This window comes from Leucopleurus acutus (genome assembly GCF_964270905.1).
Source record: "Leucopleurus acutus genome assembly, chromosome: 13".
NCBI classification, from domain to species: domain Eukaryota; kingdom Metazoa; phylum Chordata; class Mammalia; order Artiodactyla; family Delphinidae; genus Leucopleurus; species Leucopleurus acutus.
In genome coordinates, this window is record NC_139155.1 from 44,176,611 (window position 1) to 44,248,699 (window position 72,089).

Genomic DNA, 72,089 nt, shown 5'->3' on the forward strand with positions numbered 1-72,089 from the left:
AGAAAGGGGCTTGGATGAGTTATCATAGAGATAATGTAGAGTGTTAACAGGAGAGGTCTTGGGACAAACTTTAGGGGAACACTACCATTTAAAGATTGGGTAGTTGGGGAATAAACAAAAAATAATAAGAGAGAGAGTGGCCAATGAAATATAATCAATATCCCTAGAGGATGGTGTTATAAAAGCCACGAAAGAAGAATGTTTCAAGGAAGAGAGAACAGTCACTGTTTTCAGATTCTTTACAACAAATAAGAAAGGACAGAACAGAAAAGTAGGCCTTGTATTTGGTGTTGTATAGGTCTTAGACAAATTTGACAAGGGCCATTCTAATGGGCTGATGGGTGAATGTTGTAGTCTCATGGGACATGGTAAAGATAGGAAAGCACGTGTACATGAGTCTTAGGAAATTTGGTGAAATAAACAAAGAAAAAATGAGACAGTAGCCACAGGGAAGGGTGCTGATGGAAATGTTCTGGGGTAGGGGAGAGAGCGAGAGAGGGAGATACAGAGAGATAGGCAGAGGGAGAGGGAGAGAGAGAGAGAGAGAGAGAGAGCGAGAATAGGAAAGAGAGTGTTAAGGAAGGAGCAAAGTCCTTGAGCTTAAATGGGGAATTGTCTTTTTATATGAGTAGGACACTAACTCCATTGCAATACGGTGGGGGAATAATATGGGTGTAACGGGTGTCTGTGCAGGTTTGGCAGAAGAAGATGACTTTTATTTTCTCAGTGAACAATAGGATTAGGTCATCAACTGAGAATAAGGAGGGAAGAGGAGGTGTGGGAGGGTTGAGGACAGAGACAGTATGGAATAGTAATATGGTGTAATGAGATGAGAAGTCTCTCACAGAATCAGCTAGGATTAGGGAAGCATGTGATGTTAACCTGAGATCTGAAATCGAGTATTTAAAATGAAAAAAGTCAACTCACTTCAATCATTTGTTTAGCTGTTTGTGTGCAGACAGAAATGCGGGGGTAAAAGATTTGGGATATGAAAGGGGGAGCAGGGCAAGGAGGTAGAAGGTATGCTTCAAGAGGTGACAGTTGGACTCATGAAGTTTGATTAGACAAGAAGGGAGGTGAAGCTGACAGATACTGAGAAAGCGGTGGGAGTCCAAAGAATGGAAGCTTTGATGAAGTGGAGGAATTGCAACAATCGGAATTCATAAGCAAGTGAGCTGGAAGGATAGGAGGAAGTGAAACTGAGGCATCCAAGGTCCTGCCATGCTGGGTTATGACAAAGAAGCAAGTGACTGAGGTGGCTGGGGGAATGGAGGCGTAAGAGCTGAGAATATGGGATGCTGAGTGCCTCGTCCATGGAGGTGGAGAGGCCACAGAAGACTGTGAGCCAGAATACAACAGTCTTTAGTAAAAGTGGGGACGTTATTAAGAGGTCAGGAAATGGCACAAGGAGAAGAGTGGGAGGGGGATATAAGCAGATCGCATGTGTCTGAAAAGGGGAAGGTTTTGTGCACGACGAAGATGATAATGTTCTGAAGGTGGCATTGGAGAGCACAAAGGAGATGCACCCCAATAAAGAGGAAAGTGTTTGATTTTAAAAGCAAATAAGAAGAAAAGCCATTTAAAAGAAATAAAGTGCTGGTGTAAACAAAAATTAGAATATGAAAGAGAAAAATATGAAAGCATAAAGATGCTAAAAGTATCAAATAAAAGCTTAAAATGCACGTTATTGGTCATCTACTTATTGCATGAGGCTGCTTAACGCTGTGTTCTGACATTTACTAAGCAGTACTCTGGAGAGCAGGCTCCCCAGTAAACATGAGAAAAAACGATTTAGGAAACAGAAAATGAAAAACCTTAACAGTGTGAAAATAAAATAATGATCTCTATGGACTGAAAATAATAACTAGATTTGATAATCTCTAATTATTCCCTATATTCTAAGACCCATCCCCACCTTGCAATTCAGAAAAGGTAATGAAGGCATATTAAGCATTTTATTGCTGTAAACATAACTCTTTAGAAATTACAGACCAACTTAATGTAGCCAACAGATGACCAAGCAAGGAACTAACACCCAAATAATCCAAGAGTTTTTATACTGAAACTTGAAGGAAAGCACCTTGTTGTAAACATCACCCAAGATGAATATTAAAGTCTAAAAATACTCGTAAAATAACGAAAGAAAAATAGGTTAGACTAAGTACAGCTTGATGACAGTGTTTAGTAATTCAAATATAACTAGATGGAGGAATATAGACACCTAAACAATAGATTATTCATTGTTTTAAAATTATTTGATGGAGAACAGGTTGATCCATTTATGCTTTTGTCCTAACATGAATTGAATAATCTGGAACTGGAAGACAGATTCTGTTTCATGGATACTAATAATCTATATGGACCGGTGTATTCTAGTGCAATGTGAAATAGGTCTTACAAACACCAGAAGTCCCCTCAAAGGTTGGAATTGATTAAATAGGCATGGGGAAATGTGGCAATACTTTCAAAAGTTTGTTTTGGGCTTCAAATGTCTTTCTGAAAAAGCCGGGGCCATTTTAGCCGAGATTATAACACCTTTAAACTCTTGCTAAAGTCGAAGACTGTCATATGTGTTATACACTGGCTGACATTCAAATGTTGGTATAAATTCAGAAATGAATTCTGTCTATAACTAGAAACATCCAGTCAGAGTGAATATGTAATTTTTGAAGCGATATAATTAAAATTCTGTCAGAACATTATACATTGAATGAACATTATGAGGCTAAAAACTTTATATACAAATGTAGAACAGATGTCCAAATGAAGCCCTAGAAATAACCTGAAATAGATACTTTTTCCGTAAATTTTTCAGAGCAAATACATTTACATCAGTCAACATACAGAGAGGCTAATAATATGTAGTAGATGTATTTGGAATTCAATGTCAAAATTAGCTCAAGATGGTATTTTGGTTGATATTAAATAATAAAGTATTTATAATACACTAATTTTTGCCTCTAAGGACTACCTCTTTGGAAAGGGAGATGTTTTATAAATATTAAACGCTTTGTTTTCAAACTATATACACATAACGATTAAATCACTCTTTTTTCCTTCTCTTTTGTTAGGAGCAAGTTGATCTGAGACTCAGCTTTCATTATGGGTTTGAATTATAACTATTCACTTATAAAATAATTTTCATATCTTTACGTCTATGGAATGACGTAAAGTATGTGAGTTAGAGTAAAGCGTCTAAAGAGAAGGATTAAATTCTTCCTAAAGGCTGTTCATTAAAAACAATTACATGCCTTTAAATGACTGTTAGAATGGTTGCTGTCTTAAAAAGGTAATTTTAAAATTTAGGGATAAAGAGTTAGAACATCAATGTGTAAACATGAAAAAAAGAGTCTGATTTGAAAGTATCTTCCTAGAAAGACTGATGACTAATACTGCCATTTTTTTCTCCTTGTATCTCCCATGGTTTTATGTAACTAATGGATCTTAATAACAATAGTTATTAAGGATGGTTGCTCTGGCATTTGTCAGACAATCTAAAAAACATTTCTGGAAGATATCAGGAGTCTTAAGAAAACACTTCTGATGATATGTCATATCAAAGTGACAAATACTAACAATTAATTAATAATTATTTCTGGGCTTCCCTGGTGGCGCAGTGGTTGAGAGTCCGCCTTCCGATGCAGGGGACACGGGTACACGCCCCGATCTGGGAGGATCCCACATGCCGCGGAGTGGCTGGGACCGTTAGCCCTGGCCGCTGAGCCTGCGCGTCCGGAGCCTGTGCTCCGCAACGGGAGAGACCACAACAGTGAGAGGGCCGCGTACCGCAAAAATAATAATAATAATAATTATTATTATTTTTATTTCTTCAAAATCCTGGACCCAGGCATACTGAAGTATATTTCAATAAGTAGCTTTTGACTTTATTTCTGTAAAGATTACCCATTATTAATGGAACCTCCAAATGGGAGAAAGAAATTAGAAAAAGACTCCCTGTGAATGATTCTATTTACACCTCTGCATTTTGGCATGCTACAGACTATCAAAATTTTACATAGTGTACAGAGTTAAAATAAGATGTGTATTGTGGCTTTGAAAATATTGACATCATCTGCTATAACATAGAGGGAAATAGCTCTGGGTAAAATAATTCACTCACCATCCCCCTTTGACAAGTGTTGGAAGTCCAATAACTATTCTTTGATCTTATAACACTCTGGGAAATTTGAGTAACTGGGGGGACTAATCCTTAAAATATTTTTGCCATATCCAGTTTCACATTAGTGAGCAAATATTAACATTGAATTTAGAAAAGAGAAAAAAATTCCTCTACCATACAATAGTAAATTTACCTCTAAGAATGCTTTGATTCTATTTAGAGATTTTAATCAGGTAACACTATGTAGCAAATTCATAGAAATGACTCATCATAAATAGGACATTATTAAATTTTGAAGTTAGAAAAGTATACTATATAATTTAGAAACTATCTATAAATTGGAGCATATATAATCCAAGAGCTTATTGACAAATCAAATCAGAAAAGTAAAATTTAGGTTAATGAGAAAATTCGGTTAGGAGGTGGGATAGAGTAAGGAAATTGGATTGTCTAGTACAATTTCATTCCCATTAACACAATGTCATAAACTCTGTTAAAAGTTCCTAGCTGATCTCTTCAAAATAGCAGCAGAGGGTTATTTTAAAAAGTACTAAACTCAATTAAAACTAAGAGTAAACTCAATTGAAACTAATAGTACGGTATTATTTAGTGAACAATTCTAACTTCCCCCATTAAATATTTTACATGTGCTAAAAACTTTTTTTTAGATCCCCTTAAAAAATTTCCCCAAAGCGTAACTATACTGCAGGCTTTTTTTCACAGCTCAGTCTAAGTCAATTATTTTATCTTAGGAGATGTGTAATAAAGAGCTGTATATAAATGAATAACACTTACTAAAAACACAAATCTGAAAATACAATGCAATTCCCGTCTACTTCTTTGGAAGGTAATTTACCATGTCAGGTGTTACTTGCTTCAGCCTGAGAAGTATACTTGGCAGGTTTTCCTTTATTAAGTCAGAGTCACAGTGGTAAAGGGAAAAATGCGTGTGATATCCTGCAACTTTACCAGTATGCAATATGCATCAATATTGCATCTACCACTAGACACAAACTAGAATCAGAGAAGTCCTTGACTCCGTAGGAATTATAGCTGAAGCCCCATCTCAAGATCTAGACCAGTTCACTCCCAATCAATCTCACTATGTTGCCACCCTCTTACGGAATTTCCCTCCCAGGAAACATTTCCTAATTTGAAGTTTGTTTCATCTAGTGCAGTTATTAAGGTGGGAGTGCTTGGTGGCTTGTGGACTTGGCAGAGTAGCCATTTTTTTCTTTAATGGTTAACCCTGGTCTAAATATGTGATTGGATTTTTATTTATATTATCTGCAAAATTGACAAGGCATTTGGGGCATATTTCAAATTCTTCCCACATACTTGAGCGCATATTGCATGTTTAGTTTTATTTAAATATCGCCTGAGCTACATGGCAATTCAAAACAGAGCAAGGAGAGCAATGCCAATTGCCATCTTAAGGCCAGTGCTTTTACGTGACCAAGTTTTATTTATTCCATGTGCTGGAGATACACTACAGGCCACACAAAAACCAAGAAGACCCTACAGGCCATCCAGGCACAAAGAAGACCCTGTCTCAAGTTTTAGTTCACGGTCATGATTCTGTTAGTATGACTATAAGAAAAAAGTCTACAAATGCTCAGGAGAGCTCTTGCCCAACAGCACTATTTCCATGTATTTTTCTCACTGAGGTGTCTCACCTTGTTCCACAATTTTCTTAGCACCTGGCTGTGCGTCTTAAATCACACTGTTAGTTTTTGGGTGGTGGGAATTAAACCTAAATCACAATCACTGAGCAAAAGCGTGCTGGGGTCCTGGCTACTTGGTATATTGTCCTGTACTGTACGTTGTAATTCGACTTCGGGCTGTGATAGGGGGGGCAGATCCTAGGGTATTGCTAAAGTGATGCTCAGAGGAGCCCCTCAAGTGGCCAATGGTGGATGTGCCCCCGATGCTGCTACTCAGGCCCCCGCCCCCTCCCAGGCTGCTCAGCCCAATGCCAGCACCACTGCCCACCAGGCCACTGCTGCCTATGCCACTGCCTCCACCTAGCCCAGCTGGGCCACTAATGCCAGTCATGCCAGAGCCTGAAACTACCTTCTCTGTCATAACCACATTGTGGGTGTTTGATAAATTGGGGTGCACACTCAGATTGCCCACTAGGCCGGAAGTTGGCTGGATTACTCTTTCTGTCACTACTACATTTGAAGACTCTCTAGGATCAGGGATGGTCAAAGTGGAGGGCAGGCTTGAACCAGGTGTTATTACCCTTTCTGTCACTATAACATTTGACCCATCTCTGAAGTCAGGCATCTCTAACATCCCATGCAGATTGGCACCAGAGATTGGCCCGACCACCCTCTCTGTCACCACCACGTTTGATGCATGTCGGTTATCGTGAACGTGGACAGAGGGCTTCAGAGTCCCCAAGGTGGTGTAAGACTCAGTTAAAGTGACATTACCATAGCCCAGAGGATCAGGAATAGGATGCTGTACCCCAGGTCCCGAGGGGTAGTTACTCTCAGAAATGATGGTGGTGGTGCCGAAATGTGGGGAGGTGTGTGGGTGTCCACTACCAATGGGCTCTGTTCCCTGCAGAGGGCAGATCGGTTCAGTGCTGTCAGGTGACCAAGAGGGATCAGGGTCTGGATATGGTTCTACTCCTTTTCCCAGGCTGATATCTGCCAACTTCTTAAATTTAGGCCCCAGTGTATCCAAAAAGCTGTCATCCAAGTCTTCTCCAATGAAGCTACAACAACCCACAGAGCCCGCAGGGGAACCTACACCTTCAATATCATATATGAGCAAACAGTCATTGGATGGGCGTGCTTCGTCTTCATCTGCATAAGCATACGCTTTCTGAATTTGTAGAAGAAAGAGAAAATGAAATGATGAATACATTTTTAACAGTAATAGAGGTCTTTATCATTATTTTTTTCCAGAGCTTTACCAAAAAAAATATATAAAACAAAATTCTAACATCTTCTAGAGATTCTTTAGAAGTTATTATATACTTACTTGAAAGAATTTGGTTAGGAATTATTTTAACTGTAATTTGGATAATACATTTTGATATTTATTTAGATGGACTTCTTCATCTTAGTGCACTTGGGACACAAAAGCACAAAAGGAATCACGTGAATGATTTTGCAACCAAGTTAGAAGGAGGTATACTTAAAAACATTGAACTTAAAGTATACCAAAATTGTGTATTTTTTTGGATTTGTTTAAATTAGGTAGTTCATAGTTGATTTGGGTTCATTCAGAATTGTGCTTTTCTTCCTTCAGATGAAGTGAATATGGTGGTTCCATGAAGATTTATTTCAGTGTGGCTTTTTAAGCAAAATAACAGGAAAATTTGACTCTGGGTCTATGCCACTTTTGGATTCAGAATTGAAGGTGACCAAAGACAGTTCTTAAAAATAGAATCTCCTCCAATTCAAAGTGAAAGCTCACAGACGTGTACTTTTATTGCATCTCTTTTGTTTGTAATGTTGGATTGCAAACTTTCAGGTTAAGCAGAAATACCTTTATTAGCAAACCAACTCATTGTGCCATTTCAATTCAAAAATAGTTTTTGAGTCCTTACTATTTGGCAGACACTCTCTTAGGAAGTTGGCAATAAAGTAATGAACAAAACCAGATAAAGTCCCTCTCTCACAGGGCTTACAGTTCAGTAGGATGAGCCAGACAACACATAAACGTATTTGTTAGGAGGTGCAGAGTAAAGGAGTAGAGAGGGATAGGGTTGCTCTTTCAGACAGAGAGTTCAGGGACAGCATCTCCTAAAGTGATGGTTGTTCAGAGACTAAAGTCACGGGGACAGTAAAGCAGAGAGAGTGTTCTGGGCAGAAGGAGATACAAGTGCAAAAGTTGTGAGGCAGAAATGGAATGTTTCATGAAAATGATATTCATTTGTAGGGACATGGATAGGAAGTATACCTATGGATTTCAGCAACTGTCCCCTTATTATTTGCTGCTAGTTGGAAGGCTTTTACTAGTAGTTCAGTTCAAAATATCAGCCACCCTCTCATTAGGAGAGTTAATGACTGTATTTTAGGCCCGTGTGTAGAAGGACATAAATGTATCAGAGACAGTATCAGAGGTAGGAAATATCTGAAGGTTTAAGTATCATATGGGGTAGAACCACGGGAAATTCTGTCTCTACCTGAAGATGGCAAAATTAATTCTCTCTGCTTCTTAGAATGTCCTGGAAATGTACTATGGCTCTTGGACCCACCCTTATTGCATGTTTACTCTGTGCTTGGAACTGAGCCAGGTACTGGCAACATAATGTAGAGCCCATGCAGACGAGGCACTAAAAACGGTGGTGGACATGTAACCAACAGATTTTAGCAATGGTATGTTCTATAAAATGTACAAACAGAGTACTACAGAGATACACATAAAGAAACATCAACGCTGTTTTGGATGAGAGGATTCACAGTAAAAACTTCAGAAAGGCAGGGGTGTCTGAACCGGATAGAAAGATGAGTGTGGGTTTGTGAGAGAGATCAGGTAAAAGCATTCCAGGATGAGCACAGCATAAGCAAAGACATGGAGGGCAGTAGACCAGTGTGAACAAGGCAAAGGGGCTTGGCAAGCAGGGTGGCTGGCAAGGAATAATTGGAGATGTCAGGGCGCGAGGGAAGAGGTCCATTGGTTAATTGCCGTGTGAAGGAGATGGACTTCACGCCACAGACAAAACAGAGCTGGGAGCCACTGGTTGTTTTAAAGTGGGGGAGTAAAGCGCTCAAGTCAGAGTTTGAGAAATACTATTCAGCAGGAATATAGATTGTCAGGTGTAAAGACCAGAGGCTGGGAACCTAGTTAGGAAACACGCACCAAAGCCCTGTTGGGAAATAGTGGGGGCCTGGGGTAGAGATATGGGTGCAGGATGGAAAGGAAGGCATGGGGATAGAGAGCTTACCTGGCAGAAGTAACTTTCCATGAAGTTCATATTCAGCCCTCCTTCTCTACAGTCCCTCATAGAACTTCTTAATGTTCCAGAATATTCTTGACATATCTTAGGTTGTCCTGATGTTTTAACTCCATCCACCAGTTCCAATGCTGTCGTTCTTTCTCCTCCTCCAAGATCTTGCATTTTTCTGCCATGATACTCATTTGTGTAAACCCCTAAAAGTGTTGATCAAATTAAATTTTACTTTCTCCTGTAAACTGTTTTTTCTCTAGCGTATTGTAAACTAAAAATTAGTAACTTACTGTAATGTATAGTTTCTCCATTTAAGTACACAGTTGTGAGTGAGCAAAGAAATAAAATGAAGGTAATACAGGACTTCCCTGGTGGCACAGTGGTTAGGAATCTGCCTGCCAATGCAGGGGACACAGATTCGATCCCTGGTCCAGGAAGGAGCAACTAAGCCAGTGCGCCACAACTACTGAGCCCGCATTCCACAACTACTGAAGCCCACATGCCTAGAGCCTGTGCTCTGCAACAAGAGAAGCCACCAAAATGAGAAGCCCGGGCACCGCAACAAAGAGTAGCCCCTGCTCGCCACAACTAAAGCCCGCGCACAGCAACGAAGACCCAATGCAGCCAAAAATAAATAAATAAATAAATAAAAATGAAGGTAATACATAAAGAAAGGAGATGCAAATATGATATTGAGTTCAAAATAATATTATTAATCAATTTGTTAATTCAGTAATTATTTGAGATACTACTGTATGTTGTGCTGGGATCGGGGGCTCCACAGAGGTTATAAAACCCTATCTATGCCTTAGAGAGTTTGATTTCAAATTGGGGGAAAATACCCAAATTCTAAAACTTAAGAAAAAAAACAGTATAAGAATACTCAATGTATTATTAGAAGCACAGGGCCTCCAGGGCATTCAGAGAAGAGGCCATGGCTATGGTGAGGGGATGGGTTTGCATGAAGACTCTGGGATTTGCACTTGATTGTGAGGGGTGAGTAGAAGCCTGTTACAAAATTCCAGGCAGGTGAGATAAAAGGATGGCCCAGACTATGGAAGTGCCATGGACAGAGAAAGTGTTGACAATGGGGTAGGTGTCCTATGGCTTTCATATTTTGAAGATCTTGAGTTTAGGTATAGTGTTTCATACTTCTTGCTCTGGTGCCTCTCACTGTGCTTTGTTCAAGGTTTGTAGACTTAATGAGAGAATAAATGCATAAATAAATCCTGGTGGATTTGAGGATTTGACAAATCTTGAGAACTGACTGAGTGTCAATGAATAGGGAGATAAGGGAGTCAAAAATGAGTTTCTGCTTTTTAGGTGGAGGGTGTTGGGGTCATTAACAATAATGGACACCTCAGGGGGAGAAATAAGTTTACAGACTAGCCTCTCCAGTCTTCTGAATGTGGTCCAGTTCTATAAGTCATAAACATTCCTATGTCTTTTACATTTTGAAGAGTTCAAAGTGGAAAAGTCATGATCACAAGTTTGAAAAAGACTGAATGAAAAATAAGAGAATCAATAATATTTATTTACCTTGAAATAAGGCAAGACAGTACAATTATTTTCAAAGATATGAGTTTTTAAAATTTATTCCTCTTTTTCTTAGACTGATTTTGTGAATTGTGGAGGCAGATGCTGGCCTCAATAAATGAGCATACGTCTATTTAATAGGGCTGTACTTTAATTCAAATTAGTGGTTTTTAATAAATAACAATTGCTCTATTAGACAAAAAAATCTCAGCCAAAATTGACTTCTGGTTACAATTCAGTACTTCTCTCCTATTTATAGAAATCCTAATCAGGTCATCTCTTGTGTACTCTCTGATGATTGAAGAAGATTTTTAAAAATGCAACCTAAAAGAATAATAAGTATTGTAGGTTTTTCTTTATCATTTAATTTGCAAATTAGTCATTTAAAAAAGAATGATGGGAACAATTGTAAAGATAAGACAATTGAGAAATGGTAAGGTATGCAAAGACAGAGAATAGAGTTCCTCGCTAGTCATTTGAACTATGAAAACTTAAAAAAAATTTTTCTTACCTGAGTTGTCAATGCACTCAATAGTATCTGCATTATTGGGTGGTATTTGTGGTGCACCGATATTGGTCAAATCCTAAAGGACAGGAAACATTTTCCCATTTGTAATGATTCTTTTCTTTCAATAATTATACACTGGGTTTGTTCTCAAATTACCTCAGATTTTCTAAAAGGATACTGAAAGTAATCTGAACCTCATTTAGAAAGGCTTCCCCGGTTACTGTCATCTAATTTTGATGTACCTTTCTCTTCGTTTTCCCCATCGGCTATCCCAGAACAAATAACAACCTAGACTGTTAGTGAGCACTTACCACAAGTTTAGGCTGCGGTCCTTCCACCGCCCATGAATGCATTGCTCCATCCGTACATTCGGGAACAGGCTTAAAGCTGGCCCTATAACCAGGGACACCTCCACAGTCACAAAACATCAACAAAAGTGGGACCACTGATGGTGAAAAGATAGGAATATTGCAATTAGCAGTGGGACCATATTAAAACAAAACAACCTGCTTTTATGATTAAATTTGAACCCCTAATATAACTCCATTTGATTCTAACATTATTATGAAAGTTTCAGAAAACAAGCTGAATAATGGTGAGATACCAAAATCAATGTGAGCCTCAGACCGCAATCAATTTTTACTTGTTATATAGTATTCAGATTACAGATCATATTATACTATTAAAGCAGATGAGTCTTTTCCCTGTCATTACTTAGGAAAATATTAAAGGAAAAATATTCCTCAGAGACTGTAGCATCTGGCTCATCGCCACTCTAATTTCTATCATCATCCAAGGCAATGTTAAAGACCACCTGAAGAATCCATTGGATATTATACCCTCATGTCTAGCTCCTTGACTAGGTCCACTCTAGTGACCATAAATGTGGTCTATCTCTAAATGCTTCCATGCATGGTACTTCCTTTTCATTATCTAAGTATTGTTGTGAAGTAAGTTTTATTATTTCACAGTTGGCCAAAGCAAGGCTCAGAAAACTTGGGTAAACTTTGAAGGACTCAGACAATTGAATTTAGAAGCTGGAGTTTAATTTTTCATCTATTTTGCTCTCCTTTCCTTAGGCTGTGCAGCTTTGGCACAGCATGAAATCCCTTCAAGGTCTAGCCCCTGCCTATCTTTCTAGACTCGACTCTCACCATGCTCTCAAGTACATCCTTTATTTCTTCTATGCTGGAGTCCTTTATTTCAGTTACTTGCACTCTCATTCTTTTGGGATTTTGCACATGGATTTTTTTTCTTTTTATATTCTGTTCCCCTTTTCTTGTCCACTAGGCTACCTCCTATTCATCTGTTAAAACCCAACTCAGAGTTTACTTTCTCTATGTAGCCTTTTCTGATTGTTTCAGTCAGTTATTTCTGACTGTCTTCTTCACTCAAATAGCAATTTGAACCTGTCTGTTATGGTACTTTCCTATTACACTGAGATTCAAAGCAAAAAAGTTTTTATCCTCCACTGCTCTCTAAGGGGTCAAGTTGTTTGATGTTTTTTTTCATGTCATAAACCCAACACCAAACATAGAAATTTCTTGATAATTGCACAAAATAAGGATTTGTAAAATATATGTCATCAAAGGATCAGAAAACTTGTTTCCTCTCCACAATTTTTTAGGGGGCACATAAAAACAGGACTGTTAAAGTACTTACATCCTAGGATCAAGAATCCCATGATGAGTAGTCCAATGCCAGCAGGACCAAAATATACATTATCCTCTTTTATTAGACGAAAAGCAGTGGTGCGACCTACACCAAAAGTATTTGCGCTAACAGTGCCAGCGTTTTTGTTGGCATCAGTGGTAACATCTGAGGAAGTAAGGCCATTTGTGCTAGTACTGGTATTATTATCATCTTCCCTGGAATCACTTTCAAGTTTAATAATAATTGTACCAGTAGAAGTTTTATGAAGAGCATCTGTAACAAGGTTTAAAATGAAAGAAATATTTTATACATTTAGCGTAATAATTTTTGGACAATACAAAACTATTTTCTCTTTGCATCAGTACTTATTTCAATGTGTTTATTCCCACCAATCCAGTAACTCCGCATATTGTCTCTTGTCTGTGACTCAGCTTTTAAATCAAACCATTATGAATAAATATTAGTGCTTGAGAAAAACTGTCCTATGTGTTGAGAAACATACACAGTAAGCACCACATTATGTATTGGTCAGCAGTGTGTCATAAGCCACTGTGGAGACATTTCTAGACCATGTGTTGCACACTTCTCCATGTATTAGACTAGGTTTTGCTTGCTGTTTTACTGTCTTTCATCTTCAGTTCTTGTCTTTTTTCCTTTGATGGGCTGACAAAACCAACAGACTTTGGGCAGATTGGTCAGTCATTTGTATAAAAATCTCCTACTGATAAAGTAGCATATCCTCAAACTCACAACCAACAGTTCAAACAACTCATAGGAGAGGGAATTTGGCACTATTGGGGGAGGGGAATCTTCATATCAATAAAATGAAGCACTTTTGTTTCACAAGCAGATACTCCAAATTTGCTTTTTTCTTATCCTTCAAAGTTTCAGTAAATTATTGTGTTTGTTGACGAAACACAGGAGGAGAGACATCTGTGATTTGTTTCAACTTAATGGTTCCACAATTGCTGTTGGCTTCAGCAAGTTACTATTATTGTTATTATTATTTCTACTATATAGATGTAAGCGCTGTTGTTAGACTTTGTCCATTGATGTCACTCTAGAATCCGGCACAATGGCTGATGTTTGGTTAGAATTCGATACTTAGTTTCTGGATAAATGAATAAAGATATCCCTGGAAGTACATAACAGAGATAGCTTTACATACAGTCTATCTGATATCAAAGCCCAAGCCCTTTCAGCCCAGCTATGCTGATTCTATTGTTACTGTTTTGTTGGAATACAACAATTCTATTGTACTGTTACTGTTTTTGTTATTTTTATTATTATCATCAGATCTAATGTTTATCCCCAGAAGGTGGTATTTTTTAATGACAAAGGGAATGCTCCCTATTTGCCATCAGCCTACAGTTTAGTAAATTAAAGTTCCAATTTCTCTTTCATGTGTCCAATTAAGCTTGATGTTGGATGTAAGAAAAGGAGTAAACTAGCAATTGCTTAAGACAATTTCAGCACTGAAATAAACTTTATATGTAGATGGAATAAACATTTCGATTTGTAATAAACATTTTAAAAACTACATTTATTTTGACTGATTGTGGAGAAGACCAGCATAATTTGGTAAAAATTCTGAATTGTTGAATGACTTTAAAGAAATGCTGTTTTATTTCTTTTAAACTTGTGAAGCAAGTGGAAATTGTCAATCCCTTCTTAGGACAATTGAAAGAAAAAGAGGAAGAAAGGGAGAGAAGGAGGAAGAAGGGAGGAAGAGAAACTGAAGTAGCAAATATTGCTTAGAATTAGCCTCGAGGAACTTCCCTCCTAGTGATTAGCCTAATTTAATTTTGTTGGTTTTGAAAAGTAATATAAGCATGCTAATTCCAAACTGTTTACACAAAATTGTACATCAACTTTCCAAGGATCATGTAAAGTTAAGTTAACTTGGCTTTGGGTCTGTTTGAAAATAATTTTACAGTAAAATTAAAAATTTTCTATTACTGACATTAATACGAACTAACATTTATTTTATATATATATATATATATATATATATATTTTTTTTTTTTTTTTTTTTTGCGGTACGTGGGCCTCTCACTGTGTGGCCTCTCCCGTTGCGGAGCACAGGCTCCGGATGCGCAGGCTCAGCGGCCATGGCTCATGGGTCTAGCCGCTCCGCGGCATGTGGGATATTCCCGGACCGGGGCACGAACTCGTGTCCCCTACATCGGCAGGAGGACTCTCAACCACTGCGCCACCAGGGAAGCCCAACTAACGTTTATTGAATGTCAGCACTCGTCTAGTGCTTTATATGTAGTAACTCCTTAAGTACTTCTAAATCCATAATGTTATTGGCCCATTTTATGGAAGAGAAAACTGAGGGATAGATGGGTTAAATAACTTCTCTAAAATCTTAGAGCTAGTAAGTGATGGTACGAGATACCAATCCAGTCTAACTCCAGAGCTCACGGTCTTAACCCTAAATTATAATGCCTCTTGTATCATTCAGGATTTGATTGTATAATACCCAATATGATAACTTTTGTTGGAAAAAGGGTTACTTCAAAAGACAGTAATTAAAATTTTAGTTTCTGAATGTATATATAACTTCCAGTAGACGGGAAAAAATTAAATTGATTTCTTACCATCTATAGATAGAATTGTTCCTTCGTATTTTCCCCCAAGTATTTCATATTGTTGAACAGTAACTTTATTTCTCAAAATAATGATGCCCGTTTTTGAGCCAATAGCGATTAGGCCCGCTGGATTACTTCCCATTTCATATCTGTATTTGAAAGACAATGGTACAAATTAATGTTAGCTATCTAAAGGCAGGGGGTAGAGAAAGAGAGATTTTGATTTTAAACCATGTTTCCAGCCAGTAATTGTAACTCCTGGATATAATTTTCAATTATTGGAGACTTTATTTTGGGGGGGGGCAGTTTCAGCCCCCATCCATTCAGAAATGGATGAAGATTTAAATTTAAGAAAAAAGAATTACTGAGCAGCCACTTGTGATGGAATGTCTATTACATCTAGCCCACTTAGATGTACGAATAACCCTCTGACGCCTGCAGTCTCATTTTCATTTGATTTTGGTAGCATCAGAACTGTCCTGGACAGCCCAGATGCTGCAACTTCCTGGGCTGCTGCTAATTCTAAACTATTCTCTTACCAAAGAAGTTACTTCTTCAGCAGCTTGGCTTTCATCCCTTCCCTATTTCCACTCCCCTCTCCACATACACAGTGAATATACAGGACTTCTTCTGGATTCCAAACTCTGTCCTTGTCTCATGCCTCTATCCTATTCTCTATTCTCTTTCTCTTCTCATCTTTGACTTTGAAGTTTTCCTTCTCATTTATATGTTCGTTAGACAAACATTGGTTAGATAGCTCTCTGTGTCAGGCATTATGCTAAACTCAGGAAATAGAAGTTGGAAAGCAGTCAGATAGGGGTGTGGTCTTCCCTCAGTGAACTCACATCTGTGGAGTACAAGAGAGCTTATCAGTAATGGCGGTGCAGTGTGATAAGAGCTATAACTGAAATACTCACATGGAGTGAGAGGAACACACAGAAAGAACTTTTAAAACTCATTTGTGAGGTCTTTCCACTCCACCATTATTCCTGATCACAAGCACATTTGCAAAATACGTGTGCACATATACACACAGATTTTTATTGATCAAGTAGAAACACTCGGATACGTAGAGTTAAAAAAAAAAAACTACACAGCTTAATTTTTCCTCAATATAACCAATTTTTCATATCAAGGTTATCGTTGACCAATATTATGTGCTGATTAAAGAGAGAAAGTATCTGAAATGCGTTAACTAAATCTAATTGATTTCAATTTGGGCAAATTTGCAATGGTAAAATCAATCCATCAAATTTTCCAAGGGGAATAACCATGATATGTAGTAATCAGCTAACTGGTCAATAAAATACATAAACACAGGAGCATCAAACTTTCCAGATAAAATATTTTCACATTTTAAACCTTCACATTTTTCCATCTTACATTTTGTGCAAATTTTTATATTTTCTTAAGTTAAACAGTCTAAATTAGGTAACAATTCCCCAATTAGTACGTTTTATGATTGAATTTCAAAAATAGTGACAAATATTTTAATTCAGATACTTTCTAAAAAGAACATATTTACTTAAGTTCAATATGTGGTGAAAATTAGTTGGAAAATGTCAGTCTTACCTAACAGTGGTTGAAGGTAGACCTGTGTCCAGATCAGTAGCTATAAAGTCTCCCAATTGATAGTTTTGTCCCATCTCCCTAGTTACTACGAATGTCTTTGAACCTGGACGGAACACTGAGCCTTCAACTACGTTTAACACAGTCACAGAGACTGCAGTTGCTGTGAGTTTATATTGAGACTTAATTGATTGATGAAATTCAACTTTATTTCTAACACCAAGACTAAGTTGAAGATTCTTCGTAGCTTCATAATCTAGGGCCTAGAAAATACATATTGAAATAGTTTTACTATAAGGGGAAAAAACATTCTAGAGGAAAGAGATATTCTTTGATAATAGGCAAAAAAATTCTTACATCTTTTTCTTTAATTAAATATAAATACATATAAATACACACTCTATTCTTACTTTATATTCAATTCAATACAAACACATGAAAATACAGTAAGAAAAAGTCCAATTGTCTTGGATCTTTTGTTGAAAAAGTTGAAAATGTATGAGTTCTAATTGTCCACCAAACTAAAAAACTTAAAATAATACAGGTGGTCAAATCCATGCATTTTGTAATGCAAAGAGAGTTTATGTTAGATGCTATCATTTCAGGTTTCTCAGAAAATAGCTCTATTTATTAGGAAGAATGGGCCAAGTATATCATAGGTTCAATCATTTGACTGATTTTATCCATAAAGAACTATGTACAAGAAATTTTACAATGTATATGTGACTTCTTTCAATAAATCAAATAATAGAATGTATATAAATAATAAAAAGAAATCCATATTTTATTCAACATATCCTGGAAAAATTCACTTTATATTATAAAATTATCAAGTAGTCATTTTCATTATGACAGTGTCAAAATCCACTACTCATAAAATCCACAACTATGCATTATGCCTATAAATACCAACTATATATTTTTAAATTTTCATATAACAGTAGTTTAGATGACCATCGATTCACACACTGAGCTCTCTACTTAGCTAAAATTTTCAGTCTTTGCTCTAATATTAACTTTATTTGCAACTCCAAGAATGGCTATAAAATTATGTATACATATACATCACACACACATATTACATATATATATATATAATCCTAACAAAAGAATTAATATATGATGTCATGTCTGGGAGAAAAATGAACATTATTCCCATTTTACAGACAGAGATATTGAGGCCAGATAGATCAATTAATTTTCTAAAGTAATATCATAGTTTGGGGTGAAATAGATTAGGACTCAGTTTCCCCAGCAGGGAAACCTAGATAGTGTAGTGGAAAGAATGTGAACTTAATAGCTAGAGAAGCCTAGGTTTGAATGTCAGCTGTCCCACTTACTAGTGATGAGAACAGAGCAGGTTACAAACTCTCTCTGAACCTCAGTGTATTTATTTATAACGTGGGCATATAACCTATTTTACAGGGATGCTGTAGAGAATAAACTAAATCATCCATCCGCACACTGCCTCAGTGAATGGAAGCTGTAGGCATAGTGACACTTTATGAAGACATATGAGACAAATGATCACACATTCCTATGGGGACAGAATTCCTTAGAAGTTTATTTCCCAGAGCAATTCTGAAGGAAGAAAACAGTTAAAAAGAGATTACATTTTACCATGAGGAATACATATTGCATGCATCACGTACAATCCATGCACAGCTATTGCAGATTTTAAAAAATAGACTGACAAGTCTTGTAACAGGGTGAAATCTTCACTATCAGCTCCCTAGGAGTCAGACATTTTTCCCCCTCGAATCTCAGAGAAAATTCTACTGCAGGTAAATGTGGTGGATCGGTAATGCAGAGGGGACACAGGAGAACTGTGTTGACTTGGGCCAAATCTCTATGACTTGGACCAAGTCTCTAGTATACTTATGTCTGTAATAAGCCTGGGTCAGCTTCAGAAGTGAGATGAGAATGTGATAATCCTACAATTACAGTAATTTAATTTTAATTCTGTGAAAACACACTGGATGAACTAACAACTTTTATTTGATGAATGTTATTAATGAATAATAATTGATGTACAGTGTTGACAGGGACACTTTTTTTTAGGCAATGTTTAATCTGCTTCAAAAAATATTCTTCAAATGTGTAAAACAAAACCTTAAGGATTAATCGTACTTTGTTGTAAGCATAAAATAAGATTTGTGTTTAAAAATGTATGATCTGTGAGGGAATATTGTATTGCTAGAAAAGAGTTTCAAGTAAAAGTTCAATGCCTGTCTTTATGAAATTATATAAGCAGAAAAACTCTCTATAAAAAAGCTCTATATCATGTATAATTCTAAAACACAGTAATTTTTATTCTTTCACCCACTCAGGTTTGTGAAATGTTAACATCATTTTAAGATTAACACTTTGAAAAAAACCAAGAAAACAAAATATTTAGGATAATTATTCCATACCTTAATAACCTTTAACGTTCCCACATTTGTTCTTTCATTCATTTCTATTTCAAACCAATTTCCCTCATTTCCAGAGATAAAGAAAATGACTGCCATCCAGTTAGCTGAGAACTCCTCATCCAAATCAATTATTCTAATCTGGAGCAAATTTGAATTTAGAACATTTTCTTCAATACTTATGGAATACTGAAACAAGAAGTAAAAAATTTTAGCACAAACTATGTGAGAAATAGAACTATATTAGTTTTATATAGAATGTTTATAGTTATTCATGATATAGGAAAGAGATCTATGTTTGTGGTCTCACTTTTCTTTGTTCACATAGGGGTTTTTTCATATGTATTACGTAGACAAACATGAGATGAAATATTTGTGTACATTTGGGTTGTGTGTGACTAAAGATAACATGTACGTATATAAATAGAATTGTTTGAACAAATTTTAGAAGGTAATGAACCTAAAGTTGTTGTTAAATTCAAGGACTAATACTTACTGATGACTGTTCCATGTATGGGAAGTTATCATTGACATCGAGGATTTTAATGCTGCATTCACACTCTGCTGCCATACCATCTGCCCCACCGTCGCGGTCTGAGCCTCTTACAACTAGAGAGTACTGGCCATATTGCTAAAAATACACACAACAAACAATACCACAGTTGATGTAGACAGTTTTTATTTTGTCTCATACAAGGATCTTTTAAAATGTTGGATCAACATTTACATAAATCTATGATGAAGATAGAGGTAACACAGAATATTGAAAATTCGAAAATCTCACATGAATCAATATGAAGTTGCCACTTCTATTCCCAAAAATTCTTATTCAGCATCATTTAAAAGAAGCAAAAATTTTAAAAGACATCATTCCTTATTATATGTTGAAAAAGTTCATAAAGGGTGAAGCAGAACAAAATGATCAGGAGGGGAGAGATTAAGATTTACTAAGAAAAAAAAAAAAGATTTACTAAGAATTTATGGAATTAAAATTCTGTACCCCAAATTATCAACCCCTGAAGAATAAAGAGATAGCAAATGGTTTGCATTTTTTGGGGGGCGGCAGTACAGTTATTGATGATCTGTTTTCTTGATTCTACACAAAGGTACTTAAATTTTTAGAAGCTGGTAAAAGCCATGAAGCCTTTCCCAGACACATGCATATATGCATCCTCACTCAAAGTTGTGGATATAATTTTAGAGGATTCATAGTTAGAGACGTCTTGAGGGTTCTCCACAAATGCCAGGTTAAGACTATCTGCTCTGAGAAAAAGGGAGAGGGCTCAAATCAATAAGATTGGAAATGAAAAAGGAGAAGCTATAAAGGACACCACAGAAATACAAAGGATCATTAGAGAAAACTACAAGCAACAGTATGCCAATAAAATGGACAACCTGGAAGAAATGGACAAATTCTTAGAAAGGTACAATCTCCCAAGACTGAACCAGGAAGAAATAGAAAATATGAACAGACAAATCACAAGTACTAAAATTGAAACTGTGATTAAAAAACTCCCAACGAACAAAAGTCTAGGACCAGATGCCTTTGCAGGCAAGTTCTATCAAACATTTAGAGAAGAGTTAATTAACATGGATTTCTTCTTCTGAAACTATTCCAAAAAATTGCAGAGGAAGGAATACTCCCAAACTCACTCTATGAGGCCACCATCACCCTGATACCAAAACCAGACACAGTTTTCACATAAAAAGAAAACTACAGGCTGATATCACTGATGAAAATAGATGCAAAAATCCTCAACAAAATACTAGCAAACAGAATCCAACAATACATTAAAAGGATCATACACCGTGATCAAGTGGGATTTGTCCCAGTGATGCAAGGATTTTTCAATATCCGCAAATCAGTGTGATACACCACATCAACAAACTGAAGAATAAAAACCATATGATCATCTTAATAGATGCAGAAAAAGCTTTTGACAAAATTCAACATCCATTTATGATAAAAACTCCCCAGAAAGTGAGCATAGACGGAACCAACCTCAACATAATAAAGGCCATATATAACAAACCCACAGCCAACATCGTTCTCAATGGTGAAAAACTGAAACCATTTCCACTAAGATGAGGAACAAGACAAGGTTGCCCACTCTCACCACTATTATTCAACATAGTTTTGGAAGTTTTAGCCACAGCAATCAGAGAAGAAAAAGATATAAAAGGAATCCAAATTGGAAAAGAAGAAGTAAAGCTGTCACTGTTTGCAGATGACATGATACTATACATAGAGAATCCTAAAGATGCTACCAGAAAACTACTAGAGCTAATCAATGAATTTGGTAGAGTAGCAGGATACAAAATTAATGCACAGAAATCTCTTGCATTCCTATACACTAATGATGAAAAATCTGAAAGTGAAATTAAGAAATCACTCCCATTTACCATTGCAAATATCTAGGAATAAAATATATAGGAATAAACCTACCTAAGGAGACAAAAGACCTGTATGCAGAAAATTAAAAGACACTGATGAAAGAAATTAAAATAGATGGAGAGATATACCATGTTCTTGGATTGGAAGAATCAGCATTGTGAAAATGACTATACTACCCAAAGCAATCTACAGATTCAATGCAATCCCTATCAAACTACCACTGGCATTTTTCACAGAACTAGAACAAAAAATTTCACAATGTGTATGGAAACACAAAAGACCCCGAATAGCCAAAGCAATCTTGAGAAAGAAAAACAGAGCTGGAGGAATCAGACTCCCTGACTTCAGACTATACTACAAAGCTACAGTAATCAAGACAGTATGGTACTGGCACAAAAACAGAAATATAGATCAATGGAACAGGATAGAAAGCTCAGAGATAAACCCACATGCATATGGTTACCTTATCTTTGATAAAGGAGGCAAGAATATACAATGGAGAAAAGACAGCCTCTTTAATAAGCGGTGCTGGGAAAACTGGACAGCCACATGTAAAAGAATGAAATTAGAATACTCCCTAATACCATACACAAAAATAAACTCAAAATGGATTAAAGACCTAAATGTAAGGCCCGACACCATCAAACTCTTAGAGAACATAGGCAGAACACTCTATGACATATATCACAGCAAAATCCTTTTGACCCACATCCTAGAGAAATGGAAATAAAAACAAAAATAAACAAATGAGACCTAATGAAACCTCAAAGCTTTTGCACAGCAAAGGAAACCATAAATAAGACGAAAAGACAACCTTCAGAATGGGAGAAAATATTTGCAAATGAAGCAACTGACAAAGGATTAATCTCCAAAACATACAAGCAACTCATGCAGCTCAATATCAAAAAAACAAACAATCCAATCCAAAAATGGGCAGAAGACCTAAATAGACATTTCTCCAAAGAAGATATACAGATTTCCGAAAGGCACATGAAAAGATGCTCAACATCGCTAATTATTAGAGAAAGGCAAATCAAAACTACAGTGAGATATCACCTCACACCAGCCAGAATGGCCATCATCAAAAATCTACAAACAGTAAATGCTGGAGAGGGTGTGGAGTAAAGGGAACCCTCTTGCACTGTTGGTGGTAATGTAAATTGGTACAGCCACTCCGGAGAAAAGTATGGAGGTTCCTTTAGAAACTAAAAATAGAGCTACCATATGATCAGCAATCCTACTTCTGGGCATATATCTGGAGAAAAACATGGTTCGAAAGCATACATGCACCCCAATGTTCATTGCAGTACTGTTTACAATAGATGAAAGCAACCTAAATGTCCATCGACAGATGAATGGATAAAGAAGATGTGTTACATACATACAATGGATATTAGCCATTAAAAAGAATGAAATACTGCCAGTTGCAAGAACATGGATGTACCTGAAGATTATCATACTAAGTGAAGTAAGTCAGACAGAGAAAGACAATATCATATGATATCACTTATATACAGAATCTAAAAAAAAAAAGATACAAATGCACTTACTTACAAAGTGGAAACAGACTCACAAACTTAGAGAATGAACTTACGGTTACCAGTGGGGGAAGGGTGGGGGGACGGATAGATTGTGAGCTTGGGACTGACATGTACACACTGCTATGTTGAAAGTAGATAACCAACAAGGACCTACTGTATAGCACAGGGAACTCTGCTCAATATTATGTAACAACCTAAATGGGAAAGTAATTTGAAAAAGAATAGATACATGTATATGTATAACTGAATCACCTTGCTATATACCTGAAGCTATCACAACACTATTAATAACTATACTCCAATAAAAAGTTTAAAAAATAAAATAGTTAACCAACAAGAACATACTGTATAGCACAGGAAACACTGCTCAATATTCTGTAATAACCTAAATGGGAAAAGAATTTGAAAAAGAATAGATACATTTATACGTATAACTGAATCACTTTGCTGCACACCTGAAACTAACATAACATTGTTAATCAACTATAATCCAAAAAAAATAAAAAATTAGAAAGAATAAAATATCTGCTCTGGTGGCTTGCCAGTGATTGCAGAGTTCCTTTACTTTTTAGAGCTCTTCACCATTACAACTCTTTTCATGTTAAAGGAAACCCACTGGGCCCTTTAAGAAAGTTTGAGAGAGAAATACCTAAATAGTCAATTTCTTCTTATGGTAATTTTCAAACAAGTAAAAAAGGACATAATGGTAACCTAGAAACTGATGGCATTTGGATCAATAAAGAGTGTTAAAATAATCTGATTTATCCTAAATCTAGGAATCATTAGCAGGGAGATGTCATTTTAAAATAACTATAATACTTAAAATGAAATTTAATTAAATATCAAATAGAAAATAAAACTTCCTCATTTATAACTCTAAAATATATGCACATCAGTTATATTCTATCCACATTAAAAAACGTAATGGAAAAAGTTGATATTTTAAAATTAAAACAAGGGACCACATGACATTATAGAAACCATGCAATGCTGGTTCTAATTTGGTAACAATCAGTAATTATGTTTTTATTTGTAAATGAAAAGACTGGCCTGGATGTTACTTAATTCCTATCCATCATTCTGATTCTGTGATTCATTTCCCAAAGCACTCAGTGGGCTGTCAGTAGGTGAGATATAGGAAGAGAAAAAAAAAAGGGTTCTCTTAAATGCGCCTAGGATATGCTGGCTCAAAGAAAGATAAACAAACAAACAAATAGGATAACAAATAGGATAAGATAAACAAACAAATAGGATAAATAGGATAAACAAAACAAAAAGGAAAGATAAACAAGTTTCTTAGCCTGTAAAAATTCTTGGAGCTTCTACCGTGTTCACACTCATTGCGACTCACCAAGATGGGAGACATAATAGCAATTGTTTCTTAAATTTATTTCATTATAGGACATACTTTAAAAGAAAAAAAAAAAGGAGCTTTTGCCTCTACCTTGTGTGTATTTTTATGTACTCTCAGAATGTAGTTTTCTTACATTGAGACAAACGCTAAGTAAGATTAAATGAAAAATGAGAATAAAATCTATTTGAGGGATTCCTATTTTTTTCACCTCACAGATATTTGTCATTACCATTATGTGAAAAGGTTATGTAATTAAAATTTTAAAGTACTGTTTTCTTTTTTTTTTCTTAGAACTCTTTCTTTTAGAATCAGTTCCTTTGAGACTACAGCTCACTCAAAGAAAAAAGAATTACCTCTCTGTCCAGAAAAGTATTCATTGTTCGAATTTCTGCAGTGTATCTGTTGATAATAAACATTGGTGAATCAGAAGGTTCTTGTCTTACGATCTTGAAGGCTATTTTTGAGTTCAAATTATTTGGTTCATCTGCATCAGTAGCATTGAGCATCATCACCAGTGTATCTAGAAATTAGGAGAAATTGATTGCAAATGGACAGTTTGAATTTTTGTTGTAGTATAATATATATTGTTTTTCCCACAAGGTGTTAGGGTTAGTTGGTCCATATAATGGGCACTCTATCATTTTCCCTTTCTACTGCTTCGACATACCAATATCTTAGCTCCTTTCTATACCTTTGTCTTGATGAAAAGATCACATTTTACCAGGGACCTTAGACATTACTGATAGCTAGAAAACAAAGAAATATTTTCTTCTGCCTTTTCATTTCTTATTCTAGTATAATTCTTTTTTAAAAAGACTGCTATGGTGAAACAAAATGATATAAGGCCAGAGCAACTCATTCCCAACTATAGCACTTTCTAGCTATGTGATCTTGGCCTCAGTTTCCACATCTATAAACAGGGATGATAATAGTACCATCCTCATTGAGTTCATGAAAGAATTAAACATCTATATGAAGAAAATTATGTGAAGTTCCTATTGAATAGTGCACATTCAATAAATATATATTATTGTTGTATTTTGCGTGGTCTCTAGTAAAATGCTAAGTAACTAGTAGGTTTAAAAAAATGCTTGTTTAATTACATACTTTGTCCTATCCCTCACTTTTTCCAGTAATCTTATTAGCAGTTTTGATGAAGAACACTGGAGAATGTGAAAAGCTTCCAGCATTCATAAACTAGACTTCTCTACAATCAACTCTGTTCCAAGCACAATTGGCCTGTCTGTAGACACCAACTACCAGCTCCCATTTCTCTCTCCCTCAATCTCTGTGTGTGTATTCATTTCAGCATCATTTTTTAAATGTTTTCAGAGGCATTTAATTCATTAATTATGGTGCGTTCATACAATGAAATCTCATGAAATTGTTAAAAGGAATGAAGATACATGTATTTCCTAATATGGAAATATGTTAAAAATATATTTCGATAAAAACTCACATTGTGGATAAGTATGTAAAATATGGTCACATTTGTTTCTTCTTTGGAAACACGTTTATATATATTTACATGATTATAGAAAGTATGTACCTAAGTAACTAGTGATGGTACTTGCCCCTGAAAAACGGTGCTAGGGAGAGCAAAGAACGCATTTCTATTGTGTTTTTACTCATATTTTGTGAATTTTTACAACAAACATTCTTTTTTTTTTAAACATCTTTATCGGAGTATAATTGCTTTACAGTGTTGTGTTAGTTTCTGCTGTATAACAAAGTGAATCAGCTATAGGCATATGTATATCCCCATATCCCCTCCCTCTTGTGTCTCTCTCCCATTTCCCTTATCCCATCCCTGTAGGTGGTTGCAAAGCACTGAGATGATCTCCCTGTGCCATGCAGCTGCTTCCCACTAGCTATCTATTTTACATTTGGTAGTGTATATATTATCAATGCTACTCTCTCACTTCGTCCCAGCTTACCCTTCCCCCGCCCGTGTCCTCATTCTCTATGTCTGTGTCTTCATTCCTGTTCTTCCCCTAGGTTAATCAGAACCTTTTTTTTTTTAAGATTCTATATATATGTGTTAGCATACAGTATTTGATTTTCTCTTTCTTACTTCACTCTGTATGACAGACTCTAGGTCCATCCACCTCACTACAAATAACTCAGTTTTGTTTCTTTTTATGGTTGAGTAATATTCCATTGTATACATGTGCCACATCTTCTTTATCCATTCATCTGTTGATGAACACTTAGGTTGCTTCCATGTCCTGGCTGTTGTAAATAGTGCTGCAATGAACATTGTGGTACATGACACTTTTTGAATTATGGTTTTCTCAGGGTATATTCCCAGTAGTGGGATTGCTGGGTCATATGGTAGTTCTATTTTTAGTTTTTTAAGGAACCTCCATACTGTTCTCCATAGTGGCTATATCAGTTTACATTCCCACCAACAATGCAAGAGGGTTCCCTTTTCTCCACACACTCTCAGCATTTATTATTTGTAGATTTTTTATAATGGCCATTCTGACTGGTGTGAGGTGATACCTCATTGTAGTTTTGATTTGCAATTCTCTGTGATTAGTGAGGTTGAATATCTTTTCATGTGTTTGTTGGCAATCTGTATACCTTCTTTGGAGAAATGTCTACTTAGGTCTTCTGCCCATTTTTGGATTAGGTTGTTTGTTTTTTTGATATTGAGCTGCATGAGCTGCTTGTATATTTTGGAGATTAACCCTTTGTCAGTTGCTTCATTTGCAAATATTTTCTCCCATTCTGAGGGTTGTCTTTTTGTCTTGTTTATGGTTTCCTTTGCTGTGCAAAAGCTTTGAAGTTTCATTAGGTCCCATTTGTTTATTTTTGTTTTTATTTCCATTTCTCTAGGAGGTGGGTCAAAAAGGATCTTGCGGTGATTTATGTCATAGAGTATTCTGCCTATGTTTTCCTCTAAGAGTATTATAGTGTCTGGATTTACATTTAGGTCTTTAATCCATTTCGAGTTTATTATTGTGTATGGTGTAATGGAGTGCTCTAATTTCATTCTTTTCCATGTAGCTGTCCAGTTTTCCCAGCACCATTTATTGAAGAGGCTGTCTTTTCTCCATTGCATATCCTTGCCTCCTTTATCAAAGATAAGGTGATCATATGTGTGTGGGATTATCTCTGGGCTTTCTATCCTGTTCCATTGATCTATATTTCTGTTTTTGTGCCAGTACCATACTGTCTTGATTACTATAGCTTCGTAGTATAGTCTGAAGTCTGGGAGCCTGATTCCTCCAGCTCCAGTTTTCTCTTTCAAGATTGTTTTGGCTATTCGGGGTCTTTTGTGTTTGCATACAAACTGTGCAATTTTTTGTTCTAGTTCTGTGAAAAATGCCATTGGTAGTTTGATAGGGATTGCATTGAATCTGTAGATTGCTTTGGGTAGTATAGTCATTTTCACAATAGTGATTCTTCCAATCCAGAAGCATGGTATATCGCTCCATCTGTTTATTTTATCTTTGATTTCTTTCATCACTGTTTTATAGTTTTCTGAATACAGGTCTTTTGCCTCCTTAGGTAAGTTTATTCCTAGGTATTTTATTCTTTTTGTTGAAATGGTAAATGGGATTGTTTCCTTAATTTCTCTCTCTGATCTTCCATTGTTAGTGTATAGGAATGCAAGAGATTTCTGTGCATTAATTTTGTATCCTGCTACTTTACCAAATTCATTGATTAGCTCTAGTAGTTTTCTGGTAGCATCTTTAGGATTCTCTATGTATAGTATCATGTCATCTGCAAACAGTAACAGTTTTACTTCTTTTCCAATTTGGATTCCTTTTATTTCTTTTTCTTCTCTGATTGCTGTGGCTAAAACTTCCAAAACTATGTTGAATAACCGTGGTGAGATTGGGCAACCTTGTCTTGTTCCTGATCTTAGGGGAAATGGTTTCAGTTTTTCACCATTGAGAACGATGCTGACTATGGGTTTGTCATATATAGCCTTAATTATGTTGAGGTAGGTTCCCTCTATGCCTACTTTCTAAAGAGCTTTTATCATAAATGGGTGTTGAATTTTGTCAAAAGCTTTCTCTGCATCTATTGAGATGATCATATTGTTTTTCTCTTTCAATTTGTTAATATGGTGTATCACACTGATTGATTTGCGGATATTGAAAAATCCTTGCATCACTGGGACAAATCCCACTTGATCACGGTGTATGATCCTTTTAATGTATTGTTGGATTCTGTTTGCTCATTATTTTGCTGAGGATTTTTGCATCTATGTTCATCAGTGATATTGGCCTGTAGTTTTCTTTCTTTGTGACATCTTTGTCTGGTTTTGGTATCACGGTGATGGTGGCCTCATAGAATGAGTTTGGGAGTGTTCCTCTCTCTGCTATATTTTGGAAGAGTTTGAGAAGGATAGGTGTTAGCTCTTCTCTAAATGTTTGATAGAATTCGCCTCTGAAGCCATCTGGTCCTGGGTTTTTGTTTGTTGGAAGATTTTTTTTTTTTTTTTTTTGCGGTACGCGGGCCTCTCACTGTTGTGGCCTCTCCCGTTGCGGAGAACAGGCTCCGGATGCACAGGCTCAGCGGCCATGGCTCACGGGCCCAGCCACTCCACGGCATGTGGAATCTTCCCGGACTGGGGCACAAACCCTTGTCCCCTGCATCGGCAGGCGGACTCTCAACCACTGCGCCACCAGGGAAGCCCTGGAAGATTTTTAATCACAGTTTCAATTTCAGTGCTTGTGATTGGACTGTTCATATTTTCTATTTCTTCCTGGTTCAGTCTCGGAAGGTTGTGCTTTTCTAAAGATTTGTCCATTTCTTCCAGGTTGTCCGTTTTATTGGCCTATAGTTGCTTGTAGTAATCTCTCATGATCCTTTGTATTTCTGCAGTGTCAGTTGTTACTTCTCCCTTTTCATTTCTAATTCTGATGATTTGAGTCTTCTCCCTTTTTTTCTTGATGAGTCTGGCTAATGGTTTATCATTCTTGTAGCAGCATTTTTTAAAGTTTAAACTGTAGGTATAGTATTTTAACGAATAGAATTAAAATGTAAGAATTATTTGAACTTACAAGAAGTTATACCACTTAACAGTTAAAAGTAACTATGGTATGTTGAACTTTTGAATTCAAATGAGACATTATCTCTGCTGTTTTTTTAAATATATCTAGGACAATCTTCAATGGTACACTAAGCAGTTAATATACTATCCCACCCAAGTGACTGAATATTTGGCAGTTAAAATATTTCCTTTTACAGTAATCCATAAGGAAGCAATTGCACGTTTAGAATTTTAAAGCCCTTGTGTAAATACTGGTTCTAGTTTCTAGATTTTCTGGTGCCCCTGTACTATCATTCCTTGAGATGGTCAGCTTTAAATATATTGTACATGGAGGACCAAAGAGGATTAGGTTTGTAATACATTTCCAATACATACTATCAGTGACTTGAGTAAAAACAAACAAAACCCATATTTATTAAATCATATATAAGAAGGGGCAACAATGCTTGTTTTGCATTTATTTGTTGTCAAAGAAAAGCTCTTTAAGATTATGGCTACCAAATAGCTAGTCTGGAAGTGATTTCTATGAGTGACTTTAGAGTCGTTAAAATTAAAAAAAAAAAAAAAGGCAGTATAAATAGAAATGGATGAGATTCCCCTTCAAAGTAGTCAGGTTGGGAGGCTAAATTCTCCCAGTGCCTCTGTCACCATTGTGCAAAGTACTTTTGGATTTTTTCCTTAGGAATCTACTACAGAGCTGGTGTGTGAGAAAATGCTTCCTATTACTTTAGAGTTGCTCCTTGTGTATGACAGTTGGAGCTGCTTCCACAGTTGAGGGGAAAGCCATTATGGAGATTTCCTCATGCCTTCCTGTTCTACATGCTTTTCCAACCTTATCTTTTACATTCATGATGTAGTACCTTGACAGAGTTTAGCCTCTAGGTGTCTGGCTGTTAAGAATGATCTGGAAGCTAAAATAGTCTTGTTTACTTAATAAAGTAGACTACTTACTGGCATTAGAATTTTCTTCTATTTGTCCTAGAAACGTAGACATAGAAAATACCGGAGGGTTGTCATTTATATCCAAAACCCTGACTCTGAGCTCGAGAACTCTCTCTAAATCTTGACCCAGTGAATCCACAGCCCGACAATAGATCTAGGCGAGAAAAGAGGAATAATTACATGGTGCAACACATATTTATTAAGTTCTTGCTTTCTCTGAGCATTATGCTAGGCATTGTGGGAAACTAAAAGAACAGTAAGACATATTATTTCCTACTTGAAGGTAGATACAAGTAGTACTTATAATCAATAAGGGGAGGCAAACACTAACTCAAAATCCCATTTGAGAAAAGGTAACATGACAAGTTACACGAAGGAAGAACAAAATTACTGTGACTTCATAGGAGGATGTAATGATTGAGAGATCTTCCAAGAAAATTTCAACAGGTGGAGCAGGGAATTGGCAGGGTGTTTCAAGCAAAGGGATTTACGTGAGAAAGGAAACGGAATGGTGAAAACTCGTTGTTGGAATTAGGAATAGGGGTTATGGGACTTGAGAATGTGACAAAGGAGAGTCACACGGGGGCTTCAGAGAAATATAGCATTCATGGGATAGGTGTGGCTATGTGGGTGTTTATATTATTATTTGGTGTATGTAAGTGTAATGTATACTATTTTGCCTATGTGATATACTTCATATAAAATACATTGTGCATCAAGAAAAGCTAATAGGCTGGCATGTTGATTTAGAGTTTTCAGGGAAACATTGTGGGAGACAAGGCAGGAATACAGACTTGGAACAGAAGACTAAGGAATTAAAGTAGTTTGAGGCATACGGAAAAGCAGTATGAGTGAAAGCCTGCAAGCGTAGATTACTATTTGGAGGCATTTTGGAAAATTATGGGGTTTGAATAGAAGAGGTTACAAGATCAAAGAAAGTTTTAAACATGTCTTTAGTTTTATTTTTCAAGTATTAACAAGTGTTGACCCTAATGATAGATGGAAATGGATTAGCAGCCAATGGAGCAAGCAGAAGAAAGATGAAAAAACAAAGTTGATTGATTAAGGTTCTTGGACAGGTAATTATGGGAAAATAGATAGCTTTTGGGATAAGCAGCTGAGAGAAAGAAGAAAATCGATCCCATTTTTGGATTTAATTCAGAACATTTCTGAACTGGAGGAGAGAGAATTAATTGTGGGAGTTTGTGATGAAGGGCCTCAGACTTTTTAATGAAGTTGGTCACAGGTCAGCTTCATAAAGTGGAAATGAGGCGGAGGGTTTGAAGTTTTGTCACAGCAACTGTAAAGAATAGAGTGAGATTCGTTAAGGGTGAATTAAAGTATCTCCAAGGCACATCCTGAGTTCAAGTGAGCTTGAGCAATGTGATTTTATCATAAAGTATGTTCACTCAGGAAAGACTCCATCAGGAGCTCCAGAATCATCATTTGGCACTGGAGTTAAGAGGAACCGATATTCTCAACTGAATTAAAGTAGAAGAAGTTAGGTGCTTGCCCTTCCAAACAAACACTTTAGCTTGACACCGGGGACTGACCAGAGGTTAGCATTTTTGCTAAGGCAGTTAAGCAAACACTCCTTTCTCTCTTAATCTTTTGTTTCTTTTGGGTCATAAGATGCTCATGAAATAAGGGACAACCAAAAATGCCTAATATTGAGACTCTTGAAATCAAATCAAGTATGATCTGAGCTTAAGATAGTCCAAAAATAATATAGGCCTGAACATACATATTCACCCACTTACGATGAAAAAAGGGGTGACCTCTCGATCAACTATGGATGTTATATTAATTTCACCAGTTTTTTGATTAATAACAAAGATTCCGTAAGGTGGTTGATCAATTCCTACTCCGGAGATGCGGTATGTAACTTGCTGGTTTGCAGCACAATCTGAGTGAATCTGCAGAAAGAGCACAGGTGAAAACATACATTATAGGGAACAAATCAAGAGTGCTATCTCAAGAGTGCAATTCTCAACTATCTTGAGAATTGTTGAATGTGAGTATCTGTTATCTTTTGAGAAATGCTGGAAATAGAGAATTATTTTCCTAGATAAGAGGAATAATAACAGCTTTATATTTTCAATGGTAAATGACAACGTAATAAAAGAAATTCAATTTCTGTTTCTACCAAATTAGAAAAAAGTAAAATATCACCCTAATAAATCTAAATCTATGCAGTCATCTTTCATGCATTCATTCATTCAACATTTACAATGGATCGTATTATTTTTAGTCTCTGTGCTAACGTTGAGGCTACAGTAGAGAGCTCCTTGCAGTCTTAAGGAGTTTACCAATATTATTACATAACTTTGATTTTTTGATTAAAAAAATTTTTAATGTAAAGTTTTAGAAGAAAGTTTAAAGTAGATTTATGTAGGCGACAAGAGTTATCTGACTGTGTAGAAGATTTTAATTTTGAAAATGACGAGGATGTGAAACCAGGGCTCTCTTGGAAATAAAAAATTGTATGACTGTAAGCAATCTTATGGGGAAATCTCTGTGTAAATTTGTGTATATATGTTTGTATGTGTGAATCTGTGTGTGGGGATATGTTTCCGTGTGTGTGTGTGCACACATGCGTGTGAGCACGTGTGTGCAAAAGGAAGAAAAGGGAAAATAAAAGGAAAAGAGCATATGAAACAGGGTACATTGTGAATGTCCATAACAAAGCCAAAAGTAGGAATTCAATTCTAAGAAATTAGGAGGCAGAAGTAGCACACATTGAAATAGTTCCTGTGAATGTGCTGAGCATTAAATTCATTGTATAAATCACTATATTTTTTTCATCTAGAGTTTGGGGTGACATATGATCATGTATATTAATTTCACCAGTGTGGTGAGTCAATGTTTAACTGTTTACCCGAGTGCCTAAATTTCTTAATTTATACTTTTAATGGCTTCAGTTTTCATAATCTGAATGGCTATAGTTTTGTTCTGTATCATAATTTCTCAGTGAGATGTGTTCATAAAATATTTAAAAGATAGGTCCTTTTGAAAATTTAACTCCATCCATTCTGATTTTCGATTTTATGCTTTGGGGTTGATACTTACTTTGGCGATTGGGTTCCTCTTTGAGTTGTCCTCACCTTCACGGCAGGCTGCAGCGAACTTGATCCACTCACGTTTTTGCCTCCTGATGGAACGCCACTTGATGGTGCCATTTTTACTGTTATAATCTCTGACCTTGGGTGGGCAGGATAAAGTAATAGTATCTATTAACTTTTATTCATAATTCACATTCCACTGGAGCTTTTGGAGGATGGGGTAATTATAATGTCGGAAAGAGAGGATGTTTCATTGGGAAAATTGGTAATTTTGATAATCTATTAATTTTAGCATCACATTAACTTTACTTATAAGGATGAATTGTCTTTGGAAAATATGTTGCTTCTGCCAAACCATTTTTCTTATTTTCAATTTGGAAAAAATTAATTTGCTATGTTACCTGGATTTGAAATTCACTGTTAACTTCCAGCACCACCTATAAACAATAAGATAACCATAATTAATTTTTAATTGAATGCTTTGTAATTCATGCCATCTCACTGCTTAAAAAAAAATTAAGCAATAGTCTTGTGGGTCATTAGCAGGTGAATCTAGTTTTATCTCTCAAGTTCTGATGACTATGCTAAGGATTCCTTTATGTTTGGTTTTTACCTTTCAATTTTGCTCTTCTTTTCATTACTTTTATTGTTAACCTCTTTTTCATTCTTAGCCTATGCAGATACTTGTAATCATATGAGCTAGGACATTTGAAGCTAGAACCCAGGGAGAATGAGAGTTGGGAACTCAGGACCTCTTAGTAAATCTTGTGCCTGAAGAGGTGGAGATACTCGGATGCTATTTAGTGATTCAACAGCATGTTATGATACTAAAATATTTGATGATAGTTTTGGGATCTGACTAGCCAAGGATGGAAACAGAAAACAAAATTTGGAGTAAAGAAAGGATATAAAGGAGAAAATATCAGGAAAGCTTTGGAATATTTGCTTTTTCACTGTCCAATTCTAGATGGAAGATTTTCTAGTATTCTTGAAAATCTTAAGGTGATAAATCTTTAATTTGCTTTGAAATATGAGAATAAAAAGTTCTAAAATAAAAACAATTTTCTTTATGTAAAAATGAGTTCATATTTGATATTTTATTGTTGGCACTAAACAAAACAGATGATATAAATGCATCCTTCCATAGCAATGAAAATAAATTACAAGACTGTAGGGACAAATTGCTGTATAAGCAACTTTCATTAGTCTTTTCTCCTGCATTAAACAATTTCCCGGTCAAACAAGTGAGCTAGTCAAACAGAGCTCTGCCTAGTTTCAACTCTGGCCTTGATCTTTACATATGATTTCTAGTGAAAATCATACATATAATTTAAATTATTTTTCTCTAGAAACAAAGGCATTTCTAAAAACACACACACATATATTAAGTCTAATATATCAATATGCTTAGGACATTGTAAAATATCTATCTAAAAATTAGGTATGGATTTGAAGCGTTTGTCTATATTTATTAAATTTAATTTAGAATCATTAAAGATAGTGTAAATTCTTAGCTTTTATTTTTCCCTAAATAAGAAGTTTTGAACTTTATCTGTTTTTTTTTTCAGAATTGCTAATTATGAAAACTGTTATCACAGTTAGATTTTATCTGGACTGTTGATAAAAGAAATTATAGTTTGCATTTTAAAAAATATGAATAATAGTAATTTCAAAATATAGTAAATTACTTTTTACAGTTAGTTTCAATTTCACCATTAAAGAAAAATAAAATTTTAGTCTCCAAGTACATATTTTTAAAAATTGCCATAATTGATAATTCAGGAAAATATGTGTTTATGGTTAATATGAGTGTGTAAAGAGATAATGTTTTTATTATAGGAATTATACACTCCTGGTATCTATTTAATGTTAATCATTACCATTAATCACCATTACAGTTCACTGAATGATAACTAAGTACTAGGCAATGTGTTTAGAGAAATCCGTGCATTCAATCTTCATTAGTACATGTGGTCAATACTATAATTGTCTCCATTTTACAGATGAAGAAATTGAGGTCTGGATATTAATTTAGGGCTAAATACAATCCAGAACAATTCAGCCTAAATTTGTTCTTGAGGTGTGGGTTTTACAATAAAGTATAAGAGCCTATTCCAAGTAAATTACTAAGTAAAATATACTACAAAGAATTGACATTATTACAACTTTGAGAATTCAAAATAATTCTGATTTTAATCTAATCTCATAATATCCTTGTGAATTAGGAAGGCTTATATAAAATAATAACAACAACAATAATAGCAATACTATGGGGTAGGGGAGGGGGTAGAAAAATAAATGGCCCAAATCATCCAAGTTACTTTGGACAAGTAACTGAAATGTTATTGTGGAGTCCTTCTTGGGCACAGAATTGAAGTGATGTTAATGCAAATGTGTATTTGTTGCTACCTCTGAACTCTTGAACACTTTTTGCTCTTGTTTGTAGGAGTGGGACGACTGGGGTGTGGGTGTATCTAATTTGTCTGTTTGGAAGCCATTTCTTCATAGCTACAGAGTTGTGTATGCATCTGTTACCTGTCTTGTACTTCCGTTACCACAGTGAAGTGTCAGTGCCTGCTGTTTGTTTTGGAGAACTATGCCAGATGACTAAGAAACCTTGCAACTTTATGGAGCTGGGTCATTCTTTTTCCCATGAGTAGCAACTTAGGCAGAAGACCAAACAGGTTTCACCACAGTATCAGGCTCTTAACTGGATTAGTAATTAAAAAACTGCCGAGTCTGCTTAAAAATGTGTTTTGTTGACATAACTTTATTGTGATTTGCTCTGAGTCCAGAAAAAACTCTGAAACAAAGTCACTCTTGGACTTTCAAAGGCAAAACCATGAGATAAAAGGAGGACTTGGTAGAGTCAGAAAACTCTCAGTGTACTTCCTCGATTCTCTGAGCTTTAGTTTTCTCATTTGTGAAATGGTGGAGGTAGACTAAATTATATACAGTTACCTTTGCAATTCTGACATCAAATCCCTGTGTGCAGTAGGAAAATATGGAAGTTTTTTGATCACAGTAAAGGCATGATAAAATTGTGGGTTTAAAAGATTACTCTGCCAACAATTGGTGGGAGTGGTGGGAAGAGTCAGTGATTACAGGCCACCAGCAGCTGAGTGTTTTGCATGAAATCAGGCCAGAGATGAGAAGCTGAACAGGAGCAGTGGCCATGGGAACAGACAGGGCAAGATCAAGGGGGAGATACTGCATGGTTGAAATTGACAGGGCTTGAGAACCAATGGGATGTGGGAGTCAAGAGAGGGAAGAATCTCAGGTGGTGGCAGTTTTAAATGGGCAGATCAGGAGCAAGGCCATAGCAGAATTTAGCTGGTTAGAACACATCAAGTTTGAGATGCTAGAGAAAGGCCTGGGCAAAGATGCTTAGCAGTTTGAAATATGACTTGGCACCATGAATAATGGTGGTCCAAGACTGATATATGGAGGAATATCTTCGCAGGTAGGTTAGTTGAAATCATGGGAGAATTTGAAATCCCTCAAGAATACAGCAAAGAAACAGCCTGTGGGTGAGAATGAAACTAGGGGATTCCCTACATTTATATAACTGGGAACAATGACAAGAAATGAGAAACAAAAAGAGAAAAAAGAAGAAGTGGCTGAAAAAAAATAGGAAGAAAATATCATTGGATATCAAGGATGTCAAAGGAAGGGAAAAGTGAAAGACAGATGGGTGTGAACTGTATCAGATATGAAATAGCTGAGCAGAGTGAATCCTGAGGAAATCTGAGATTTTCTGTGACCTTGAACAGATGCTTTCAGTTGGATGGAACAGGCCCTTTCTGACTGAAAGAAACTGGGGAATAAGATGGAGGGGAAAAGGACATAAACCATTTTATTTTCTTTTGCCCGTGCTGCGAGGCATGTGGGATCTTAGTTCCCTGACTAGGGATTGAACCCGTGCCCCCTGCAGTGGAAGCATGGAGTCCTAGCCACTGGACAGTCAGGGAATTCCCGAGGGCATAAAGATAGTCACTTTTCTAAGAAGTTTGGTGATTAAAAAAAACCAACAAAAATATGTGATGGTAGAATTAGACGTAGTGTCCAAGGAAATATTTTGGGAGAGGGAGACGGGTTTTTGAAGGAGGAGAAAGAGGACAGAAAGAAATTTTGATTTGAAAGCGGAGAGGTTCAGAATGAAAGTCCTTGATGGAGATGTCATGATGGGGAGAATGGGAGGGAGTAGGCAGAAAGAAAGGACTTTGAAGACAGAGAGTAGGGAAGAGAGGAGGATGGAGATGAAAATCACTTGATTGGAGAGAGAAATTGAAGGACACTATCCTGAATGATCTAGACCTTGTCCCTAGAACAAAGATAAGGTTATTTGGGGGCAATTAGGGGACTAGTTTCGATTCTGAAATGAGTTGGGAATATGTTCTGTGGAGACTGTGACAGAGAATCACTTAGAGATGAAGACAGCGTTGTCAAGCTGAGTACATCTCAACTCTCTTGACCTCTGCCTATGGGTGTTGCGGTGAGTCGCTTAGCCATTCGGTGCCTCAGTTTCCTCAACTGTATATGAGACTAAAGCCCTTTCCAATTAAGACATTCTAAGAAAGCAGTGCATAATTCACTTACAGCGCATCCTCAATGAGTCCTCCCTGAATCATTATTTTAGGAGCCAATCCACGTACTTTTTTAAAAAGCCACAAGACACAAAATTGCATGCTAATTTCAATGACTCTCTAATTATACTCATTTTTAGTTCTTTCTTTTGATATTGAGGTTTACATTTCTTTGCATATAATAAAAATGGTCTTGAAAGTAGTAAGTGATTTTTATAAGGAAAACCTCTTGCATTTAATAATTGTAAGGTAGTCTTCCACAGTCTCTTGACAGTTTTTTAAGCATCAAATTCTGATGTGTTTAACTGTTATATACATCACAAGGATGAACCTGAGATAAAGTTAAAATATAATAATTTGCTTCTTTTAAAAAAACCTCCTGTTTTGTCTTTCCTTTGTATTACTTGGACAATAGCTATCAGTCTGGAGTTGACAACACCTTGATAGTTCATTCCTCATATTTGTTTATTGGTTTATTTATTTATTTGACAAATACGTATCAAATGTATATCCATACTTGGGTGTGGACCCAAGACTGGATTAAGACTTTTAAAGGGCTTAAGCCCTAAAACTATTATGGTAAGCCTTAGATTAAATGTAAATGTAATAGTGCATCGTAAAAATACATGTTAGGGAAATTCACCGTGATTATTTTCATGTTTAATACCCTGATGATTTTTTGGAGTGCGTGGGGGGAGAAAAAGATAAACTATCCCCAAATTCCCTTTTGATGCCTCTACTTTGTGAATTAGACATCTACTGAGCAACCTTGCACTGGTGCAAGGCACTGTGAAGGATACCAATGTGAATCAGAACAGAACCTGCCCTCCAATAACTTACAGTCAAGTCGTTTTATGAGCAGCAGGCAGCCATTAATTTCTGAAGATGTGGTTTTTCATTAGACAAGGTTGTGCCCTGTGCTCCTAGACCAACTGAGAGTATGGATGAGCAGCCAGTGGCATTTAAACCACTTTGACTTGCCTAAGTCCATTAAAGGACCTTGCATGCCAAGCATAGCCAGCAAGGGTGACATGACCCAGTGTTCTGTAAGGGTGTTCCCTCACTGAGGGAAGCATAGTGAGTCTAACTGCAGTAGTGAGCATGCATCCTGCTTCTGTGTTAGGCAATGCCTGTTAGGACACAGGGAACCTCAGCAACAGTGTCCTTGAAGAATGTGTAGTGGAGAAAAGAGTTATCAGAAATTAAGTGCTCTGGGTATAGACAGAGTGTTATTTTTCTAGATTCATGAGCCTTGTTAAGTAGGTAAATCTTGTCCTTTAGGGGCCATGCCTTCAGATTTATCCAGTTAGCATTTCCTAGTTCTTTAGGTTTTTTATTACCTAAATCAGACACAGCAAAATGTTTTACTCTGTGGCAACTCAAACCAATTAAACGATGACAAATTTGTACTCCCTATTTTCATAAAAGTGAAAGAACATGGTGATCCTAAATCTGCTGTGAAATTCCAAAGCTTTTAAGAGCATCATCATTTTGCTTAAATACAATTTATAAACTTAACAGGTCAACTGAAATGCTGCTTCCATTTTCTATAAAATATTTTACCTGGGGCTTCCCTGGTGGCGCAGTGGTTGAGAATCTGCCTGCCAATGCAGGGGACACGGGTTCGAGCCCTGGTCTGGGAAGATCCCACATGCCGCGGAGCAACTGGGCCCGTGAGCCACAACTACTGAGCCTGCGCGTCTGGAGCCTGTGCTCCGCAACGGGAGAGGCCGCGATAGTGAGAGGCCCGCGCACCGTGATGAAGAGTGGCCCCCGCTCGCCGCAACTAGAGAAAGCCCTCGCACAGAAACGAAGACCCAACACAGCCAAAAATAAATAAATAAATGAATAGAATTTTAAAAAATATTTTACTGAAGTTCTAATGTCTATAATATGTATCACTGTAATATGTGCACAAGAAAGCATAAAGAATCCTCTCTTTTGCTTCTCTTCTGTTTGGTCTGTACTAGTTTGTTAGTCCTTCTCTTGCTTTAGGCATCAATGAACACAATTATGGAAATTTAAGATGACTGGTTCACATTAAGTTGATGAATTATGTAATAAAGTATATATTACATTCTGTGTATTTTAGCCCTGGTCCTGAGAAATACTCTAAAAACACCTGCTTTATCCTTAATAATTTCAGCTAAGTTCACATTGTGGAGTTAGCTTATCAGGTGGTCAGAAGGGTTTTTTTTTTAAAGGAAGTATTAACCATGGAAAGAAGAGAAGCTAGGCTGGTATGATGAACTGAAAAACTGATCAATCCTGGTAATAGATAAAGATAGGTTTATTTGTTCTTTGAGTGTAAGCTGCAGAAGTTGGCTTTTATAGAAAAAGACACCTTGAGATTTGTATTGATTTGAGGTGACTAATGGGACCACGTAAAGTCACAAGTAAGTTTTAGAAATCAATAGAACTATAAAAATTCTACTGGTTCTACTTTGCTTTCCCACAGTCACCATGCCATATCTTATACCACTGTTACAGCCATTCACAGAGATTTCTTATATTTGATGCAAAGGTAACATTGTTTTCTGGTCTAGAATTCATTCAAACCACCCATCAGCCCCCTGCCAGCCACACACACTAATCTCATGGAAACGATAAAGAAAGAAAAATAAATGTAGCATCAACATCATTTATTTGGCTTGCAGTGTTATAACAGCTGCAAACTATTGTCTGTCCAGCCAACTTGTCTAAATAATGGAATAGTCCTGTGACAATCTTGGTCTCTATAAGAGCAGGTTCTTCAGCTTTATTCTGCTTGATCTAACCCATTAATTTGAACAAGGTCTAAAACTTAAAGGTACATTGAGCAGACTACACAACATACTTGTAAATACTTGTAAAGAGCCCAGCTCTCAGTGGGTTTGCATTAAAGATACTACCAGCTTAAATGTCTTAAAGGTCTTCAAAATTGTCCAAATATGCTCCCTAATGTAGATTTTCACTTACCAACTTTGAGCAGAGAAGAATGTAAAGACTTTACATAGATTTCTTTCTTTTTTTTTAATTGGTAAAAGCAAACATTCAGAATAAGGCAAGCAGAAAAGTAAGAGGTAGAGTTTGCTATAGTGATGGTTAATTTTCAGAAAAAAAGTATTTTAAAGCAAAAATATATTGGATAGCTCCAAAGGACATTTATCCAAATCATCTGGTAAAATCAGTAGTAAAAATTAATTGTGATTTTCTAAACCTCAGAAAGTGAAATGTTTTACCAAAAATGTTACGATAACATGAAATGAAACATCTCAATTCTTTATAAATTCTTTGAGAAATAATTTTCATAAGGTGTATGAGAAACTTATGATTGATTCCAAAGCAAAATATGGCAACAAACAAACAACCTACATATAAACAAACAAAAACTATCCAGACTCAGAAAATAAAGTACAGGGCTTCCCTGGTGGTGCAGTGGTTAAGAATCCGCCTGCCAATGCAGGGGACACGGGTTCGAGCCCTGGCCCGGGAAGATCCCACGTGCTGCGGAGCAACTAAGCCCTGTGCACTACAACTACTGAGCCTGCGCTCCAAGAGCCCGCGAGCCACAGCTACTGAAGCCCATATGCCTAGAGTCCGTGCTCCACAGCAGGAGAAGCCACCGCAATGAGAAGCCCACAAGCGGCAAGGAAGAGTAGCCCCTGCTCGCCGCAACTAAAGAAAGCCCACGTGCAGCAACAAAGACCCAATGCAGCCAAAAATAAATAAATAAATAATTTTTTAAAAAAGAAAGAAAATAAAGTACAAATGCCCAGAAATCTCTCTACAAAGAAAGTTCAATAAGGATACATGATTCTGATAAAATGATATATTGTACTGAAGAACGACTAGTTACAATTGGCTGTTTAAAGGAATTTTATAGGATGTAATTAGTTAGAAATAATCATAAAAATAGTAAAAGAAGGTATCTTATAGATTCAATGAAAGTACATAAGCATCTGAATAAACTTTAATCAACTGACGCTGTAATAGGCCTTAATTGGATCAAGTTTATATGAAATTAAAAATAAAAGTATTTTATTATTGCATAATTAACAAGCGCTCCTATGTTCAAATGATGTACTCTGTGATGCTCATTAATCCCTGCTGTGTCCCAAATTATGATATCGTCTCATCCTCAGGATCACGTCCATGGAATAAGGCTAATGTTTGAAGGGCAGTTTGGAACTACAGCTACAGCTTACTGATGCTCATTTATAACTAAATTCACTGGCTATGGCCTCTCAATGAAAAGTGAATTCAAGTTAACCAGCATATGTTGAATCAAAGATCTAACTTGTTATTATAGAAACCCAACAATCCAGTTCAAAAATTAAGCAAGTAGAGACACATATGCACCACAGCACTACATCTTGCCAAAATGTAGGACAATTTACCTGACACTCATCTCTTTGGATTATATTAACCTTATCGTCATAAAGACTACAATTTTCAATTTTTCAACATAAGTGAAATTGAGGCAACACACTGGTGTTTCCCTTAGAATTATCTCTAAAGAGAAGACTAGTAACATGTAGGGGGGCAATGATAAAGCATTCTGTTACATTTCTCTGATCATAAAATGTACAACTTTTATGTCACAGTCATTACTGACCTTCCAGTAGTAAGAACCAGTATCATAATAATTATACTTACTCCTTTATTATAGCCATTCCTTCACCTACTATGTCATTTATAAATCTCCTGTACTGCCATTCTTTTTGAAATTAAAAAATGTTGTTTTAAATGAAGTTAGAGTTTATCACTGTGGGGCTTCTGATATTAGTGATATGGACCCCCAACCACATATGGAACCGTTGAGATTGTTTGGATGGTGAAGCCAGTCACAAACAGCTATGATTTTAATTTGTATGGATCCTAATTTTATGTTTTAAAATTTAGAGTGAATCTACTAGCAAAGATACCAAAAGTATGGGAAAATGTCTAGGTTAAAAATCAAGATACACCTGTGAGATTGGTTTTCAAAGCCTACCTGCAAAAGAGAATTTGAACAACAAAATGCTATTAAGTAGTGATATGACTTTCCCAAATTCAGTGTTTTCCTGGCATGACTTAGCAATGACTTCGATGTCAGAGATGTGATATGATGAGTTAACACTGATGCATTAATATGATCTTGAGTCTTCAATTAAGGAGAGAAACACTATTTAAAAATCTAATTCATAAAATCACCTTATCATTAACATAAACCTTTAACGGGTTTAGGTTGGAAGTAACATAAAAAAACATTTAAAGTCCTCACTTGTTTACAGTGAAATGATGATGGAAAGTTTTTAACAGGATCCACTTACCAGGAAAATGAACAGCACTGCAGCTGTTCTGAAGAAGGGCCAGTTCATTGCTGCTGGGTTCTCTTACATCCAAGACCAAGGGAGTTTTGTTTGTTCTTCTCTGTTCTTTCTCCTCCCCCCACTCAGCTGGTGTCTGCTTAAAATAATTTCTCAGTAGATGTTCTTATGTGCAGGCTTTGAGGTGTTTCTTTCTTCTCTGGGAGCAGGTCTGAATGTGCGTATAACCTGTCTAGATCCCCACCCTAAAAACTTGGGCTGGTCTCATTGCAGCGCTTAACAAGATCATCATTGCTCTCGGGTAAATGCTTGGGGACACACCCTCTTCTAGCTGAAAGACAGCTCTTTGTGAGGCATGGAAGATTCATTCCTTTATTGAAGGTTTCCAGTGGTAGGCATTTAAAATGATCAGAAGTGTGGAGAGTGGTACAACTGATAGGGGCTTTTCACCCTATGCTTTATTTACAGGTTGTTTAGCTTCTTCCCATGCTAAAAAGGCAAGTGGAGTCTGGAAGTTTATATTATTCAAAGAGGATTATCTGGCCCATGCTCCTTGCCAGATCTTCAGATCACAGTAGAACATTATAAACTTTCCATTTCAGTGGTCTTTAGGAAACAGTCATTTTCTAAGCTATTTTTTAAGAGACAGAAAATTTGCTAATGTAAAAGTGAGGATTATTTTTTAAAGCATTAGTTCATACAAGCAAAACTGTGATACTTATAATGTTCCTTGCATAAATCACAATTCCTTTTAAGTGACCAGCCTAAGTCCAGGGAAGTCTCTGTGTTCTCTCTAAATGAATATCTTCCTTCCCCAATTATTTTTCTCTCTTTAAGTTTCTGTCCTCTTCAAATGCAGTAAAACAAAATTTAAAATATCACTAAGCCAGCTTAAAAGTAAACAATCAAATCCACCAATTAAAGTCCTGTTGATAATTTTAAAAATGGAAACACAGAAAGCTGTTCTTCAGGTGAGGTGGGTTAAAAGTCAATGACGATTCCCGAGCCCAGAGCCAAGAATCTATATAGTGAGCCAATTAGAGCACAGGGAATACACTGGAGAAAAGGCTGCCCACACATGCAAACGGGAAACTGAATGCAGCCCTGAAGTCTGTGAAAATAAATAATGACTCTCACAGGGAAGCCTTTGGAAGTGTTCTGGGGGTAACCTGCTGTTCACCTGGCAATGTCTCGTATAAATATTGTGAGTGGCAGGAAGTCTATGGAGATCGAAATGGCAGTCTGGAAAAAGAGATCTATCTGATAAGATGTCGATTATGGTCAAAAGGTGTTAAAAATTGTCCCAGAAAGGAAGGATATCTCTGAGGGTCAGAGGTTCTCTAGAATGCTGTCATTTCACTGCAGGTATGTGGCAAAGAAGGTTCCTCCACACTGACTTGAAATTTCATGCTATTCATCATGGAGTTTAGAGGGAAGGAGATAGGCTCCCTGTATTTACTTGAAGTGCATAAGAATGCTTATGATAGGGATTGGTTGATGTGAATTAATAAAATAAAAGGAGAAGATCAGGCCAAATTTCTTATTCATCAAGTAAGATAAAATGTAAGTATCGACCTATGACTTAGTCTGAGTAATGTATTAGTAGTAGGACCGTCTGACCATGAATGACTGAAGACTCACTGGGCACTGGAGGCGAAAGGACTTGCTCCTGCAAGCTTTCCACTGGCCAGTGAATGTTTTATCCACCTTGAATTCTGGGCGTGGTGCTAAGATGTACACAGGGCCTCTTCATCCATGGAATGACTCTTCCCCACACCCAGTTCTGACTCCACCCCTAACTCAAGGCCTTGTTCCACGGTACCAACCAACTAGAGCATCCTAAGGCAGCAAAGTCTCCAGCAGCTTTCTGGAGAGGAGGTGTGGCAGAACTCCGATGCTGCAGAACAGTGGCTATGTTAATTGTCACATGAGAACTAGTGACATTAAGCAAGAAATGGGGAAGGGAGTTTATGAACCACCATCCCTCCTCCTTCATCTCTTTCTCTGCCTTTTTCTTTCCTACTCATCTTAATGTCCTTAGAACAGTATCGTCCAATAGACAACTTCCTGAAATGTGGAAGCATTCTCTATCTGTGCATCCACTATGGTAGCCACTAACCATATGTGGCTATTGAACATTGGAAATGTAACTAATAGGACTAAGGAACTGAATTTTTAACTTTAAGTTAAATTTAAATAGCCACATGTGGCCAGTGGTTACCATATTGCCCAGTGCAGAGAGGTTAGAGCATCACTGCTTTTATTATCTTCCATCTTATTCTAAGCCTTAATTCCTGTTCTTTATAAAGTCAGCTCCTTCTAATTAAATCTACCCTATTCTTTTGCTCAGTTGAGGGAACTCTAGCTTTCTACTTTTCCAGTCAGCACATTTGATTCCTTTTCCTTTATGCATTTCTGTTATCTCAGTTGCCAGGTCCCTTATTTTTGATTCCTTGCTGATCCTATTGCTTAATGCCAAACTTTAAAACATAGGTAGGCAACAGCACACACCTCTCTCATTTCTATGGTCATGTTTTCTCAGGTATTTCTTCCAGGCCCCTTATCTGTAACCTCACACCCCACTGGCATAAGTGCTGTATAGGGTTGCTTCTTCTCTCTGGTCTCACTGTACCCTATTTCTACTATGAACAATGTTCATTATGTGCACCTCCATTTACATACCAACAGTTCTCACTTTATGGGAATTTTATGAAATTTGGGGTGATTTTTCTGTTTTTTTTTTTTTTTTCTGGTGTTTTCTGGTAAGCTGACAGATTTTCTCACAAGGATCAAAATTCTTCTGGGAGATAATTTTGCTCTCTCATAAGGCACAGCACACCCTAGAATGTCAACCCAAGTGTCTACATTTCTATATTTTTTTCACAGCTTGGGATACTGTAATACTCTCTTGAAAGACAAAATAATCAGCATCTTTCACAAGAGGTGATGGATTCTACTGACCTAGAATTTCTTAAGCCTTATTAAAGTGACTATTCTATCTCCCTTCATTTACACAGCACCCATAGCATGGACTCATATATTCCAGAGAAAAACTTTGGAATATGTTTTTATGTTATATGTGAGCCTCTGGTGTCGTATATGTATCTAAATTACCTTAATCAGCTCTAGAAATTGTTTAAAAAATAGGTGAAAGATTTTTTTTAAATGTTAAAAGTGGAGAATTGAGATAAATGTTAAGGATAATAGGAACAGAAACGTTTGTATTTCCCTCTATATTAATGTTCCTATGAGATGTATTGATTCCAGGTCTTTTTTTAAAAATAAATTTATTTATTTTGTTTATTTTTATTTTGGCTGTGTTTGGTCTTTGTTGCTGCACGTGGGCTTTCTCTTGTGGCGAACAGGGGCTACTCTTCTTTGCAGTGTGTGGGCTTCTCATTGCGGTGGCTTCTTTTTTTGCTGAGTGCGGGCTGTAGGCGCACGGGCTTCAGTAGTTGTGGCATGTGGACTCAGTAGTTGTGGCTTGTGGGCTCTAGAGCACAGGCTCAGTAATTGTGGCGCACGGGCTTAGTTGCTCCGCAGTATGTGGGATCTTCCTGGACCAGGGCTCGAACCCACGTCCCCTGCACTGGCAGGCAGATTCTTAACCACTGTGCCACCAGGGAAGTCCCTTGATTCTAGGTCTTGCTCACATTGTTTAAAGTCAGACTATTCCTCAATGAGTCACAAAAAAGTCTGGGGGATGGAGGCTGCTTTAGATTAACTGAGACTTTGTGTATAACAATCAAATGCAATGGCTGATACTTAATGGGATTCCTGGTTTGAACAAAACAGCTACAGAAATAAATTTGGGAACTAAAAATAGAACTACCATATGACCCAGCAATCCCACTACTGGGCATATACCCTGAGAAAACCATAACTCAAAAGAGACATGTACCACAACGTTCATTGCAGCACTATTTACAATTGCCAGGACATGGAAGCAACCTAAGTGTCCATCGACAGATGAATGGATAAAGAAGATGTGGCACATATATACAATGGAATATTACTCAGCCATAAAAAGAAATGAAATTGAATTATTTATAGTGAGGTGGATGGACCTAGAGTCTGTCACACAGAGTGAAGTAAGTCAGAAAGAGAAAATCAAATACCGTATGCTAACACACACATATGGAATCTAAAAAGAAAAAAAAAAGTTCTGAAGAACCTAGGGGCAGGATAGGAATAAAGACGCAAATGCAGAGAATGGACTTGAGGATGTGGGGAGGGGCAAGGGTAAGCTGGGGTGAAGTGAGAGAGTGACATGGATATATATATACACTACCAAATGTAAAATAGATAGCTAGTGGGAAGAAGCCACATAGCACAGGGAGATCAGCTCGGTGTTTTGTGACCACCTAGAGGGGTGGGATAGGGAGGGTGGGAGGGAGGGAGACAAAAGAGGGAAGAGATATGGGGATAAATGTATATGTATAGCTGATTCACTTTGTTATAAAGCAGAAGCTAACACACCATTGTAAAGCAATTATACTCCAATAAAGATGTTAAAAAAAGAGAGAAAGAAATAACTTTGGGACTCTTTGGGAAATTTTAAATATAGACTGTTGGGGAATTATTATAACTTTTATTAGTACTAACCTGACTTGAACAAAACACCTATAAAAATAACTTTGGGGGTATTTGAGAACATTTAAATATAGACTGTTGGGGAATTATTATAAATTTTATTAGTACTATGTCCTATTTATTTATTAATGTTTTATTAATATCATTTATTGTATCAATTAATTTATATTTATGATGATATTTATTTATTATAATTATATAAAATTGTACAATTGATTATGATTGGCTAATTATATTTCTATTTATTAATATATTTATTGATATGTCTTTATTTTTAAAGATACATGCTAAATTATGTAGGAACAAAATCTCATGATGACAGAAATATTTTTAATGGTAATTCAGCAATAAAATAGCTGAAGTAAATATGGCAAAACGTTAACTGTTAAAGCTAAATGATAGCATATGGTTTTCTCTTTGTTTTCTGTATATTTGAGAATTTTTATAATAAATTTAAAAATAATGGACTAAAGTAGGTGTTGGCAAATTATAGCCATGGGCCAAATCTGGCTCATTGCCTTCTTTGTTATTTTATTGGAACACAACCATACTCACTGGCTTATGTATTGTCTATGGCTACTTTCCCTTTACAACAGCAGAGCTGAGTAGTTATGACAGAGACCAAGTAGCCTGCCAAGCCTAAAATAATTACTTATCTTGCCCTTTACAGAAAAAGTTTGCTACCTCCTGCATCAAAAGAATAGTTTGTAATACAAAATATGATTCATTAGTACATTAGTTGATTTTAGGAGAATTCAGAAGATTGATCTAGAGAGTGTGCACAGAAATCAGGAAGCAATTAATTATTGAAGAAAAGATACATCTTGATAATCAAATTATATTTTTAGTTTTATATTTTCAGAAAGACTTTATTTAATTGACTAGAATAATCTATAGTCTAACTCTTCTTCCTTTCCTTTAAATCGGATATAAGGAAAACTTTTTCATTTTTCTCTAGTCAGTTCTAGAATGAGAGTCCAACATCATCACATCTTATGTGTTTTTCTCTATATAGAAAGAATATTCATTAGCAGGGGAAAATCTCATGTGATTTTGAAAACACTGGACTTTACTTAAATATTTTATGATTAAATGAAGATGATTTTTATTGTCGGTTTTTAAAAAAATATATTTAAGAATATTTCTAATTGAACATCCACTGCATGCTCAGTACTATGCTTGGTGCTATGTAATGTTCAAAATAATTTTGAACCCTATTCTTAAAAAGGTTACACCATAGTTGCAAACATCCTGGAACAAAACTATTACTACTCCTTTCTGGAAGACTGTCCGATTCACACACATATGTGTATCAGCTACCACCCCAGGGTACTCTTTGAATTTCGTGTGCAAGTTCAGTCCTCCCTTTTACCTATAATAAATTGTCATCAGTTCATTTCTACAATATTTTTTTCTGTGGCCTTCTCTGTGCCTATACTAGGCATGGGAGTTGCAAAGATGGATGCAACATGGTCCTTGCCCTTAAGTGGCTCCAAGCTAGCTGGGATGAGAAAGAAAACACACTTTTTCCCAACTTGCTAAATAGAAACATGCACAAGGTGCTTTGGGAATCCTACACATTTATGATACAATAGAATTGATCCCTAAAATGCTTGATTTCTTCTTTTCTTTGTAGCTTACCTAACTCAACTCCTGATATACTTTACATTTGTATCTGTGCCTTTCTGTCTTCATTTTTGCTGTCATAGATCCCCTCCTGGCCCTCTTCACCTGACATTGCCGGGCCACACCTCTAATTGCGCCTCTGCGTTCTTCTCTTTAGTTTTGTATTCCTCTTCCAGAATATTATTTCTGAAACATTGCTTTCCTTATGTCATGCCTCTTCTTGGGTAACTACAGTAATCATATTTCCTCCCAAATCAAGACGTCTTAATATTGCAACCTCTCAGAGGCAAATTTATGTCTCCAACTTACTTACTGTATCTGGTGCAAACAAAATGCAATCACCCTCTAACATTTCAAGATTTTCCACCATTGCCTTTCATTTTTGAAGACTCTGCTTTTGATGATGATGATACTGTCATATTTCAGGGTAATATATTCATTGATAGCTGTCTAGAATATTTTCCATTTAGGGGTGACCATATAGCCTATGAGATGATAAAAATTTACTTCATCATTTTCAGAAACTGTTATTTGACTGCAGTTTAAAAAATTCAGTTCCACCAACATTCTTTTTTCGGGAGCACAGGCTCTGGACGCGCAGGCTCAGCGGCCATGGCTCACGGGCCCAGCCGCTCCGTGGCATGTGGGATCCTCCCGGACTGGGGAACGAACCCCTGCATCCTCAGGCGGACTCTCAACCTCTGCACCACCAGGGAAACCCCTCCACCAACATTCTTGAGCCCTACTAGGGACTGTACTAGTTTTTAGGAGAGGTAAAAATGGGTAATATGAAGAACTTAGGGGTAAGACAGGAATAAAGACACAGACCTACTAGAGAACGGACTTGAGGATATGGGGAAGGGGAAGGATGAGCTGTGACAAAGCGAGAGAGAGGCATGGACATATATACACTACCAAACATAAGGTAGATAGCTAGTGGGAAGCAGCCGCATAGCACAGGGAGATCAGCTGGGTGCTTTGTGACCGCCTGGAGGGGTGGGATAGGGAGTGTGGGAGGGAGGGAGACGCAAGAGGGAAGAGATATGGGAACATATGTATATGTATAACTGATTCATTTTGTTATAAAGCAGAAACTAACACACCATTGTAAAGCAATTATACCCCAATAAAAATGTAAAAAAAAAAAAAGGGTAATAGAAGTTTCTGTCTTGATGAACTGGTTTGCAAGGCAGAAATAGAGACACAGATATAGAGAACAAACGTATGGACACCAAGCGGGGGAAGGGGACTGGGATACATTGGGAGATTGGGATTGACATATATACATTAATATGTATAAAATAGACAACTAATGAGAACCTGCTATATAGCACAGGGAACTCCACTTCACTATACAGTAGAAACTAACACAACATTGTAAAACAACTATACCCCAATTTTAAAAAATAAATAAAGCAAAGCTGAAATACTTAAAAAGAAAAAAGGAGGGTCCTGTCTTTAAGAAGGCTATAATCTTGACTGGCTCTCAAAGGGGTGATGAGTTTTGTCTCTATTACAAGGCACATTGATGTATGTGTGATAGGAAATGCATATAGTGAGTGTTCTGAGTCCTACAAAAGGGAAATAATTTCCACATTAAGGGAATTGGAGAACACTTCATGGAAGAGGTAGCTTTTGAAATTTTTAGGATGACTACATTCTCAACAAATGGAGATATAGATGGGAAAGAAGGCAGAAAGGGATATGTATTTTTCAGGGCAAAAAGGAGTCAGTTGGACCTAAGTATATTTTTTATGTTGTTGAAGATAGCAGGGCTGATGAGTTGGCAGAATGTGGAGGACTTCGAATGCCCTGCTGAGGAATATGCATGGTAATATATGACATACAAAGAACTACTGTGGGCTTTTTTTTTTTTTTTACATCTTTATTGGAGTATAATTGCTTTATAACGGTGTGTTACTTTCTGCTTTATAACAAAGTGAATCAGTTATACATATACATATGTTCTCATATCTCTTCCCTCTTGCGTCTCCCTCCCTCCTACACTCCCTATCCCACCCCTCCAGGCAGTCACAAAGCACCGAGATGATCTCCCTGTGCTATGCGGCTGCTTCCCACTAGCTATCTACCTTATGTTTGGTAGTGTATATATGTCCATGCCTCTCTCTCACTTTGTTACAGCATACCCTTCCCCCTCCCCATATCCTCAAGTCCGTTCTCTAGTAGGTCTGTGTCTTTATTTCTGTCTTACCCCTAGGTTCTTCATGACATTTTTTTTCTTAAATTCCATATATATGTGTTAGCATACAGTATTTGTCTTTCTCTTTCTGACTTACTTCACTCTGTATGACAGATACTACGTCTATCCAATTAATTATAAATAGCTCAACTTCGTTTCTTTTTTATGGCTGAGTAGTATTCCATTGTATATATGTGCCACATCTTCTTTATCCATTCATCCGATGATGGACACTTAGGTTGTTTCCATCTCCAGGCTATTGTAAATAGAGCTGCAATGAACATTTTGGTACATGACTTTTTTTGAATTATGGTTTTCTCAGGGTATATGCCCAGTAGTGGGATTGCTGGGTCATATGGTAGTTCTATGTGTAGTTTTTAAGGAACCTCCATACTGTTCTCCATAGTGGCTGTATCAATTCACATTCCCACCAGCAGTGCAAGAGTGTTCCCTTTTCTCCACACCCTCTCCAGCATTTATTGTTTCTAGATTTTTTGATGATGGGCATTCTGACTGGTGTGAGATGATATCTCATTATAGTTTTGATTTGCGTTTCTCTAATGACTAATGATGTTGAGCATTCTTTCATGTGTTTGTTGGCAGTCTGTATATCTTCTTTGGAGAAATGTCTATTTAGGTCTTCTGCCCATTTTTGGATTGGGTTGTTTGTTTTTTTGTTATTGAGCTGCATGAGCTGCTTATAAATTTTGGAGATTAATCCTTTGTCAGTTGCTTCATTTGCAAATATTTTCTCCCATTCTGAGGGTTGTCTTTTGGTCTTGTTTACGGGTTCCTTTGCTGTGCAAAAGCTTTGAGGTTTCATTAGGTCCCATTGTTTATTTCTGTTTTTATTTCTATTTCTCCAGCAGGTGGGTCAAAAAGGATTTTGCTGTGATTTATGTCATAGAGTGTTCTGCCTATGTTTTCCTCTAAGAGTTTGATAGTTTCTGGCCTTATATTTAGGTCTTTAATCCATTTTGAGCTTATTTTTGTGTATGGTGTTAGGGAGTGATCTAATCTCATATTTTTACATGTACCTGTCCAGTTTTCCCCACACCACTTATTGAAGAGGCTGTCTTTCTCCACTGTACATTCCTGCCTCCTTTATCAAAGATAAGGTGACCATATGTGCGTGGGTTTATCTGTGGGCTTTCTATCTTGTTCCATTGATCTATTTCTCTGTTTTTGTGCCAGTACCATACTGTCTTGATTACTGTAGCTTTGTGGTATAGTCTGATGTCAGGGAGCCTGATTCCTCCAGCTCCATTTTTCGTTCTCAAGACTGCTTTTGCTATTTGGGGTCTTTTGTATTTCCATACAAATTGTGAAATTTTTTGTCCTAGTTCTGTGAAAAATGCCAGTGGTAGTTTGATAGGGATTGCATTGAATCTGTAGATTGCTTTGGATAGTAGAGTCATTTTCACCATGTTGATTCTTCCAATCCAAGAACATGGTATATCTCTCCATCTATTTGTATCATCTTTAATTTCTTTCATCAGTGTCTTATAATTTTCTGCATACAGGTCTTTTTTCTCTTTAGGTAGGTTTATTCCTAGATATTTTATTCTTTATGTTGCAATGATAAATGGGAGTGTTTTCTTAATTTCACTTTCAGATTTTTCATCATTAGTGTATAGGAATGCAAGAGATTTCTGTGCATTAATTTTGTTTCCTGCTACTTTACCAAATTCATTGATTAGCTCTAGTAGTTTTCTGGTAGCATCTTTAGGATTCTCTATGTATAGTATCATGTCATCTGCAAACAGTGACAGCTTTACTTCTTCTTTTCCGATTTGGATTCCTTTTATTTCCTTTTCTTCTCTGATTGCTGTGGCTAAAACTTCCAAAACTATGTTGAATAAAAGTGGTGAGAGTGGACAACCTTGTCTTGTTCCTGATCTTAGTGGAAATGGTTTCAGTTTTTCACCATTGAGAACGATGTTGGCTGTGGGTTTGTCTTATAGGGCCTTTATTATGTGGAGGAAAGTTTCCTCTATGCCTACTTTCTGCAGGGATTTTATCATAAATGGGTGTTGAATTTTGTCAAAAGCTTTCTCTGCATCTATTGAGATGATCATGTGGTTTTTCTCCTTCAATTTGTTAATATGGTTTATCACATTGATTGATTTGCATATATTGAAGAATCCATGCATTCCTGGAATAAACCCCACTTGATCATGGTGTATGATCCTTTTAATGTATTGTTGGATTCTGTTAACTAGTATTTTGTTGAGGATTTTTGCATCTATGTTCATCAGTGATATTGGCCTGTAGTTTTCTTTCTTTGTGACATCCTTGTCTGGTTTTGGTATCAAGGTGATGGTGGCCTCGTAGAAAGAGTTTGGGAGTGTTCCTCCCTCTGCTATACTTTGGAAGAGTTTGAGAAGGATAGGTGTTAGCTCTTCTCTAAATGTTTGATAGAATTCGCCTGTGAAGCCATCTAGTCCTGGGCTTTTGTTTGTTGGAAGATTTTTCATCACAGTTTCAATTTCAGTGCTTGTGATTGGTCTGTTCATATTATCTATTTTTTCCTGATTCAGTCTTGGCAGGTTGTGCATTTCTAAGGATTTGTCCATTTCTTCCAGGTTGTCCATTTTATTGGCATAGAGTTGCTTGTAGTAATCTCTCATGATCTTTTGTATTTCTGCAGTGTCATTTTTTACTTCTCCTTTTTCATTTCTAATTCTATTGATTTGAGTCTTCTCCCTTTTTTTCTTGATGAGTCTGGCTGATGGTTTATCAATTTTGTTTATCTTCTCAAAGAACCAGCTTTCAGTTTTATTGTTCTTTGCTACCATTTCCTTCATTTCTTTTTCAATTATTTCTGATCTGATTTTTATGATTTCTTTCCTTCTGGTAAGTTTGGGGGTTTTTTGTTCTTCTTTCTCTAATTGCTTTAGGTGCAAGGTTAGGTTGTTTATTCGAGATGTTTCCTGTTTCTTAAGTAGGATTGTATTGCCATAAACTTCCCTCTTAGAACTGCTTTTGCTGCATCCCATAGATTATGGGTCATCGTGTCTCCAATGTCATTTGTTTCTAGGTATTTTTTGATTTCCTCTTTGATTTCTTCAGTGATCACTTCACTATTAAGTAGTGTATTGTTTAGCCTCCATGTGTTTGTATTTTTTAGAGACCTTTTCCTGTAATTGATATCTAGTCTCATAGCGTTGTGGTCAGAAAAGATACTTAATACGATTTCAATTTTCTTAAATTTACCAAGGCTTGATTTGTGACCCAAGATGTGATCTATCCTGGAGAATGTTCCATGAGCACTTGAGAAAAATGTGTATTCTGTTGTTTTTGGATGGAATGTCATATAAATATCAATTAACTCCATCTCGTTTAATGTATCATTTAAAGCTTGTGTTTCCTTATTTATTTTCATTTTGGATGATCTGTCCATTGGTGAAAGTGGGGTGTTAAAGTCCCCTACTATGAATGTGTTATGGTAGATTTCCCCTTTTATGGCTGTTAGTATTTGCCTTATGTATTGAGGTGCTCCTATGTTGGATGCATAAATATTTACAATTGTTATATCTTCTTCTTGGATCGATCCCTTGATCATTATGTAGTGTCCTTCTTTGTCTCTTCTAATAGTCTTTATTTTAAAGTCTATTTTTTCTGATATGAGAATTGCTACTCCAGCTTTCTTTTGGTTTCCATTTGCATGGAATATCTTTTTCCATCCCCTTACTTTCAGTCTGTATGTGTCTCTAGGTCTGAAGTGGGTCTCTTGTAGACAGCATATATATGGGTCTTGTTTTTGTATCCATTCAGCCAATCTGTGTCTTTTGGTGGGAGCATTTAGTCCATTTACATTTAAGGTAATTATCGATATGTATGTTCCTATTCCCATTTTTTAATTGTTTGGGTTTGTTATTGTAGGTCTTTTCCTTCTCTTGCGTTTCTTGCCTAGAGAAGATCCTTTAGCATTTGTTTTAAAGCTGGCTTGGTGGTGCTGAACTCTCTTAGCTTTTGCTTGCCTGTAAAGGTTTTAATTTCTCCATCAAATCTGAATGAGATCCTTGCTGGATAGAGTAATCTTGGTTGCAGGTTGTTCTCCTTCATCACTTTAAATATGTCCTGCCAGTCCCTTCTGGTTTGCAGAGTTTCTGCTGAAACATCAGCTGTTAACCTTATGGGGATTCCCTTGTGTGTTATTTATTGTTTTTCCCTTGCTGCTTTTAATATTTTTTTGTTGTATTTAATTTTTGACAGTTTGATTAATATGTGTCTTGGCGTGTTTCTCTTTGGTTTTATCCTGTATGGCACTCTCTGTGCTTCCTGGACTTGATTAACTATTTCCTTTCCCATATTAGGGAAGTTTTCAACTATAATCTCTTCAAATATTTTCTCAGTCCCTTTCTTTTTCTCTTCTTCTTCTGGAACCCCTATAATTTGAATGTTGGTGTGTTTAATGTTATCCCAGAGGTCTCTGAGACTGTCCTCAGTTCTTTTCATTCTTTTTTCTTTATTTTGCTCTGCAGTAGTTATTTCCACTATTTTATCTTCCAGGTCACTTATCCGTTCTTCTGCCTCAGCTATTCTGCTATTGATCCCTTCTAGAGTATTTTTAATTTCATTTATTGTGTTGTTCATCATTGTTTGTTTCATGTTTAGTTCTTCTAGTTCCGTGTTAAATGTTTCTTGCATTTTCTCAATTCTATTTCCAAGATTTTGGATCATCTTTACTATCATTATTCTGAATTCTTTTTCAGGTAGACTGCCTATTTCCTCTTCATTTGTTAGGTCTGGTGGGTTTTTATCTTGCTCCTTCATCTGCTGTGTGTTTTTCTGTTTTCTCATTTTGCTTATCTTGCTGTGTTTGAGGTCTCCTTTTTGCAGGCTGCAGGTTCGTAGTTCCTGTTGTTTTTGGTGTCTGTCCCCAGTGGCTAATGTTGCTTCAGTGTGTTGTGTAGGCTTCTTGGTGGAGGGGACTAGTGCCTGTGTTCTGGTGGATGAGGCTGGATCTTGTCTTTCTGGTGGGCAGGTCCATGTCTGGTGGTGTGTTTTGGGGTGTCTGTGGACTTATTATGATTTTAGGCAGCCTCTCTGCTAATGGGTGGGGTTGTGTTCCTGTCTTGCTAGTTGTTTGGCCTAGGGTGTCAAGCACTGTAGCTTCCTGGTCGTTGACTGAAGCTGGGTACTGGTGTTGAGACGGAGATCTCTGGGAGATTTTTGCTGTTTGATATTATGTGGAGCTGGGAGGTCTCTTGTGGTCCAGTGTTCTGAAGTTGGCTCTCCCACCTCAGAGGCACAGCACTGACTCCTGGATGCAGCACCAAGAGCCTTTCATCCACACAGCTCAGAATAAAAGGGAGAAAAAGTAAAAAGAAAGAATTAGTAGAAGTAGAAAAAAGAAAGAAAGAACGAAAGGAGGGAGGGAGGGAGGGAGGAATGAAGGAAGGAAGGAGGGAAGGAAGGAAAAAAGAAAGAAAGAAAGAAGATAAAGTAAAATAAAATAAAGTAAGATAAAATATAACAAAGTTATTAAAATAAAAAATAATTATTATGAAAAAAATTTTAAAAAACAAGCAAAAATAACGGATGGATAGAACCCTAGGACAGATGGTGGAAGCAAAGCTATACAGACAAAATCTCACACAGAAGCATACACATACACACTCACAAAAAGAAGAAAAGGGGAAAAAATCATAAATCTTGCTCTCAAAGTCCACCTCCTCAGTTTGAGATGATTTGTTGTCTATTCATGTATCCCACAGATGCAGGGTCCATCAAGTTGATTGTGGAGCTTTAATCCGCTGCTCCTGAGGCTGCTGGGAGAGATTTCCCTTTCTCTTCTTTGTTCTCACAGCTCCCGGGGCTCAGCTTTGGATTTGGCCCCGCCTCTGCGTTTAGGTCGCCGGAGGGCGTCTGTTCTTCGCTCAGACAGGACGGGGTTAAAGGACCCGCTGATTCGGGGGCTCTGGCTCACTCAGGCCGGGGGGAGGGAGGCATACGGATGTGGGGCGAGCCTGCGGCGGCGGAGGCCAGCGTGACGCTGCACCAGCCTGAGACGCGCCATGCGTTCTCCCGGGGGAGTTGTTCCTGGATCCCGGGACCCTGGCAGTGGCGGGCTGCACAGGCTCCCCGGAAGGGTGGTGTGGATAGTGACCTGTGCTCGCACACAGGCCCCTTGGTGGCGGCAGCAGCAGCCTTAGCGTCTCCCGCCCGTCTCTGAGGTCCGCGCTTTTAGCCGCGGCTCGCGCCCGTCTCTGGAGTTCCTTTAAGCAGCACTCTTAATCCCCTCTCCTCGCGCACCAGGAAACAAAGAGGGAAGAAAAAGTCTCTTGCCTCTTCGGCAGGTCCAGACTTTTCCCCGGACTCCCTCCCGGCTAGCCGTGGTGCACTAACCCCCTGCAGGCTATGTTCACCACGCCAACCCCAGTCCTCTCTCTGTGCTCCGACCGAAGCCCAAGCCTCAGCTCCCAGCCCCGCCTGCCCCGGCGGGTGAGCAGACAAACCTCTCGGAGTGGTGAGTGCCGGTCGGCCCTGATCCTCTGTGCGGGAATCTCTCCGCTTTGCCCTCCGCACCCCTGTTGCTGTGCTCTCCTCCGCGGCTCCGAAGCTTTCCCCCTCTGCCACCCGCAGTCTCTGCCAGCGAAGGGGCTTCCTAGTGTGTGGAAACCTTACCTACTTCACAGTTCCCTCCCACTGGTGCAGGTCCCGTCCCTATCCTTTTGTCTCTGCTTTTTCTTTTTTCTTTTGCCCTACCCAGGTACGTGGGGACTTTCTTGCTTTTTGGGAGGTCTGAAATCTTCTGCCAGAGTTCAGTAGGTGTTCTGTAGGAGCTGTTCCACGTGTAGATGTATTTCTGGTGTATCTGTGGGGAGGAAGGTGATCTCCGAGTCTTACTCTTCCACCATCTTCCCCTCGTCCCCCCACTGTGGGCTTTTGAACAGATATTTACCTAGTCAAAGCTGTGTTTAAGGAATTTGTCTTGGAAGCTTTGTGGTTAATGGATAGAGAAGAGACACTAGAGACAACGATAAACTTGGAGGCCACCATAATGGTTTAGGTAATGAACCTGAAATAGTGTGATTTCAGTGGGAAGGGAAAAAGAGATATATGATGGAGGTAAAATGGACAGTACCGAATGATAGACTTAATGGAGGTGGACGAATAAGGTATTGGGGACTGGAGGGGAACACTTCCCTCCTTTTGAAATTGGGTGCAATGGAAGAAACAGGAATCTACCTGAGGTTTAGTGTAAGAACTGATCAGTTTTTAACATTTTGTGTTCTGTTTTTGTTCCTTTTCTGCTTAAAAAGATTCAAACCTTTATCCAGACTTAAAATTTGTTAATATTTTGCCACATTAACTCTCTCTATATGTACAAATACACTTTTTTGGTATATTTTGTATAATTTGTGTATTTGAATATTTTCAATAATTTTAAAGTTGCATATATCATGACACTTCATTTCTACAGTATATATCTCCTAATAACAAAGACTTCTGCTGTATAATCAGTTTCAGTGTCCTTGATGCAAAAAGCATCAAAAAGAATAATGATGTTAATGAGCTATGACACATTGAATAAAAAAGAATACGTGAGTTCACAGTGTTCCTCAGAAGGGATGGTGGTGATGAAAAGCAAGCTCTTCTTTAGAGAAGACTGTCAGCTAATAAATATAGAAAAAATAGTAGATTAGAAAATTTTAATGTTGCACCCAGCAATGTAATAAGTGATTAAGGTAAAGATCATCAATGGGTATTAATATTATTGAGTGAAGCTTTGTTGGGAAACCAGGTATTTACATGGTCTCCATATATCACATCATCTCACCAACGGGTAAAACTAAGCATTGCCCCAAATGGGACAAGCTGAAAACATGCACCTCCTTGCATGATGAAATCAAAATTATATAATGTCACCACTGTAATATTCTTGCCCAAAGTGTTTAACCTGAATCTTCAAATGAGAAAACAATCAGAAAAAAATCTCAATTTTGGAATGTTCTATAATAAAATGACCTGAATTTTTCAAAAATGTCAATGTTATGATATACAAAATGTAGTGGGAGATTGTGCTAGATTAAAGGAGACTAAAGGGACATCAAAACTGCACACAGTATTCGATTCTTAATTGGATCATAGAACATTCAATGGCAATGAAGAATAGCAATAAAGGACATTTATGAGACTAATGAAAAAAATTTGAGTTGTGGCATTTTAAAGTCTAGAAAATATCATGTTTTTACTGTCCAGTTTTCTAAATATTTTTAGCACCAATATACACAAGACAGAAAGCAGGAGTAGCATTATATATTATTGATAAAATTTAAATAAAGACATTTTTAAAGCAGACAATAATTAAATATGGTGAAGATGTCTTTATCATGAATATTTTTGCATCAAATAAAATAGCATAACATGCTCAAAGGAAAAAATGCAAAGGAAAGAGATAGAACTAAGAGATTTTAATTTATATCTTTAGTCACTGACAGATTATAAAAATATTCTGAAAATAAGTTAGACAAAGACAGCAAAAACAAAAAGCAACCCAACAACAAAACCAAATGGAACAATATTATTCACTGATAAAGTTGCTGAAGTTTGAAATAATATATTGACATATGAATTTGGGGAGCACATTAAAAGAATAAGTCACAACCAATTGAAATTCTATCTAGTACAGTAAGGTGATTGTAAATTAGAAGCATCTATTACAATATTTAACCATCGTAACAACTCAAAAAAATAATTTCCATAGGTGCTTTAAAAAGTTTGATGTAATTCATCAGCTGTTTTTAAATGAAAGAATGAAATATAAAGAAATGGAATGATCATTAACCTTATAAAAATGATGTATTGTACAAAAATCTGCCATTATGCTTAGTGTTAAATGGTAAACACATTTTTTTTAATCAGGAAAATGATCCCACTATTATATAATATTTTCTGGAAGTAATAGCCAAATATAAATATTGGAAGGGAGTTAAAATTATGGTTATTCATAAAACATACATTTTTCTACATGGGAATTCCAAGAGAATCAATTAAAAGTTAATGCAAACAATATGAAAATTTATTAAGGTGGCCGAGTACCTAATTAATAACAAAATTCAATAATCTAAACAATAATTTAGAAATATACTAGTTTATAGTAGCAACTATAAATGCACTACCTCATAATGAAGCAGAGAAGAAATGTGTAGAATCTGTATGATTAAAACGTTAAAGTTTTCCTGAGGGACATAGAGAGGACATGAACCAATAGAAAGACATACTTGTTTTTGTGCAGAAAAGCAATATGACAAAAAGACCCCCCAAAATTCTTTTTTTGTGGAATTTGACAAAATGATTTCATATTCATATCAAGTAACAAATAATTAAGAATAGAAATTTAAATTCTAGTATATGAAAAGTATAGTAATGAGAGAAGTCAAGCCTTACAAAGTATTAAATATGATGCTACAGTAATTAACACATTTTGGAACTGGAAAATGAATAAAAAGATCAATGAAATAGATTAAGAATTTCAGGTATAGATTTAATGTATAATTAAAGAAAGATCTCTGGTCTGAAATACAGATGGCGTCTTAGACCACTAAGAAAATGTACATAATTCAAAAGATGGTATTGAGGCAGGTGGCCAGCCACTTAGAACAAAATTAACCTACTCCTTATACCAGAAAAAATTCCAGATGGAGAAAAGATTTAAATGTAAAGGAAGCCAGTCATAGAAGAAAAGAACTGAGTAAAAATTTAAATACCTTGAAGTAGGGGATATTGATCTAAATCCCATAGAATTAAGGATTGATGAATTTTAGCAACATAAAAATTAAAACATGAATATAGCAAATAAGCAAAGAAAAAAGAGGGATAAGCTGGAAAAAATTTGTTTACATGTGTAACAAAGTTCAGCTCCCATAATAAGTAGTGAGCTCTTGCAAATCTGTAAGAAAAAGTTGACAACCCAAAAGAAAAACCAGCAAAGGATATAAGTAGATCTTTCACTTAAAAGGACATAAAACGATTCATAGGCAGAAGTTGCTCAATCTTAGTCATTATTAGATATATAAATAATAGCAACAACAACAAAAACAAGTAAAAATATGTCACCAATTAGATTAAACATTTGATAACAAAAACATTAGATAATACCTGTTGCTGGGGAGGAAGTAGGACTTCCTTGACTGAAAGTGGAAGTTCCAGTTGGTAAAATGTTTTGGGAAGGTGATTTGACCATAGCTAACAAAAATTTAAATATACATTCACTTTGATGCAACAATTTCTATTCTCTGAATTCAGCCCATTCGATGCATTATTTTGTGAGTCTTGGTCCTACGTTCCTTTTCCCTATCTGGAGTCTCTAGATTGGTCTCATGCAATAAAAACCTACAGGTAGATCTACAGAGTCCAGGCCTGTTCTACTCTGAACTCCAGACCTATACATCCAAAAGCCTGCTTAACGTCTCCTCTTGGAAATTTCAGATGCAGCTCAAACTCATCATGTTGAAAACTCGTGTTCTGTTTCTCACATTGACCAGTGTCCACTTCCCAGGCAATAAGACCACCATCTATCTCTATCTAGTTGTTCAAGACTGAAGCCCAAGAGATGTTATTGACACCTTTTTCTTTTCTTTTTTTTTTTGCGGTACGCGGGCCTCTCACTGTTGTGGCCTCTCCCACTGCGGAGCACAGGCTCCGGACGCGCAGGCTCAGCGGCCATGGCTCACGGGCCCAGCCGCTCCGCGGCACGTGGGATCCTCGCGGACCGGGGCATGAACCCGTGTCCCCTTTATCGGCAGGCGGACTCTCAACCACTGCGCCACCAGGGAAGCCCCTCAAATATTTTTGAATTAATAAATACATGAATGAAAGCAAAAGGTACTTTCAAGAAGAAAGAATGTGTGTTTCAAACTTCGTTGAAAGATCTATGAGGATAATGGTAAATTCTAAGAAGCAGCCAGCAAATTTGAAAATAGATGATTATTGGTGAATTCCAGAGGTGAAGGCAGGTATTGACAAGAGAATCCAAAAAGACTATGGAGTATGTTCTGGAAAGGGAAGAAGGGAATGAGGAACAGATCACATGAGTGATTAATTTTGGAGAAATGCAGGGTATAAGGGTATGGAGGTCTCATGAGATCAAAGACATACGTATTAGGAGCAAATGAATGAGATTTATGGAAGAATAATAAGTTGTGGTCCTAAAACTTTCCTAGAATTTAAATGTTAGAAGTGGAACAATTTCACAAGGCTTAGCGTGTGGCATGCGTAAGAACTGGTGTTTATGATGATATGAATTATATTCTAGATACTATGTACATGTTTCTTAAGAAATTAAAATCTCCTTAAAGTTGGGGAGCGTATCTTCTTCCCTCTGCTTCCTTAGTGTTGCCTGGGGTCCCATAAATACTCAATAAACATTTTAAGTTAAATTGAATTAAAGCCCTATTTTAAAGAAATTCTGCCACCCTAGTTCTTACAGCATTTTTCTAAACTCATCCCACAGTTACTTCCATCACAACATCTTGAAAAGAAATTAGTATCTGTTGTAACCATTTTCTCATCACTTGATCTCAAGCAGTGATTTTTTTTTTCATTTTCATGCCATTGGGGAGTTCCAAAATAAATTTGCTGTTGCAGTCAGTGAGCAGTGCATATTCTTTGGCAATTACGACAAAATTAACAACAAGAAACATGGGAACAGGTTTTTAAAACATGTGTCTGGTTCTTGGGAGGGTTTTTCAACTCAAGCAACTGCAAACATCATCAAAATTCCATTATATAATCCACTAGTTAGTATGAAATGCTGATGACCAACCCCTGGAACTGCACATCCAAGCAGTCAAACTAGTATGAGTCACAAAACTGTGGACTTAGAGTCAGTGAGAAGAACACCCAGAAAAATCTGCATTGATTGTGAACTAAGAATAAGAGAAATGCCCAGTTCTATCAGAAATCATGTGTCAATATTATATCACCAACTCTTTTCTTGGACTAATCACATCAAGGAGTAACTGCAAGATCTTATGAAAGTTTTTACCATCAAACATATTTACTTCCATTCAGAGGTGTTAAGTTTGATTCCTTGCAAATTAAATAAAGAGTATATAGAAAACTGTGTCTCAAAATGTTCTTAAAATGTTGATTCTCAGGCCTTATTTTATATTTACTAAATCCATATTTCTAGAGAGTGGGAGCCAGACAATTATATTTTTAGTTAGTGTCCAAAGTGGACTGGATGTACCTTAAAGTTCAAGAACCTCTGACATAGAAGCTTAGCTAACAAGATTTTATTCCTAAACTGTCTTGGTGCATATATCACAACTGTTACACAAATGAGTACAGACACAATGATCCTGGGGGTATTCTATGATTTAAGTTGTTATTGCCAGTTTCTGACATTTTCAGCAATGGAGAACAATCTGAGTGTTTCTGTTAATAAGGGGAAATTGCTTGACATAGAGGCAAATAAGACAAACTTTGGAGTCAGACAAGTTGAGATCAAATCCTGGATCTTCCACTGCATGACTTTGGCCAAATCAATCACTTTCCAAGAGTCTCAGTTTTCTCATTTGAAAAATGGAGATAATGATGTCTGTATAATAGGCAAGAGTTTATGGGAATTAAATGAGGGCATGAGAAATCATGGTGAATTAGGCAGTTCCATAGAGGTGAAACAAAGTCTGTGAAGGGACTTGGTGAGGGATAAAACCAGAAATATAAGCAGAAGCCAGGTGATGAATGGTCTTGTAAGAAGTCATCTGAGCCTGACGACGGATAGTTTTCCAAATTCCAGAACGTTGCTTCCTGGTCTTTATTTTGTTAATGATACCCAGGTAGTTCTTCCCTCTCCTTGAATAATCTCGGCCCCATTTCACCCAAACCTCAACTATCTAAAAATTCTGAAGAAGGTGATAAGGACACGGCTTCAAGAATCCTTGAGAACACCGGAGGGAAAGGAGGTAGTGCTAACCTTGCCGCCAGCAGGAGGGGTTGCTGGTGATAACCTGAGCAGTCTCAGTGGAGGCTGCCAGGGATCAGGGAGAGTCATACTCACTGGCACCGAAGCATCAACCAGTATTCACTGAGCACACACTGGGCAAGGATCTGAGGATACGAAGATAAGTGAGGTCTGTGTGCTGTTAACTAACACAGTCTGATGGGAGAATATATGCAGGTAAAAATGAATTACAATGTCACATGACAACTTCTGTAATAGAGGTTTGTACAAGATTCTCTAGGAGAAGAGTAAAGAGCAAACACTAATCTGCTTTAAAGAGTGAGAAGGGTCTTAATAAAGGAGTCAGCATTTGAGATGAATCCTGATGGGATGTGGAGGATGTCTGTAGATGGAGAGGGATGGGATGTGGGGTTGGGGGAAGTGCAGCATCCTACAGGGAGTAGATTGTGCTAAAGTCAGTGAGCCAAAGCCTGGAGAGTTGAAAGAGACAGAATTTGGCAAGTAATTGGTCTTTGGTCTTTGGGTTAGCTCTATTCTAACTGGCTGTGCTTTGTTTTATTCGAAGTGGAAACAAGGGTGAACTTCCTTTTTCTGCTATAGAGTGGGTTGCAAAGGTCCCCACAGGCGTGGCCTTCCCTCAACCATTGCCTCATCGGGACACACCATGGCAGGTGTCTTTGCAGCCATCACTCACTTGTTCACATCAGCCTACATCAGAATTATTTTTCTGAAGGCCAAGCACTACTCTTCTGGTGTTTGTTCAACAGTTGGTTTAAGTTACTAATCTGTGAAGCATCTTAAGATGCCCTGTGATCAGTTGCTTCTCCTCAACACAAGTTGAGGATGAGACTCTGGATGGGAAAGTTTCATGCCCATTTTATTTATACAACCAGAATCTAAAACAACTCTCTTAAATGCTGGATATTCCTCTTCAAATATTTGTTTAACAATTTATTACTGTTGTTTATCTGTTTTGTATCTTCCTTCTGGAGGATGGATGATCTCAGCCTCTGTGTGTGTGTGTACATGTGTGTTGGTGTGTATGTCTTTGCTGTAAACTCCTCACACTATACTAAAGATTCTCCTTCTCTCGTTGTCTTTTGTTTATTGTCAAGACTTTTAGATTTAGAAAAAGTCTCATGGGGCTAGATATTACATTGTGAAATCTCCACAGGCTTTCCTTCCTAATTCTAGAAACAGGGGCTTTTGGGCACTGAATATGACCTTACTTTTAAAGCCTGCTAGGGCCGGGGTTCCTCCATGTCAGGATGTTTCATAAAAAGCAGTTTGACTTCAGCAGTTAGTTCTTCTTTAAAGAGAGCATTTCTCAGAGGCCTTCTTTTTTGTGAGGCAGGGGGTACAAATAGGACCACATCCCCAGCGTGGTGTGGCCCATGAGCCAGCAGGCATTCCACCTGCTCCTCAAAATGCCCCTCTTCCACCTATGCTCAGTTCCTAACTCATACTTGGTATATGAATACCCATCGGGCTTCCCTGGTAGCGCAGTGGTTGAGAGTCTGCCTGCCGAGGCAGGGGACACGAGTTCGTGCCCCGGTCCAGGAAGATCCCACATTCCGCGGAGCGGCTGGGCCCGTGAGCCATGGCTGCTGAGCCTGCGTGTCCGGAGCCTGTGCTCCACAACGGGAGAGGCCACAACAGTGAGAGGCCCGCGTACCGCAAAAAACAAAACAAAACAAAACAAAACACCCATCAACTATTAAAACAAAAAAAAATTTCTGTCAGTGGAATATTTTAGGAAAGTGATGGATAATGAATTTATAGACACCAATTAATGAAATTCAATAATTTATTCATGCAATAAACTGGGATTGTGTTTTGATTATGTATCAGATGCTATGCTAGGTGTTGGAGATCCAACATATCCATAAGAAGGTCACAGTTCAAAAAGCATTATGCCCTTGTGGAGAAAATGACAGTATTGCTTTATTAATATATTTATATTATCTATTTTCCTTAGGTCAGTGTAGCCCAATCTGTAAGCCAGGAACTTGGCAGGCTGAAATTATTGCAAAGAGCCTCTGATATCTTACAGTTTCCCATCATTGTCTGTAGACTAAATAGATAGATCCAAATTTATATATTATCCATTTATTATTTAAACAGTGATAATTCCAAAAATTAGTTTGAATTTTCAAATATTTATCAAATAGTTCATGTATTTATGAAAATTATCCTATTTGTAAAATTAATAACATACAAATAAAATTAATTAACTATAACTAGAGTAATTGAGTATTTTCTTGACAGATTTAATTAATGGTATTACTATCCAGTAAAAAGCTTTTATATAAATGCAAACTATACAAATATTTAAAAGGAGAGCTGTATACCTTAAAAACAGAAACTGCTAAGAACCACTGACCACTAAACTGTTAACATGAGCCTAAGCCATGTTTATTTTAAAACAAATAATGGGTAATTCCTTAATATTCTTTTTTTCACCTGCAAGGAATTTTCCAAGAGTCTTTGAGAATTTAATATTATTCTTTCATTTATTCCACTAGTATTTATTGAGTGCCTACAACCAGGTACTCAATATTGTATCTAGCACAGAATATTGCATAAAACCCTGACAAATATTGGGGCGATTAACCATTTAGGAAGATATACTGATAAATTACTTTTTTGCAATGAGTTTACTTTTCTCATTAATTTACATAAAGTTGTTAATGTTTCAAATAAAATGTTATTGACCCTGATAAATAATATGGTCTTCAAGTATGAATGCAGGAAAAAATGGATGCAGCAAAAATTTTTTCTTTATTGCAAAACTGGAAAGATGCTTAGATTTCCTCGAAGTTGCTCTTTGACCTGATACTTGAATTACCCTCTTAAACCACATGCTTGATGCAAAAATGTTAAATAGTTTTAAATTTTCCAAAGTTCAAAAATTAATAAATTTATTGAAATAATCACTAGTAATATTGTTTTAGGACTTCTCTGGTGGTGCAGTGGTTAAGAATCCTCCTGCCAATGCAGGGGACATGGGTTCCAGCCCTGGTCCAGGAAGATCCCACATGCTGAGGAGCAACTAAGCCCACGCACCACAACTCTGAGCCTGCGAGCCACAACTACTGAGCCCGTGTGCCTAGAGCCCATGCTCTGCAGCAAGAGAAGCCACAGCAATGAGAAGGCCGCACACTGCAAGGAAGAGTAGCCCCGCTCACCACAACTAGAGAAAGCCTGTGCGCAGCAATGAAGACCCAATGCAGCCAAGAGAAAAAAAATATATTGTTTTATATTTACAATTAGTAATAGAATATAAGCACTGAAAATAAAAACTGAATATAAAACAAATTCTGGTAGTGTGATTATCTGCCATATGCATTTTACTGCAATAGAGGTAGCAGACCAAAAGACTTTCAAAATTAATGAAAGTACTTGAAAACCTCCTTAACTCCTAAATTTAAAGTGTATTTTAAATGAAACATTCACTACTTTTGCACGCATTATGAAATGAATCATTCACCATCTTTTAAGACATCTTTCTTTTTAGGGATCTTATATATAGTTTATTTAACTGTCTTTGTGCTTTATTTTATTTTATTTATTTATACTTCATTCCTTTATCTATTTTTATTGAGGTATAATTGACATATAATATTATGTTAATTTCAGGTGTACAACATGATTCAATATTTGTATATATCAAGAAGTGATCACCACAGTAAGTTTAGTTAACATCCCTCATTCATTTTTATTGCTGAATAATATTCCATTATATGGTATACCACATTGTGTTTATCTATTCATCAGTTGATGAACAGTGGGTTGCTTCAGCTTTTTTGACTATTATGAATAATGCTTCTATGAATAGTTGTATACAAGTTTTTTTTTGTTTGGGGGTTTTTTTTAGTTTATTTAATTGTCTTTGAATTTCAGTATGTTGTGGCACTTAAAATTAAAGATTATCAAAACTTGCTGAAAGATAAGTGGATGCTTCAGTAGTCTGGATTATGTCTACAACCAGCCAATACTTGATAGCAATGAACAAATGAGTAGATTGTGACAGTTTATCCATCTTTTCAACCTAACTGTGTAGATACTGAATTAAGAGCCTGTTGCTTACTAGGGGCTATTAATACATCAAGACGGTATTTGCAGGATCTAGCCAGGTAATGACCTTCCTGTACTTTGACAGTTGATAAATTGTGAGGTTGATACACACTAGAGTTTCCCAGACCCCCACCTGAAAGTAGTATTGGGACAAAGTGGTGATGTATGGTCATAGAATTCTCTAAGTTGGGGTGAATATTTGATTTAAATAGTACTTTGATTTCAAAATGATTTTGAAATTAGAGACACTACTAGAACCTGAATGGACTTTCTTTTACTGCCTAACTCCATTTTGGCCCTTCAGAGATACCTCCCAGCTCTGACCATAACCGTAAATGTGATCTCACACTCAGCCCGTGTAGATGCACATGTTGAACTTGAATCACACTTGTGGATTTGACCATTTTCCCATGTCCATTGCTGTCTTTTAGCTTACCACCTGCCACAGGTGCTTTGTATTAATACTTTGCTAAATTAATAAGTCTAATAAATTTATGTTCTCAGCAAGAACATGTTAAACTTTTTTTTCTGGTGGGTGTGACCAACTAGTATAACTTCACAGACATACTCGTTATTCTCGGTACCAACTTAAATTACTCACATAGAACTTAGTTTTGAAGACAAAGTATTTCAAATACTTCAAAGGCATGGAAACATACAGAAGACAAACTGAATTTTAAAAGTCCTATTTAAAATTTTGTGATATTAAACATGAGTTTTCCTTGGCAATATTTGAGGAAAATTGTGGTTATTTTTTAAGCCCTCCTACCACTCATTTTTAAGTAAGTCATACCTTGAGCAAGGGTGACATATTTCTGGGTGGCAGAGTTCTTTTCCACGAAGTGGAAATGCTATGTTACATTAAACAAAATGAGGCTCCTTCTAGTTCTAACAGTTTGTGATTCTAGGAAATAAGTATTTTTATAATTACATTTTCTTGTAAATTTAAGAGAAAGGGAACTTTAGAATTGCATTAGGTGAAGCTGCAAGGTTAATTCTCATCATAATGCATAATTCTGATGATTTTTTGTGTGGTAAACTTTTCTATCTTATGTGATTATAAATTATTACTTTTTTATACCCGAGTGCTTAACATACAATATGAGCTCAATATATATATATATTTTTGAACTCAATATATTTTTGGAATAATCAAATTTTTGCAAACTACCATAATTATTGCCTGGTCTACCACTTCAGTTCACAAAAGACACGCGAGGGCCTGAGATGGCAAAACAGACTTGTCCAAGGTCAGCTCACGTCTTTGACGCCTTTAGTGCTTTTCTTTCTACATTGGCGTAGACTCTCAATGTAAGATTTCATAAATTTAACCATTTTTATTAAGACAGAAAAAAATACCCCTGAGATATAAGATTGAAACTATTACAACCTATCCTGACAATCAGGATGATGGATAAAGATACTACTCAGGCATTCCTAGAATTAAAGAAACCAAAAGAGTTATATTATCCTCACAATTATAAAAAGAATGAAAATTTTAGCTAATAATTGATAAAATTGTTATTGATAAAATAACAATAAAACTTTGTTATTGGTTTTTTTCTGTTGAGTGAAAGAAGTTGGTCTTTGTTAAGTTTTCCAAGGCTTATAATTTTAAGATTGCCTGGACACTAGCACGTAGTTATGGCTTTGTAGAGGTGGGGTTTTTTAGTTGTTTTTCAATTGACAATGATGGCATTAACGTAAGTGTTTTCCCCTTTCTGTTTAAAAGAATAGAAAGATGCACTAGTAAATTACTGTTTAAAGTCTTTTGCATTCTATTCATAATATCAATCAGTCCCAAGATCTAGAAATGGAATTTATTAAAAGTGCTTTATATTTAACTAGAAACATTATATTAATTATTAACATCAATTTATTGCATTATGAATTTCACCCTGCAGGGAGTAAGATTATTGTAAAGTAAGTGGATGGAACCAGAATCACATTGATGTTAACCTATAAAAACCTTTAAACTATCCATCAACAACAATATACTTTGTTTTGTGAGCATAACCCTACATAGTGACTTGAAGTTACACATGTCTAATGTAGGAGGGCAGGGCACTTGTCCCAGAGTATGGCAGGCTGGTTTCAAATCCTAGTCTGGTCATTTCCAATCCCTGTGACCCTGGGAAAGTTAGTTCACTTCTCTGTGTCTCAGTTTCCTTATTGGTAAAGTAGGGCTAATACCAGGGTCTACCTCATAGCGTTAGAAGAATTTCATGATTTAATATACATGCCAAGCACAGAGTAAGTACTGAATAAGTGTCAGTTATCATCATTATAACACAGAAATGTACAGAATATAATAAAGAGTACACACCTGCCATGTAAGTTTCCAGTTTTTTAAAAGGTGTGATTGAATTGATGTAAGTTAATTCTGTGCGTGATGATAGACTTGGTATACCCTGTTATTTCCTCTGGTGTATTGTATTAATTTATGTATTCTTCAGTATATATGTGTATGTACTGGATCAGTATATAAAATATTTTTTGTGTTGGGTTATGCTTGAAGGATTGAAAGTGGCTGTCTAGAGCATCTGAATTCCTCCTCAACTGCTAAAAGTTACTTGGGTGCTGTCTAAGGTTTTTTTCCCATCTAGTGAACAACGAGCAGTAAGATTGGCTCTTGGGATGGGGAGTGAAGATAATGGTGTAAGTAGCTTGGGAGAGCAGGGATCACATCCAGGTGTAGACTGGGCGGGGGACAGAGGCGGTGGGTGGAGAGGTACAACTGGGTGGAGGAGGGGAAGCCCAGAGCGTGCAGCAACTTGTGCTCAGTCTCTGGGTTGGGCTGTAGGAAGGGTGGAGAGGCTCTGCTGAGATTAAACATGTTCGGTTCTTGAAAGGAGGCAGGTTGAGAGAAGGGAGAAAAGAAACTTTTAAGTAAGCTAACGCTTGCATGGCGTGAGATGTGGTTCTGAGAGGCTGGCACTCCTGCACACTTTCTGGGAGATGATAGAGGGGTAGTTGTGAGAGGGGTGAAGTGGTGAAAGGAGTTGAGGGAAGAGATAAGGAAAGGTTGGAGTCAGTTGAGTTAAGAATCCTGTCGCTAGAATCCTTATGACTCAAGGTGATGTGTTTTAGGCACTGCTTGTAAGCCAATTAAGAGCTAATGGGACTAAATTGTACCGGAGGCAGTATATAAGAACAAAACGCTGCTGCTGCATTCATAAAGTCCAAAACTGG

General features: G+C 36.8%; 1 protein-coding gene across 1 annotated transcript; it reads right to left on the reverse strand.

The window, feature by feature from the left end:
* Positions 1-5,914: 5,914 nt before the first annotated feature.
* Positions 5,915-43,533, reverse strand: DSG1 (desmoglein 1; the record flags this gene model as incomplete). Its single annotated transcript, XM_082853641.1, has 15 exons — positions 5,915-6,955; positions 9,027-9,232; positions 11,077-11,149; positions 11,385-11,518; positions 12,736-12,999; positions 15,330-15,469; positions 16,893-17,152; positions 19,304-19,489; positions 19,797-19,931; positions 24,944-25,110; positions 30,553-30,697; positions 32,304-32,459; positions 33,613-33,744; positions 34,007-34,042; positions 43,486-43,533. The coding sequence occupies 15 exons, from the start codon at positions 43,531-43,533 to the stop codon at positions 5,915-5,917; spliced, it is 3,123 nt and encodes a 1,040-aa protein (XP_082709767.1).
* Between the last annotated feature and the right edge of the window lie 28,556 nt (positions 43,534-72,089).